Genomic DNA, 69788 nt, shown 5'->3' on the forward strand with positions numbered 1-69788 from the left:
AAAACGGGCTGTTTTTAACATTTCCTTGATTTGACTTCTTTCACTGATGATTAATTTCTTACGTTTTAAGGGATGAAACCAATGGTATGCCGAGCAGTGTCGGTTTGGGTACCATTCAGTCGTCGTCGTTAGTCAAAGATGAAATTCCCAAAAAATGAAATCTATTTCCACTGCCTGCCTTGTGTCGATATTACGATAAAAAAATTTTATCGACATTTTCCCATTGCTAATCTAGAAAAATGTCGACGTCAATTCAAAGGACAACAACGGATGGAATGTTGTCGTTGTCGACTGTCAACTTTGTTCTGTTGACACAATGAAAATGTGACCGACATTATCCAATTGTATATATTTAAGTTTTTTATGTGATTTAATGTAGATTTATAGCTATAAATTCCTGAGTCCTCATTTTTGAAGGATGCTGGAAGCCATTGTCATACAACCCGCTACTCTCGATGTTAATGAAAAATTTTCCATTTAAAAGTTTCCGTTAAGAAATGTTTTTTTAAGTCTAGGAATTTGCGACTATATTAAAAAAAATTGAGATTGACTTGTATAGGTACTCCCGATCCAGAGTGAAGTAATACCTATAGATATAAAAGCTAATGACAAACAAATAAGCGTAATGCGCACATTAAAAAGCGTTTGCAATGTTGAATATAAAATGACATTAAAATGCAAAGAAAGAAGAAAGAAAAAAACTGTTCCCTTACTAGCAAAATGTTAAGTTACATATTTTGAATCACTTTTGAATCCGACGAAAGAGCTCAAGAAGTTTCCGGTGCCGTTGTCCTCCCTCGCCTCGTCGCTTTGTTGGACCACAATGAAGTGGCTGTAATCATCCCCGCTCTGCATTAAATCTCCGAAATATTACACACATCAGATCAGGTTAAAGTTGTTATCAGATGATCATCAAGTTATCAGGCACTCAAACCATGGTTTCTGGTACCTTTGCTCTTTGCTGGCACAGTTGCTTGTTAATTCATCGACGAAAACCATCTATGGGGCGACCAAATTCCTATCCCGGATTGCTTACTGCAATGCCGTTCAGATTCAAGCTCTCATAACCACGTTATCCACAACAACAACAACGATATTCTCAAAACCGCTTGCAGGGCTCTGTTCTACCTCACTGCTGAAAGCCCCAGCGATGTATTCCAAGAAGATGTCGACTCCGGAGTGTCCCTCTTCGTCGCAGATAATATGTGTAGGGGCATGGAAGAATCATCGACTTTCCATGAACTCCAACAGCTTCTTCCAGCCCTGGCCCACCTTATCAACAATAACGACGGAAAGATTCTAGCTGACGCTTGCCAGGTTCTGTTATCTAACACTTTTGAATCCGACGAAAGAGCTCAAGAAGTTTCCGGCTTGGATAACAATGATGTGCATGTCATCTTCACCACTCGACAACCGGCAACATCGACACACAATCCATGGAGCAGCAAAGAGACAAGGAAAGTGGAGAAGCTCTTGCGAAGAGAAAACCATGAGCTGAATGAGGAGATGGGAGCGCTGAAAAGGAAAGTGGAGGAGTTAGATGGAAGAGTGGCCGAGTTGGAAGAGAGAGAGCACGGAAAAGACGCAGACGTAAAGGAGAAGCTAACCAGCAAGTGTTATCTGAAATTATCTTGAAAGCAAATTTATTGCTGAACTGCTCCGGTGCCATCTTTAAGGCGACTGTTTACGGACACTCCTCGAACAAAGCAGCTCTTCCATAAAACGGTGTGAGTAGCAAGAAGTGCGGAAGTAATTTTTTCGAAGTAATTTATGAAGCTTCTCATTGATATTTTTGATGTGCTGAATGGCCGTCAAATTTGCGAGTCTATAACAGAGTCTTATTGGAATAGCCATCGAGGCAAGGATGGAAAACAGAAACCGGGGGAAAATGCCATTATCGAGAAGATGTTGTCTGTAATCGAACTGACTTAAAACTGTAAAAATGACCCTCTGAATCGTCCTCAATGGCTGACGTTTGTTCCACAGACGTTTCTTGAGGACTGGCGCCTAACTATTTTTAGTACAATTGGTCTCACTGAGGACTTATTGTACTCAAAGACTCAACGGAGAAGTAAGACTTTGTCCTCACTGCCAGATGGAACCAAGATCCTTTGAAGGTAAATAATTTTCAATGGATTTTGTATCTTATCCATATATATGGATAATAATATCCATATCCATTCAAATTATTAAAATTTTTTGTTGTTTTACCGCCTCTTCGGACAAATTCGCGCATTGAAAACCCGATCCTGTCTATATGATGAATGCGAAGAGTGTAAAAAGTCGGTTATCATCACTGAAGATGACCCGACGAATTCACCAGAGCTCCCACTCAAGGCGGACTTCTCTTCGTCAGACCCCTCGTTTTTTACATGCAATCCGAAGTTGAAAAGGTTGTGTCCAAACATTTCAAGTCTCCTCTCCTTACAAAAACCGCAACAAGGGGCATAGCGCTTTTCACCGGCAGTGACTGCCTTACCAAGTTGTTCACCCTACCTTTTATTACTTTTAGAATCTTGGCGTCTTATTAAACAACGCACTATTGAAATACCCATTTATCTTGCTAATGATCCACCTTTAACACATAAACATATTGTTTGTTCAATCGAAAAAAAGTAAGGGTTCGGTCAGGTATGGGTCAGGTTTGGGTTAGGCTACTGAAGCCCAGAGATACTTTCAAGAAGGAGTTTTCTTTCACGGGAAAGAGAACCACATATTTACTGGAAATCAAGCAAAAAATTTTCCCGTGTCTTCACTATGGCTGGGGATGTTCTTCGGGTCCCACATCTACCAGTCTTTATTCTGAATGAGCATTTTCGCAAGTAAAATTTTTTTAACAAGCGATCTCCCACTCAACCGGACCGTTTTGGTGGAGGTACTTTTCGGATCGTAATCCGGAAAAGGACTTTACAAATCCGGACTAGGTCTATTCTGTTCAGAATCGCATGGCGATTCCAATGGAATTAAGTCCGGATTTTTATCTTTTCCCGTTCACGAGATAATCACGGTTGAAAATCGTGAAATATCACGAAAACCCAAAGTCTCCCCCTCCGACTATATCGCTTTTAGCCGTATATTCGGCTTATACAAAAAAACTAATTTATACAAAATGTAGCCCTTTCATCCCTTTTTCAGAATCCAAAAGGATTTTCTATAATTCTGTAAGATGTCCGAGATATCACGATTTTCGTGATACCCCCATTTCGACATATTTTTCAAGCATTTCATTCGGCGTTGCCGATTGCCGTATATGTGCTTTTCGCCCCCTTTTCTGTCCACTCCTTCCCTTTTTCCCTGTTTCCTATGTATCAAGGCCTTGTATATCGATACAGATGGGACTTGATACATAGGAAACAATGGAAAAAGCGAAGGAGTGGGGGCGAAGTCACATATACGGAAATCGGCAACGCCGAATAAAATGCTTGAAAAATATGTCGAAATGGGGGTATCACGAAAATCGTGATATCTCGGACATCTTACAGAATTATAGAAAATCCTTTTGGATTCTGAAAAAGGGATGAAAGGGCTACATTTTGTATAAATTAGTTTTTTTGTATAAGCCGAATATACGGCTAAAAGCGATATAGTCGGAGGGGGAGACTTTGGGTTTTCGTGATATTTCACGATTTTCAACCGTGATTATCTCGTGAACGGGAAAAGATAAAAATCCGGACTTAATTCCATTGGAATCGCCATGCGATTCTGAACAGAATAGACCTAGTCCGGATTTGTAAAGTCCTTTTCCGGATTACGATCCGAAAAGTACCTCCACCAAAACGGTCCGGTTGAGTGGGAGATCGCTTGTTAAATATTACATATATTCATACAAAGCATGTCTTTTTCCTGAAATATTCTCTTACAGTTCCTTTACCTAATGTTTGGGAACGCGTAAGAGAACCTTATGGAAATTTCTCGGCGTTCCCAAAAATCTTTTTTTGTTGAATTGCGGATTCCCAAACTTTGGGTACCTACTGTAAGTACTTAGATACATGCCATATGAGCATTAGATACATGACAAATTAGATGGCATGTATCTAAATAACATACTTAAAATGTTTTAAATTTTATTAAAATCTTCCATTTTTCCCCAAACTGTCCCCCTTGAACCGGTGTCCCGGGATACTCCAGTCTCCCCTATCACTAATGCTACATAATGATGGCATATCTTTTTTCGTCATCCTTTCTAGGATTGCCCCGAGGAAAACGGGTGGAAAATTCGCTTTTATGAGGGAGCCATCAGGACTAACGAAGAGCACGTTGCAGGTTTAAGGAATATCATTGAAGAACTCCACGAGCAAAAATGTTTGCTAATGAAAAAAACGTGAAGAAATAATTGAAGAAATCAAACGTCAAAAAGAAAACGATGCTAGGGAAAAAGAAGAGCAAGAGGACAGTATGATCATATTGCGCTTCCCGGAATTTACTCGCGCAGTTTTTAAAGGAAAACATGGAGAAGACCAACTAGGAAATGGAGATAAAGTATTGTTTTTACCAGACTAACTTCTAATCTGCATTTTTCTCCGCAGCACATTCTGACGAAGTACAGTATGTAAAAGAAAAAGCTGACAGGTTTGTCAGCGTTGTCAGATGATAAAAGTGTCAGGTTTTCTTGATGGATACTGTATAGTATCCATCAAAAAAATTTGAATAGCGATTTTTTTTCAAATAGCCACCTATCCATATATCGAGGAACTGTGTTTGGATTATAGACCGAATTTGGGGGGGTTAGGAACAAAACGAAAGATAGGAAGAAAGAAAAAGGAGTAATTAGCCATTGGCCATGTCTCTCCCCCCCCCCCCCGGAAAGGAATATGAATGAAATCAGGCAGGCTGTCTGGAATTTTCATGGCGAGAAAAATGTATTTAACCTACTATAGCTCATTGCCGATTATTAAAAAATGACTTATGGTGATACCTTTGAATTTTCCCGCTTTTTCATGCTAGATTTGGTAGCTTTGGGTTTTCTTGTCACTTTTCAAAAAATTGACAGTAAGCCTAAGGCTATTCCAGACAGCCTGTCCGGTTTTCATTCACATTTTTTATTTCGGAGGGGGGAGGGTTTTTTTCTTCCCACCTTTCGCTTTTTTTTACCCCCCCCCCCCCTAAATTCGGCCTATAAACCAAACCCAGTTCCCCTCAATATGGATAGGTGGCTATTTGAAAAAAAAATCGCCGTAACAATCAAGCAGGTATGACGAGGGGCCACCTATCGGGGGCCCCGGAGATTATATTCCCGTAAATGAGCATTATCTCCAGCTTTTTTGAAAGGGAAATCTAAACCGCTATCTGCCCAGTTAACTCGCGCCATGTCTTTAATGAATAGCAATACAACGCGATCGAAGATCAAAAGAATTTATTTTATTCGGAATGCACATTTACGCTCAGGAATATCACGAGACGGTTTTCCAAATGAAAATGACAAATCGCGGCAAAGGTGAAGAAAGAAGAAACCGTAAAAAATGACAACATCGATGGTCGTAGGTGGTTTGTGTATTACACAATCTTCCAGTTTCTTCAGTTTTGCTTTGTTAGTTTTATTCATCTCAAGGGATATTCAAGCATATTTTTTATATCCACTTTCTCCTCCATAGCAATAGCAAAAATTCGACCGAAAAAAATCACGCTCCATTCTTAGTTCTTGCACTTTTCTATCTGTAGCTATTTGTTTTATTAATCCACATCCATTCTGAGGCAATAATGTGAAGTTTTTGACGAGGAATTGGTCTTTAAACAGATTCAGGGTCGATGCAGCAATTTTGAATGGACTAATCCCACATTTTTTCAACAATTTACGTAACGTTGAGCAAGACACGCGTTGTTTTAACGTGTGATATTTACCAGATCCAGGGTTTTACTTGAAAATGGATTCATACAATAGGGGAGACCGGGGCTATGTGGGACATTTTTTTCTTTACGCTGCCATTTAAATACAAATAAGAATTATGAAAAAATAAAAGTATAGGGGTGATTCCCTGGCATTTTTTTAGATTTTGTATATGGAAATTACCAATTGCAGGCGTGGTGCCACGTGTAGAATCCGTGGCACGATTTACTGACAAAAAGGTAGGATCTAAAGATCTATTCACGCCGTTACAAAATCCAGAGTAATTTCCACTATTTGAAGAGCCAGCTTCGTCATACCGAGACACATTCCCTCTATTTTAAGAGGCTGCTTTACAATTTTTAGAAACAGCGACACGATCTAAAGAGCAAGTGTTGTTTCGAGATCCTAAATTATTTTAAGATACACCAATTATTATTTTTAGTCACGGGGACACGATTTGAAAAGCCGGTGTTACCGTTTAGAGATCCTGAGTCATTGTGAGATACAACACCATATGAAGAGTCAGCTGCTCTGTGATTTTGAGACACAGATCGACGATTTAAAGCTCCAACTCCGCGTTTTGCCGAACCAGTGGCACTATGTGTAGATCCAGTGTCACCATGTAGAAATTCTTCGTCTCGATTGCGCTTTGGCGTCAAATCATGTGATGGGAGTAGGATTATGGAATTTCTAGTGCGATCAAGTGCAGCGAAGTCACTGCACGAACTTGAATCTGCTGAAATCGAAAACAAATATATTTAAAGATAAAACTAATCACCAAAAAACCACTGCTTTAATTAAAATCAACACTTACCTAGTGGACGAGGGGGAACCTCCCATGATTCAAAGCTGTAGTTGACGGCTGCCGTGCTTTCTGCCAAGCAATTGGCAATTTTCCGAATTTCGAATGTTGCCTCGTCGTAAGAGACTAGTTAAAAAAAAGTGTAAGACATTACCAAAATTAAAATTATTCAAATAATACTGGTCTTCATTCAGTTTTGACTTCCATTACCTCGTACTCCACAAACGTCACGTCAGGATGTTTTCTCTTTTTGAAACAGACCAATGTCCAGTCCCAAGGACACAAACCGTTGATGTGGAAATCGGGTTTTGGATACAAGAAATTTCCAAAAATCCGTATCAAAACAATGCTCTAGAACCATAACAACGAGTTCCACTTATTCTTCAGAAAGGCCTACTTGATTCGTAGAAACCAGATGAAAAGAAAGGCTGGTTGATACCGATACACACGGATGACCAATCATGGGATAGTTTCCTTTAATTTGTTCGTCGTTAAACTGCATTCCTTGCTAAAGAATGTAAAAAATTATCAGTCCTAAAGCACGACCCGAACCAAATTTGACAAAAGAACAATGAAAAGAAAAAACTTACTTCGTTGTCCTTATTGGAACTGAGAAACCGTTGCTCGCCATAGTGAATGTGGTGGTGGTCTCATCAGCAGCACGTCAATAACTAAATTGAAAAGCCTCAGTCACCTCTGCAATATGGCTATGGGCAACTACCCCCACCCCTTTCTTAATTGAGCACACTTCAATAATCGATGATTATTGTATTGAAATGTGCTCCATAGCCACTGGGATCGCAGACAACTTTACACGATACTTACTTTTCCGCGATAAAAAATAAAACATTTCTCCTGTAAATATTTGACATACCTCAAGTCCGTTAACTCAAGCTTGATAGGCCCTGGAAGCACTGTGTGAACTAAGCGTGAAGGTCCAAACTTGGAATGATGCAACAAACTATAAAGGTCAGACAGACTTGCCCAGTCCCAAGACTGGGCAACCTGAAAAACTTAGGTCAAAGCGGCAGGTTCATCCGTTAAGTAATGACGCTTCTCCCACAAAAGCTAAATGCCAAAGGAATTTTATTAGTAATCGGTACACATAATGCAAACGCGTATATTACAATACCTCGCGTTAATAGAGATCCATCTTTGCAAAAGATCCACTTTGGATGATATCAATGAGAGAACGTTGGGTGTTATCATACAAGGCGCTGAAATCACGCAGCTCACCACTTGGAACGTGTGAACTCAACTGCGCTGCTCCTTTCGGCGAGCTCCGGAAGCATTTCCCAGTAGTTCTCCCCCTTCAGAACCGCCCCTACAGCCGAGTAAGGCAAAGCTTCAGGAGCTCGCCGAAAGGAGCAGCGCAATCGAATTCGTTGATTAGGGAGGAGAAGGGGAGAAAACGTCAACTGCTGGACTTTACATAGAGTAACCGATCTCCTTATCTCTGAATCAGTCTTTTTTCTAAATATTATGAATTTTACCAGCCGTAACACAACATACTATTATTAATTTAAAAATAATTACATTTGCAATTAGATTGAAGCATTTGACACAAACTCCAAACTTAATCGAGCTAAGGCTATTTTGAAGGGAGAACTTCACGCTAGACATACTGATACTATAACAGCAGTACCACATTACAAAGTCGATATCCATATCGACGAAGCGAAACTCCAAGAGGGTAAGAATGCAGTAACTATCACTCCAATTCTAGGAAAAATCCATTCAATCAAACCAAAAGCAACACACGAAGAAGGTACCAAAATTATTTTGGACACATATGTATTTGTAGTGGGGTTTTATGTGGGGAAGGGAAAACCGGATGATATTTCTAGTTTTCTCTCCGAATTGATCAATGAATTCCGTCAATTGTCCCCATCGAATTCAGATACTGCGTGCATTCAAGCTCGTTGTTTGACAGCTTCACTTCGTTGCATAATAGCGGATGGGCCAATGAGGTCTTACTTGAAACGGACTTAAGGTCATTCGGGGTACTGGTCATGTGATCATTGCATTCAAAAGGGAGAAATGATTAATCGGGCCATTCTTCTTCGAAGTGTCAATGCCCCAAGGAGAACTGACGTGAACCTTTTAACGTACCATACAAAAAGCTTATATGGTGACGAACACTTGAAGGAAATTAGAGATGCCAGTCCTTTCGTAAAAATGGATTTCCCAATGGGTACAGGGTTTATAATAGATCCCATGCACACTGGTATAGAGGGAGCTTTTTCCCGGCGATTTGAAGGTTTCATTCTTGTTCCAGAAGAGGTAAAACTAAGTAGCGCCACGATTGAGGAAGCTGATCGTCGAATTAAATTCTTTCATCTATGTCGTCCTTTTTTATTTGACCGTTATGTTGGCAAACTTTCGACCTGTAAAAATTTCAAAATTCACGTGAAACGCAATATTTAATTGTACTACTTACTGTATCCCCTTTTTCAAGGAATTCTTGATGAAACCAATCTTGAACATCATGCTTTTACAGTATGGCATGTTGCTGTTGGGAGCGTTTAACAAAAAACCAGTCTCTAGAACTGGTTTCATTGAAGCCCTAAAACAATTCAGAGATATTCTATTGACCTTACCGAGCTGGGTATTCCTTGCAAGTTTGTTAGCCATCAGGTGACTCATCTATAGGAAATTGGGAGGACGTTGACAAATATGGGTGCGGCGTTGAGACTAACAGTGCTTTCCCTTTCAAAAGTTTTCTAGGCTTCTTTTTGGAGATGTTTGCGTAGTGGCAATCTTCAAGCAGAACAAATTAGAAATCGTTGTATCGAAAAGATTAATTCCAGCTACCAACAACTTCCTGCGGCACGATAATAGAAAAGAAAGTGCAATTGGTTTTTGAAGCCAAAGAGTTAAAAAAAATGCAACGCCTTTTACAATTCATCGATAAAGGTGATACCTGACCCAAAAAGCTTGTGTTTATTTAATAACTTTGTTCTGACTAATCGATTACCCAACAATGTATTCCTATCGGATAAATTTGACGTTTTTGCCAGCATTGACATTGTCAATAATGGAGGCATTGCACTTTTGAAAATGCTTTTCAAAAACCATATGTGTCTTCGAGATTTCATATTTATTCTGGATCTAACCTGAGTGCTCAAACGTTTATGCTGCGTTCTTCTGAAATTTGTGTTAAAATAATAGCTCTTCCTTTGAACCAACTCCCCCCTATATCACTTGATAATGTTGGTTTGAGATGGTATTTGGTTCCATTGTTTCACTCGTATGAAAAAGGTAACTGATAACACATATAGCCTGCCCATGAAATAAATATTCGTGTCTGCATTCTTAATAAAGTTACAAATACTGTTTACGGGGGATTGGCAACTCCCAGAATCTTCATACAGCCCCGGCCAGAATCTCCCTGTCTTTCCTCTCATAGAATCTTATAGAATCTCTATAAAATCCTGATTTTTCGTACACTCATTTTGATTTCCCAATCCCTCTTGTTTTGTTTACCCTTCGTTATGCCCAAGTCAAGTGTCACTGGCCAATGCTTTCCCTTTTTCGTTTGTTTCCTCATCGAAGTGTAAAGGTCGACACAACGGAATCATTGTGTCACCAATACGAAGAACTTAAATACTATGAGGCGACTTTACTCACAATGTCAAAGTGAAGTGTCTAAGACCAACGGGAATAATTTAAGGCTAAACAATGTATTGATAACGGACAGATCATACAATAAGGTGAACTAATAATATTAAATAGGGAGACGATAAATAAGTGAGAGAATACTACTTGTATGGAGAAAATGTGGTAGCGGCTGAGCGGTTAGGTTTGTCGAGAAACGGCAAGTTTCGAGGTACAGTTGGAAATGGCACTTAGCTTAAATAACAGGCACTGAGCACAAGGGAAAAATATAACTAATACAATACCAAAAAGGAGAGTGCGACTGGAACACAATGGTAGTGTGAATGCCGTGGGAGAATGCAGTCCAGAATAACATTTACATACAGTTTTTATACTAATTCTGGCTGCACGGTTAGCATAGGCCTAGAGAGGAAGTATAGGGAGCAGACATGTTTAGGCCTAGAGAGGATAGTATAGGGAAACGTGAGCAGACACGTTAAAACATGGTCAGAGCGGAGACGGACGAAAAGGGGGTTTGTTATTGAAAAGCGTTGAAGGAAAAAGGAAAATATATTTATATAGTGTCATAAAAGATAAAAGTACGCCTAAAGTTAATATAGCAAAAAGGGAAAGGGGATAGTAAAAAGGGAAAGGGATGGGCGAGTTGGCGGCAGAGATGGTGCGAGTTGGCGGCAGATTCAAATGGTAGCAGCCTCCTCTGGTATGAGACGGAGTATTGCGGAAGCGACATCTAGTAGTCGACGTTAGAGATTGTCTTGTAGAAAGGGTAAGTAACAGAAAAACGGGAGTCGACCGAGCGTTCTGTTACATCGCTCACGGCCCTATGAGATTACGTCACGGAATCTAAACAGCAGACGGATCGTATTCGGAATGATTCTGATCATCATCCAAATAGTAAGATCCTTTGAAGTGGTCAAATTTTTCTCTTAAATATTGCAGCAGTTTCGAGGCTCCGCAACAATTTGTAGCTATGCAAATGGCCACGCCAAAAATAAGGGCCAAATTAGAGTGTCGATAAGAAGGAAGAGACGGAAGTTCACAAAAGCTGTGTTGGATTTTTCAATTGCCGTAACAATGATGTTGGATGCACCAATGGTAGTATCTTGTGTAGATCCTTTTGCAGAATGTTCGTTGATTGAGGCCGTCAGGTCGGCTATGATATTCGAAGAAAGTAACATCAGTATAGCGAAAAGCGTCTGCCAAATCACGTTGAGGAACGACGAGAGAAGTCTCAACTGGCTCCCAAGTATTATTGCGGGAGGCGTGGAGACGATCATTAAAATTCACGGTCCCGCTAGTCCAATAGCAAGGAGTGAAATTTGTCAGTTCCCATCTGGTCTGGCTGACAGTAAAATTTTTGAAGCGAGGCTGTGCGCCACAAATAGTGATTTCAGTAGTAAAGTTGACAGGAATGGGTGTGCACTGAATAGCTGACACATCCGGTGCTGTTGGCACTACTTGCACATGTTTGATGTGATGTTGTTCTTCAAATGATGCGAATTAAATCGTTTTCTTTGATGAACAGTTAATAATGATGAGGAGCAACATGATTTGGGATTAATGGAATACGCGTTTAACATATGCAGCGTAGTTGTAAGTAAAAGAATTTTAAGTATAGGAATAAGTAATAATAAATAAGTAAGTTAAAAATAGCAAGAGGAAGGGAAAAAAGAGAGGCGGCGAAAAAGAGAGATGCGACAAAAAGGGACATATTTTATCATAGGAAAGAGTGGAAGGTATAATTGACACTATATTGAGAACCCATGGCTTTTCCTTTCCCCCAAAAATGTTTTACCCAAAATACGGAGGAGAAAAATAGAGAAGGTAGAAAGGTGAGGTGTCTGGGGAGATGGACATTTTTTCCTCGAGCTTATCGGTGGAAGGGAGGGCGAAGAAAGTAAACAATAGAACGATTGGACATATCAAATTCAGTTGCTTTTTCAGCTTTTGATGAGCGAAGGAGTGTGTCGAGAGAAGTGGAGAAGAAGAGATGCATATAGATATCGACCCGAAAGAAGAGAGAAAATAAAATGTTTTAAGTTCATTGACGTGATTTGTGTGAAAGTGTTATGTGAATGTATGTGATTGAGTGGATAGAAGGGTGTTTTTTTTTTTTTTTGATTTGTTTCGTTAGTTGTTGAAATACATTGTTATACATTTGATTGTAAAATTTTGATTTGATTTGATTGATTTGATTGGCAAGTATGCATTAATTTTTTTATTATTGTTTGCTTATTTTTCAGTATTTTGATTATTCTTTTTACTTAAATCATATTTTTTTCTACTATTTTTTTGTTTTTGTTCTTTTTGTTATGTTTTTGTTTTTTTGTTTTTTTTATTTATTTATTTATTTTTCAAAAGAGAATTAACGAAGTTAGAAGGGAGAGTATTTCTTAAAGCGGAAGACCCTAGCTCTATTTCATTATAAGTTTCATTTCCGAATTGATGAGGATTTGCAATTTTATCATTTGAAATTTGGTGAATCTCATTTGACTTGTTCGTCAACAATTGCACTTCCTTATCAATGATAAAATAATACTCAGAGAAGTTACAAGTTAAGTCTACACCAAAGTGAATAAATTTAGATCAGTCCAAATGGAAAGAGGGGGGAAATCAAATTGCTTGAGCACGTAGCTTGAAATCTCAGATCACTTAGATCTTATTTAAACATTTTATTTATTAAAAGAGGGGGGAGCATTGTACCTGTGAAGAAGAAAAGTAGCCAGGCTGCATTAAACACAAATAAAATTACTATAGCACTTAGCTTATTTGAATTCCCCTAAGCACTTAGCAAAGACGAAACAACAACTGCAAATGGCACAAAGCGCATGCAGCAAAAAAAAATTTGTTTTAAACCAATTTTAGCACATAGCTAGTGGTTTAACACGAAAATATCTAGCACATAAAAGTAGCAGAAGATTTTCTTAACTTATTTAGCACATAGCTTTGCAAGTTAATTTTACAAATTAAAATATTGAAGCACTTAGCAACTGAGTTATAATTTACTGGCTTAGCACATAGCGACACACAGCAACGTTTCAAATTTAAATATTGAAGCACTTAGCAATGGAGTTATAATTTACTGGCTTAGCACATAGCAAAAACCCAGCAATGGATTGTTCATTTTGATTTGTTTTTGTAATTCTGTTGGTTAATTTGTATCTCTGATTTTAATAAATTATTTGATTTTCTTTTTTTTTCCAATTATTCATATTTTGGTGTCTTTTTAATATGTTTGTGTGTTTTTTTTTTTCAATCAGTTATTTTTTTTGTTAGTTATGCCACTACATGCATATTCTGCCAGGGCAGTCTTTGATTTTATGACCCCGTTGACGACAAGAATAACAAAGTCGCCTTTCACTACTGAATTGTGGCGGAAAAGGGTGATCCACTTGTTGAAGCTGTATATTAGGTTGATGGGACGGCTGCTGAATAGCCTGAGGGAATGTGCGGGGGGGCTGCGGAAACTGTGGAACAGGGGGTTGGAGGGAAAAGTCTAACAGTGGAAAACTTGGATTTGGATAATGGGAAGGCTGACTGTCAAAAAGGTATGTTTCCCTTCCGACGGGTTGTTGAAATCTAGCGTTTTGCCATTGCTTATTAAAATTATTTCTGGGAGCGGAGGTTTGATGATTTTGCTGATTAGATTGCCCAACGCTATTCTGATTAAGAGAAATATTTGTTTCCATGTTTGCTTGCGTTAGGCCTCGAAGGTCAATGATCGATTCAGTTAATCGGTCCAATCGATTATCAAAATTTGAATTTTGGACAGAATTATTATATACATTTGCCTCCGCAGGCTTATTTCCCATTTTAAGACTGGTTGCAATGGCACAAATTGTTTCGTTTTGTTTTTCTATTGCCTGAACTATGAGAGAATCTTTCTGATCGTTAGCTGCTACTGCGTTGACAAATACTTTTTGGTCTTTGCTGTGCTGGTCTAACTGTACTCTTTTCGCATATTTCTGAGTTACTGCTACAAGTTCCTCAAAAGAAGAGACTTTTTTGTAGCGTACAATATGTTGTAGCTCATGCTCTAGGCCTTGCAAAAATTTCTGACGGAGAAAACGTAGCTGAGTCGCTTTTTCTTCCGCTGACTCAAGTTTGTTTGAAGGATAAGCGCGCTGATATATTGTTTTTAAACGAAACGCGTAGTTTAAAATATTTTCTTTAGGCTTTCTTTGTATTTCATCGAATTTAGTCCGATAATAGTCGGAATCTTCGTCGCCATGAAAGTTTTCTTGGAAATAGGATTTTATACTACTATATTCTTGGGTGCCACTTTCCATTATATTCTGTAATAGGTCGTATGCTTCTCCTGACATTTTAGTCGATAGCATATTGACTATATCTGCGTTATTCCAATTTGACATTGCGACTACGTTGTCAAATAATTTAATCCAGCGATCAAAACGAACAGCTGGACTTCCAGTATAATTTTGAATCTGATTCAACATGGTCATAGCTCCTCTTCCTTTATGAGTATCCGAAAAATTTTGGCTTGGTCTATTGGGACTACTAGCTTTTTTGGGAGAAGGGCTTCTTATTGAAGAAGAATTATTATTGCCTTTTGGTTTGAGGCTTTTAATGGTGTCACGAGATGGCTGATATTCAACGAAGAAGGTTGATTCGTCGGTATCTGATGATTGTGTGTCAGACTCTCTTGGTCTATAATCATTACTTCCTCTACCTGCCCATCCGCTGGGATTTCTTTCGTCGCTTCTTCTTTCATAGTCTCCTTCTTTTCTAGCCCTACGGGGAGGTTCATCGACTGTTCGATGTTGCTCGAAAAAGCTGGGTTTTGGGCGAGTGGAATCGGCAGCCATTTTCTCCTTGTTATATTTCCCTTTATCGATTCTTTCTTTCCCCCCGTAACTTGTATATTCGATGCTAGTTTTACTGGGCTCTGTTGGTTTATTTGATTGCTCGGCGTTGCAATTTCTCTCAACAAAGTCTCTATCTGTATTTGGATTTCTGCTTTCCGTTCGTGCAGCGAACGAGTCAAATCTGCCGATATTGCTGCAGAAATTAAATACTTTCTCTGATACTGTATCTTCGTCTGGGGATTTTTGATTAACTTCGTTTGTCGCGCAAGCACCTGATAGATAATTGGGAGTGTCAATGTCGGAAGAATGCACTCCTGATCTTGGATAATTAGGCTGAAAAGGCGCAATAAATTCGCTCCCAAAAACGACGGGAAAATACGGCAATCGCTCAGATTTATTGTGCTGATTGTCAGGTTGTAACGCAAAATTAACTTTCTTTTCGCTGCGTGGTGTTGACAACTCAATATCGACGATAGCCGTTTGAGTGGGTGGTAAAGAGAGAAAATTCCCTGCTGATTCGGGACCCAAACAAGACTGATCGTTTCTAATTTGGTATTGAATATCCCCACTTCCTGTAGGAATTCCCAAGTCGCGTTGATGAATTCGATTATCGTTATTAGCTCGGTCACTGCACAATTCGCATATACAGCTAAAAGGGCTGTCGTTTCTAACGCTCGAGTCCAAATCCCCGTCGGTTTGTCGTTTAAACGGATTAATCTCGGAAGGATTTGGAAAACCGGAAGAGGAAGAGGGAAATGGGAAAATCGGTCGAATCGATTCCTGATAGCTGTTTTGAAAAATTCCCGAAGAAGGGAAATATCTGTTACTACTGGCCCCTTCTTCAAGATAACCGTAATTGACTTTATTATCTCTGAGCTCGTCGTGTAATTTGGGCGGGGCTTTTTCAGTTCGTTCGTCACCAAATACTCGTATTTGCTGCGAATTGATTGTATTTCGGCCGTCTTCGTTTCCATGGGAAATGGTTTGTTTAATGGGAAATTCGATAATATCCTCAACTGATTCTTCCTCTCCCCCTACAGCGATACTATGCTTTCCCAGTTCACTTATAACGTTATCGAAATGAATATACGGTGTGTAAGTTATCGGGTTATGAATGGCCTCGATAGTCGAATTATTAAACGCTACTGGCGTGGGCAAAACTGTGGGGGGAAGATTCTGTATTAATCCACCAATACGATTAAAAATTTCAAAAAGAGTATCTTCTTCTTCAACAGCTGATTGACAATCGATGCCGTTGGCAGTCGTGATTAAATTGTGATTAGTTACTGAAATCTCCGCGTTATTTTGAATAAAAATTGTCTTATTTTCAGTATTTTTAAGAGGAAAATTTGAAATTTCGTTTACAGTTAGATCTTCTGGTATTTCAATAATAGTATCGGTTGTGCCAGAAGATTTTTTAATTTTACTTATTTGCCCCACACTAGTATGGTTAGACTGAACGGTCCCTGGTGATTCAATTACTGAAGGAACAGAAATAATCGGCTCAATTTCTTTTGGGGAAATGGAACGGTCAAACGCAAGCTTTTTAATCGGAGAAATAGTCGATTCAACTTTAGATTTTTTCGGCGAAGGGGAAAAAAAACTAACGAATTTTTCCGTAAAAGATTTTGAAGTTCCCTTATTTACGTTTCGTTTAAATAAATATTCAGGATCAGGAATACTTTTTAGTTGGACATAATTCTTATTTGATCGAGTAGGTCTATTAATAACACGAGTGTCTATTGTTTGGCGCTTCTGAGCGGTAGATGCGAGCGGAGTGGAAGTAATTGGGACAGAAAGAGGAAGTTTAGTTGGAAGAATCGGTACAGTTTTATCGGTAGAAATATCGTTTAAATCTTCCAAGTTTTTACGAAAAATACTTTTAGTCTTAGGCTTAGCACCGTACGATGACATTGTAAGTGAGTTCGAAAATCGCTGCCACCAGATGTAAAGGTCGACACAACGGAATCATTGTGTCACCAATACGAAGAACTTAAATACTATGAGGCGACTTTACTCACAATGTCAAAGTGAAGTGTCTAAGACCAACGGGAATAATTTAAGGCTAAACAATGTATTGATAACGGACAGATCATACAATAAGGTGAACTAATAATATTAAATAGGGAGACGATAAATAAGTGAGAGAATACTACTTGTATGGAGAAAATGTGGTAGCGGCTGAGCGGTTAGGTTTGTCGAGAAACGGCAAGTTTCGAGGTACAGTTGGAAATGGCACTTAGCTTAAATAACAGGCACTGAGCACAAGGGAAAAATATAACTAATACAATACCAAAAAGGAGAGTGCGACTGGAACACAATGGTAGTGTGAATGCCGTGGGAGAATGCAGTCCAGAATAACATTTACATACAGTTTTTATACTAATTCTGGCTGCACGGTTAGCATAGGCCTAGAGAGGAAGTATAGGGAGCAGACATGTTTAGGCCTAGAGAGGATAGTATAGGGAAACGTGAGCAGACACGTTAAAACATGGTCAGAGCGGAGACGGACGAAAAGGGGGTTTGTTATTGAAAAGCGTTGAAGGAAAAAGGAAAATATATTTATATAGTGTCATAAAAGATAAAAGTACGCCTAAAGTTAATATAGCAAAAAGGGAAAGGGGATAGTAAAAAGGGAAAGGGATGGGCGAGTTGGCGGCAGAGATGGTGCGAGTTGGCGGCAGATTCAAATGGTAGCAGCCTCCTCTGGTATGAGACGGAGTATTGCGGAAGCGACATCTAGTAGTCGACGTTAGAGATTGTCTTGTAGAAAGGGTAAGTAACAGAAAAACGGGAGTCGACCGAGCGTTCTGTTACAGAAGGATATTATAGTGGTTAGCGTACTCAATTAGTGTCACTATTGCTGACGGTTTAAATCGTAGTCCATCCGTAAGTTATGGGTATTTGATAATTGATATAGCAGATGACAGATGTCTGAAGTTTTTAATCATGTTCGCCAACATTTATTCATTTTTTTTTAACTGAATCATCAGCTAATTTAAAAAAAATTTCATTGAAATAGTACTCTAATTCAACATAACATGCAGAAAAGAATTAGATAATTATGCAATGCTTTCCACCACCATTATTGAAAGTTTTGTTATCTTTCGTGTTGACGTGGGCATAAAGTATGGATACTCTTTTGGTTCCTCAATTTCTTTTGATAATATATAGTGTAATGGTTAGTTCACTCGCTTACCATTGTCGAAATCTACGGGTCAAATCTTGGTCCGGTCTAATAGTTGAAATAATTTTATAAGTACAGTACCCACCAAACTATTAGGTACACCCCCCTATTTTCAATGCATTCTTATGGCACTACGTGTCCTAGAAAAATGCAATAACTCTTGAACCGCTTGGGCTAGATTTTTTTCCTTTTGGCCCTGAGTAGATCTAATGATGATCTACATTTTTTCTACACATGAAGTTGTCGTAGGATTAACCCCCACGGCGCTACGGTATCGTTCAGTTTATTAGGTACACCCGTTTTCCCCCCATATGCGCCGTGTTAAATACGGCGTTTTCAAAAATTTACAAAAAATACTAAAAATCAAGCTAAAATCTTTTTCTTTGTGCCAAAAGATGCACAATTCTTCACTCTATACGAATATAAAGAATGATTTACAATCAAACCAACTCAGAGAACCCTTCCCTATACCTCAAAGTTTTCCACTTCAAAATTTGTCGAAATTTCTAATGCCTATGGGGGCGACAGTGCAAGTGTGTAGTAAAAAGTACAAATTTTGAAGTGGAAAACTTTAGGGTATAGGGATGCCAAAAGATGCACAATTCTTCACTCTATACGAATATAAAGAATGATTTACAATCAAACCAACTCAGAGAACCCTTCCCTATACCTCAAAGTTTTCCACTTCAAAATTTGTCGAAATTTCTAATGCCTATGGGGGCGACAGTGCAAGTGTGTAGTAAAAAGTACAAATTTTGAAGTGGAAAACTTTAGGGTATAGGGAAGGGTTCTCTGAGTTGGTTTGATTGTAAATTATTCTTTATATTCGTATAGAGTGAAGAATTCTGCATCTTTTGGCACAAAGAAAAAGATTTTAGCTTGATTTTTAGTATTTTTTGTAAATTTTTGAAAACGCCGTATTTAACACGGCGCATATGGGGGGAAAACGGGTGTACCTAATAAACTGAACGATACCGTAGCGCCGTGGGGGTTAATCCTACGACAACTTCATGTGTAGAAAAAATGTAGATCATCATTAGATCTACTCAGGGCCAAAAGGAAAAAAATCTAGCCCAAGCGGTTCAAGAGTTATTGCATTTTTCTAGGACACGTAGTGCCATAAGAATGCATTGAAAATAGGGGGGTGTACCTAATAGTTTGGTGGGTACTGTATAATTTCATTTGCATGGATAGAATTTGTTTAATGCTCGTTGGAAAATTAATAATAAACTGGATTTATTTCGCATTTAAGTTCCATTTTTAATGTTCAATTTATCCCTGATCGCGATGCATCAGCACTCCATTTTATAACCGCTTATAACTGCTTTAAATCGGTTGGTCATCGATGGGCGGTCCCCGGTGGGGTTGGACTGGCTTTTCCCTTTTTATCTTACCTTTCCTCCTTCAAAAATTTAGATTCCAACCCTGAAATCCCCCCAAAACGCGTTGTTTAACCATCCCATTTAACACAACGCATAACACGACGGGAAAATTCTCCTCGGGTAACTAGCACTGTCCAACATCATATATAGCCTGTCCAGTTTTACCCCACTATTTTCATCAAAAGTACAAAAAATTGACTTTGTAAAAATTGTTACTTTCAAAAATCGTAAACTCCTTAATTTTCAAACGGAAAAATAAATAGAAAAATATGGAAGGTAGACAAGAGAATACTTTACAATTAATTCATGTAAAAAATATAAAGAAAAGAAAAGTAAATACGAAGAGAAATAATTGAAAAGAAAAGGTCTGTCCAAGATGACCCCTTCTCCCCTATCCATACAGTGAAAGCCTTCTTCCCATACTTCTGCGTTTCGATATTCACCATCGTCACAGACCACACCACTCATGAATACCTCGTTAGTAATCGTGAATCAACAAGCCGCCTAACAAGATGGGCCATATATTTACAACAGTTCGACATGGAGATCAAATACTGGCACGGAAAATTGCATCCAATACTGATGCCTTAAACCGTATACCGATCTACGGCGTGATTGTATCTAATAATTGTGATTGACGAATTCTATAATCGCTCAATATAAAGAAAGTGTCTGCGAAATATTAATGGTAGAACAAAATAAGCCAAAGAAATTCGACCAGGAAGACGCATTTCAAATCCTTCCCAAAGGTCTTCTGACCCTCCAGGAGGAAGGATAGTAGTACAGGCGAAACTACGCAAGGAAATTCTGGTCAGTTTTCAGAGCCCTAAATTAACAGCTCATCAAGGTATTGAAAAAACTATAGCAAATATTCGTGGAAAATACTTTTGGTCAAAATTAGCAAAAGATGTTCGGATTCAAATAATAAATTGCTTGGAATGTGCTACAAGGAAAGTTTCCGGGACCTAAAAAACTTCTCTCCAACCATTCCCCATTGCAGAATACATCTGGCAACGAATGGCGCGATATTCTTTGGACCAAGTATCCTTCAGTCAAAAAGGGTAATACCCATATCTTGGTCATAAAACGTAATCATAACGTAATACGTAACTCGCTATGCGATCACATTACCACTGAAAAGCACAACAGCCTAACCATGAGAAAATTTACCAATCATGTGTTAAACGAATAAGGTATTTCTTCTGAAATCCTAACTAACGAAGGTTCCAACTTCATGTCAAACGCAAACAACTCGGAATTAAACCACTCCTTACAACATTTTTTCGTCCACAAATGGAGAGAACAGTTGAACGCTACAATCAAACGATCATTGATATGGTTACTTCTAATGTATTCAACAACCCTAGAGAATAAAGCGTGAAGAGAATTACTTCAGCATTGGACCAGAAACAAACCAAAATCTTCTGGGTTTCAAAACAGTGATCAATCGCCTGTTAGTTCAACGTAAAGAAGTAACATTTTGAAACCTTCATATAGTAAACTAGCAAGTTGCCCCAAAGAAACTGATTTGGAGGATTTTGATTTCACCATCAAGCCTTACAGTTCATCTCATATCGCCTCATGAGAATGCACTTAAATGGATGTTGTGGTTATCATGATCAATAATTTTCTAAAGCACATCAAAAAGAGGTTGGCTGTCTTTTTAAAGAGTGAAATTAATTTAGCGGCTCTGTATTTTGATCTGATGTATAACTATAATTTCATGTCAAAGGTTAAAACATTGTAAATCTAAATTTTACCAAAATTAACGCGAATAATTTTAGGTTCGAACTGAATCAATCAATCAAGACATTTTAGTAGTTAGAGCAAACGCTTTTTTCATGGACTAATTACCTATTTTTTTGTTCTGTGTTTTAAAATCTTAACAGTACTGAAAAATCAAAACAGTGAAGCTCTCATGGCTAAAATACAAGGTCTCTATGTAAAAACCAGAAATTGCAAAACAAACAAAAAAATCTTCGGTCGATTTTCTTTCATCCAGCCGCCATCTTTATATATATATTTTTTTTAATGTCAAGATTATAGTGAAATGAAGCGATTCTACTCACTGGCCACGAAAGAAAAGGAAATTTTTCAATTCCTAACAGACACAAGGTGTCCTCTTATGAATTCTATCGGGATGGTGTGGCAGCCGTGGAATGTCAAGTGTCCTCTTCAACCAATTAATTGTAGTTTCCCGACTGGGGCAATAAAACGAAGATGTGCTCAATCGACTCGGGTTCTTTTTGACAAAGTGAGCAGGTGATATCATTGAGCCGATGTCACCTTACCTCAGTAGGTAGCGCTTAGACGTTGATTAAAGAGGGACAGAATTTGCTTGGTTTATGTTGATGTTTCGAAGGGCTGCAGTGTCTTTCCAAATTAAGTTCCAATCCAAAAGAAGGAACAGGAGTTCAGCTTTGCACAGGACTGGTATTCTGGAGATCAAGGGAGCGTAGACGTACCTAGATGTGCCGATCCAGGAAGCGTAGATGTGCCGCAGATGTGCACTGCATGTGCACCATTCTGCTGCTCGAAGAAATAATTTGCCCTTTCAAGAATTTTGGATTTGATGCACCTGCTTCTACATGTAACTGGGCGCTCGATGACTGCTACTGGTTTGTTGTTCCCATTGTAAATTTCGGTGAGATGCTTTTGGAGAGAAAAAGTCATCCAATATCGAAGAAGAGAGCATTTTGAGCATTGAGGTCTGCACTATACTACACAACGTTGGGAGTTTTCAAATTTTCCGGACCAAATATAAAATGTCATAGAGGCTATTCACCTCGCGGTTTCGCGAGTCAATTGTTTCGATGTCCGCCATCTTAGGTGGTTATTTTGGTTGTGTTTATCGGCTGAAACTGTGTTTTCCCAACATAAAGTGCATTTTGTGAATCAGTGTGTTATTTTTTTACATTTTTTGTATCAGTGAATTGCTACGTATCTTGTTTAGTAGCTGTAGCAATTTGTGTCTCCAGATCACATTCCTTGTATTTAAAAAAAAAATGTTTTCCCCTGTTGTTTACTTTCTTCGTGACGGAATCCATTGAGAATCAGCCCGAAGGAAGAAATAAAGGGAGAAAAAGGAAAGTATGAAAAAAGGGGGGACCCATACTTTCCTCTTCTCTCTTTCACTCCCCAGTACTACCGTGGATTTCCGTGGTAGTACTGGGGAGTATTCTTTTAGTCAAGCATAAAACAATTTTTAGTTCGGCTATAGGCCACAGTAGTGCGCATTGGCGTAAGCTGCGCACGACTTTTGGCTATGTCGCGTACTTTTGGATTGCAATAAGATCTATAGATGTTATACCAATGAAAAAGTAGTAGATGCCAAAAAATCGTGCGCAGTTTACGCTGATGCGCACCACAGCGGCAGATAGCATAACTAAACTTTTTATTACGCTTGACACTTAGCGTACTTCAAGAGACGAGACGAGAACCGACTGCTTGTCGAACAAAGGATCTTGAAGTACGCTAAGTCCAAGCGTAATAAAAAGTTTAGTTATGCTATCTGCCGCTGTGGTGCGCATCAGCGTAAACTGCGCACGATTTTTTGGCATGTCGAATAACATCTATAGATGTTATACCAATGAAAAAGTAGTAGTCGAGCAAAAAGTCGTGCGCAGTTTACGCCGATGCGCACCACAGCGCCCGATAGCAGAACTAAGATTGTTATTACGCTTGACACCCAATGTAGGCCTAATCCTTTGTTCGACAAGCAGACGGATCTCGAACAGAGGATTGGGCCTACATTGGGTGTCAAGTGTAATAACAATCTTAGTTCTGCTATCGACCGCTGTGGTGCGCATCGGCGTAAACTGCGCACGACTTTTTGGCATATGTCTACTACTTTTTCATTGGAATAAAATCTATACCAAAATCTAAATTCACCTCATCTTTATAGGTATTTTGCTTATTTCTGTTAATTTTGCGTTCATTACATATTCTTAAATGATCTTCCAAAATTTTATGTTAAATTAGGCTATAACTTTACAGTAATACACTAACACTAGGCAGTGAAATTAACTTTGCAAAATTCAAAACCAAAATTGCTTCTTCGTCATGATCTGGCGAGTTCAATGATGCATAGTATGATGATCTATTTATTTGATTTAGGCTGATTGAGAGGCTAATTGTGTAATATTATATACGAAATCAAAATACAGAATTCTTCGCCATGGCTGTTCATTTTCAGTGTCAACAATTTGAAACAGCGAGGCATCATTTTATGGAAAGGCATTTGATAGAAAATACCTTTTTTTATATTAAAAAACTCGGCTACCACCTTCCAATATAAGAATCGGAGATTTTTGAAGATTCATAAGCTCTCTTCTTGAAACAACTGATTGGGTTAAAATAGCAATGGTGATAGCTAAAAAAATAACGTTTTATTACAACCGATACAAAAAAATTATTAGATATAGTCACCGTAATTGCTTCGAGCGCCCCATTCCTCCGCTTCTTGCACCATCGGCTGCACGCTTCATCCAGAGGTAATACTGGAGTCGTTTGTCATTAACATCTGCTGTTAGCGAGGACACTGTTGACGGTAAATCTTCTGGGCTGGTAATAACGTTGGAATTGTCATAATCCTGATCGCAATTTTCCATGCACAGCCCAAATCAAAGTAACTCATAAACAAGCAGCAACCTCCACAAAATGAATAAACAGGAATAACTATGCAATTTACGGATAGAATTTTAGCACGTCGCTAATCGACAACTTAACAACAGCAACACAATTTTACAATGTCAGAACTTTGGAATATAGTCCACGCGTGACGATGACAGGAAGATTACTCACCTCAAATATGTGAACTAAGGCATCCCCATCGCCAATTACCGGACCCGAATGTGCCAAGGTGAAAATCGCCATTACAACCAAATACAATTTGCCTAGCATTTTTAAGTTAATGGGATTTAGGGCTCTAGCAGGAAATTGCGATGTAATTATTTGGGGACCTTGAGGGAACTGACGATTTTTGACTGATCATTTGCCTTTTATAGAAGTTTCAGTACTTCTAGGTTCGTGGAATATAAACGATATTAAAAGAGGAAGAGATATGAAATCGTTTTGCATTTCCATTATGCGGGCAACAGGTGCCTACTCTACTGTGCTAACTAGAATGTAAATTTCTACCACCATGTCTGTCGCAAACACGGTTGAAATCGTAAAATCGGTATGACAGGATGTTGCACCGTTTTCTCGGAAAACAACTGTGAATTCACAAACATTAAAGAGGGAAAAAGTCTGGCTCCTTCGCCCCCGCACGCGACAACCAACTGTTTATGTCTTGTTCTACTTACGAGATTCACGCTATCATGTAAGCATGGTCTATAAACAGTTTAGCTATAGATCATGATATAAGTATCACGCGTCGCAACTTCGAGAATCAAAAAGTGTCATTAAACTCCCCTACAAAAGTGCTATTGACATATCGATTTTCAACGTAACGGTAAACTATGGAAAATTTCTGAATAAAAAGTAAACTACTTAAAACGAGATAAAACACATGAGTGATATGACTATGAGATATGACTTTGCAAAGTAAAAATGACATCACAAACTATTTTCTAGAAAACTTTTCGGCGATAAGAAATGATGATCTTTACTTTATCTACACGGCCTTTTTAGAAGCTGTATTTCTGCGTCCTAGAAATCACTACTTCACGTAGAACTTCTCGAGTGTCAAAACCCAGTCTGACTGTCACACTCACGGTACACGGTGTCACCACAATAAATGGTTAGATTGCATATTTCATTTTCTCATATTCTGTCAGGTAATTTAGAAACTCGACTGTAAACTTAGAAATATAATTATTTCATTTAAGGTAATTTAGAAAAAAAAAAGATTCTACCTTACCGTAGGTAAAAAAAAAGGGTTTGAATTCTGCGGTGTTTCTTGTCGCTGAATGTTGATTGGTCCGCTAGCTACTAGCACTAGCAGAACAGTAGAGTTGCAGACGAAGTAGACTTAAGTCTCAACGTGTTTAAGTCTGTTTTAGGTGTTGTCACTTGTCAGTTGTCAGCACTCAGCAGCTTGTAACTTGTTAGCAATTATCTCTTAAGTTATATTTAACAGAATGGTCCTGGAATTATTTGAAAATAAAAAACTTGTGAAAATCTGTGCTCCAATGGTTCGCTATTCGAAGTAAGAACGTTCAAATGTATAGTTAATAGTTTTAAAGATAGTAAACAAACCCTTGCCCGAGAATAATGCCGCATGGATTTTCATTTCAAACAGGTTACCGTTTCGTCTTCTAGTCCGAAAATATGGTTGTGACTTGGCGTTTACTCCCATGATCATTTCAGATTCATTTATTCAAGCTCCAAAAGCCAGAGATATTGAATTTACTACCTGTGATGGTTTGTTGAGATGAAAAGATTCAGCTTCTTGGGTTCTTACTTATTAATCTGTTTGTTTTGTACTATAACAGCTGATCAACCACTGATTGTTCAGTTTGCTGCCCATAATTCCACAGATTTTGCAACTGCTGCTGAACTAGTGGCAAGGTAAATATCAAATGTTTGTTCTAGTATCTGATAATAATACATTTCTGTATTATTCCAAGCACTTGTAATGGAGTTGATTTAAACTGTGGGTGCCCTCAAAAATGGGCAATGCAACAGGGCTATGGTGCTTGTTTGATAAACAAACCGGAACTACTTCGTGATGTGGTGCTGCAGACAAGAAATAGGATTCCTTCAAATGATTTTACAGTTTCTATAAAAATTCGGATTCATCCTGAAATAAGGTACAACATTTCAGAAAAGTTCACTTCAGATTGTGAATATGAACTTTTTAAAAATATATTATCTAGAAAAACAGTGGAGTTGTGTCAACAAGTGGAGGCAGCAGGTCTATCCTTTCTAACAGTTCATGGTAGAACCAAAGATCAGAGATCTGATCCAGTTAATTTAGAGGGTGTAAAATTGATCAAAGAAAGTGTTAGGGTCCCAGTGATAGCTAATGGAGATATTTGTAGCCTTCAAGATGCTGAGCACGTTCGACAAATAACTAACGTCAACGGTAAACTGTCGATATGATTACGCACAGTCTGGAACTGCCATAATTGCCCTTCTTTTAAATATCTAGGAGTCATGTCAGCTAGAGGAATCTTAGAAAATCCAGGTAATTGAAACGTCTCATTCTCCATGTTTCATATAGCATTTGATTTAATATTTTGGCTTTTGCTACTGTTTGTTTAGCAATGTTTGCTGGATTCTCCGAAACTCCCATCGAGTGCATCAAAGACTGGATGAAGCTTTCTTTAGAAACTGGTATCTCCTTCACTCACTTTCATCATCATCTCATCTACATGTGCGAGAAAAATATGTCACGAGTCGACAGGAGATATTTCAATGCGCTGTCCAGTACCACTGCCGTGATCGACTATATGGAAAATTACTTGTCTTTATGTGAATAAATAATGATTTCGGTTGAATTTTATGTTAGGCGTTTATATTTAAGCTTGTTTCTTTTTTTACACACATACAACCTCATACAAGGACTGCAGTTAAAGAATGGGGGAATCCATAGAATTATCTATATTATAATCTAAGCTTGCTAACGCTTATGAGAAATTGATGGCTTTGCCGGAGAAAGCTGCAAGACTGGCTTCCCTCAGTGCTTCCGAGCAGGTCTGTAAATGAGAAAAACGAAGTTAGACGAAAATATTTTCTTGGACAATAATTCAAATTATTAGTATACCGGATGGGCGTGGCAAACGCGGGCAATGTCTTCGCAGGAAGCACCATATTCCATGGCTAATGCGGCTTCGTTGATCATTTCGCCGGCACCCTGAATAATATCATCAAATGTAATTTATTACAATTTAAATGACATGGTAAAAACAAAAGATAACGTACGGGTCCAATTATGTGAGCTCCAAGAAGCCGATCAGTAGTCTTGTCTCCTAAGATTTTAACCATACCATCGGTATCATCGTTTGTCTTGGCGCGGCTGTTGGCGGCGAAGGGGAATTTACCAATTTTGTATTCAACTCCCTAAATTCAATTAAGCATGATAAGTTAAAAATGGGTATAAATATTAGGAAATTACCATTGATTTCAAGTCCTCTTCGGATTTTCCAACCCAAGCAACTTCAGGGTGTGTGTAAATGACGGAAGGTACGCAGTTGTAGTCGATGTGAACGGATCCTCCTGCAATTCCTTCGACACAGATGATGCCTTCATCTTCAGCTTTGTGGGCCAGCATGGGGCCGAGAATGCAATCACCAATGGCGTAGATGCTACAGAGTTTAACACATTTCATGTAGTACAGAACACACCATACCGAGACGTTTAAGTAAGGTGATACTCACTTGGGGACAACGGACTGGAAACGTGAATTGACCGGAATTCTTCCTCTCTGGTCGAGTTCGATGGACATTTCTTCAAGACCTAAACTCTTCGTGAAGGGACGGCGACCAACACAAACCAGTAGAACGTCGCAATCCATCTGAATTATCAGGCATATGATAAAATTAGAACGGTAAGTCCATGGATAGGGGAGAGGTGTTGTTTAGTACCTCTTCTTTCTTGGCAGATTTGACATTTTCGACGTTCACAATGATTTTTCCGCCGGATTTTTGTGCTCCCAACACTTTGGTTCCCAATTTAAATTGCATGTGTTGTTTGGTGAGGATTCTTTGGAACGATTTTGCCATTTCTTGATCAATACCCAAACCACCGATTTGATTCATAAATTCAACAGCCGTCACCTTGGCTCCAAGTCGAGACCACACTGATCCCTATAATTATTTAATTAATTAAGAATGTTTTTTTTTAAATATTATTTTTTTAAAGCTTTTTTATGTCAAATAAAGTAAATGTTACCAATTCCAAACCAATGACTCCTGCTCCGATGACAATCATTTTCTCTGGAACGGTTTTTAAACAAAGTGCGCCAGTAGACGAGACAATTTGTTCTTCATCGATATCGATTCCGGGGAATGGTGTCACTTCTGATCCCGTTGCGATCAAAATATTCTTGGTTCGGACGATTTCCTACCGAGATGAAAACAAAATAGAATTTTCCATGAAATACACAGTTAATATTATTAATTAATACCTGGGTTCCATCTTCTTTAAGAGCAGTAACTTCATTTGCACCAGTAATTTTACCATGTCCTCTGATGTGTGTCACTTTGTTGCTCTTGAATAAATGAGCAATTCCTCCAGTTAAAGATTTCACAGCTGTTTCTTTTGCTTTCATCATTTGAGGAAGGTTCAATGAAAGGCCAGTAACTAGAGAAAAGTATTGATTTAATTCAGTTCACATTATAAATCTTAAAATAATTAATCACCATCAATTCCTCTATTTTTGAATTCACTTTGGGCCATGTGATAGTAGTGAGAATTATTCAATAGTGCTTTGGAAGGAATGCAGCCAACATTAAGGCAAGTGCCTCCAAGGGTTGCATTTTTCTCTACACAGACTGTTTTCATTCCCAGCTGGGCAGCCTTGATAGCTGCAACATAACCACCAGGGCCCGAGCCAATGACCACCAGATCAGCTTCAGTACTGTCAGAGTACCATCTGCAGTTAGCTAATTGGTTCCTGACAGCTGCAGTGACCTGTAACCAAGAAAAGATATTACATAATAAGTTTATTCTTTTTAATAGCTACACCAGATTAAAGAAAAAAGAAGGCTGAACATGTCTTGGTCCCCAATAAAAAGTTAAAATACGTTGAATCGCATTAGTACGGTGACGAAATACTTTTTAAATTTTTATAATAGATAATTTTTTGAATGCAATGGAAATACCTTAAGATTTTGAGGCAATTTACTCAAAATATTAACTTGCATTTTTATTTTAGTTCTTCACGATTTCACGAGCTTTTTTCCAGCGGTCAGAAGTTGTTCAGCTGTTCAGCGACACTATCACCATCTGTACTAGAAAGGGTGAACTATGTTAAAACTTACAAATTGTTTTTCTTTCCACCAGGAGATGGAAACGTGTTTTCCAGACTATTTGAGAACGTTCTCGATTCATAACAAACGGATACATACACTCGCTGGGGCTCATTTTCTCGCTATTTGAAGCTGTGACTTGTACGAGTCGATTAAGTCGAGAAATCTACTCTTGCGAACAACTATAGTGTTCCAGTAAAACAAACGTTTTATCATTTAAGTGTTTCGAGTCCAAGCTCTGCTATTCTGTAATACAGAAAGGTAATAATCAAACGTTTTAACTAGTACGTATTGGTGGTGGGTTAAATTGTGTCACAGTCCAAACTTAGAAGTCGACGTCATCGACGACCCTGAATCGTTGACCTTCTTTGGGCATCACGCATCACACCGTTTTGTTACTCTCCCTCTTTTCCTTAAGAATTTCCTACTTAGATTATTTTAAACATATTGAGTTTTGTAAAATTCAGTTATCCCCAAGCAAAATCCAATTACCCTCCATTAATCAAGTTCTCTTTTGTTTTGTTTTCACTTTCCAATACATTCTAGGCTTCCTTCATGAAAATGGGAAAAGATTATTACAAAATTCTTGGAATATCAAAATCAGCTACTGATGATGAAATCAAGAAGGCATACCGTAAACTGGCATTGAAATACCACCCTGATAAAAATAAAGCACCAGGTGCAGAAGACAAATTTAAGGAGGTAGCAGAAGCATATGAAGTTTTAAGTGACAAAAAGAAGAGAGATGTCTTTGATCAGTATGGAGAAGAAGGATTAAAGGTAAGAAAATGAACTATTCTCCTATTAAATGACTTAAGTTTTTACATCATATTTGTACTTAAAAAGGGTGGATTGGGAAGTGGTGGTGGCGGCGGAGGAGGAGGCGGCGGCGGTCCGGGTGCCAGCTTTTCCTACGCCTATCATGGTGATCCAAGGGCCACGTTTGCTCAATTCTTCGGTTCATCCAACCCTTTTGAATCCTTCTTCACAATGGGTGGAATGGGTCAACAGCAGCAAGGTGGAAACAGAGGATTCTTTCCAGAAGGTGGTGAAGACATGGATGTGGATGACCCTTTTATCAACTTGGGATTTGGAGGAAGAAATCCCGGGGGAGCTTTCCGATCTCAGAGTTTCAACATGCACGGGCCAGGAATGGGAAAAGAGAAAGTACAAGATCCGCCAATTGAATACGACCTTAACGTCACATTAGAAGAAGTTCTTAAAGGTAAATTAATTTTGTAATACTCAGTTCTTGGATTTGTGATATATACTTTGCTGGCTATTTTTAGGATGCACCAAAAAGATGAAAATCTCCCGTAAAGTTTACCAGGCAGATGGCACGTCTAAAAAAGAAGACAAAGTATTAACCATAAACGTCAAGCCAGGCTGGAAAGCAGGAACAAAAATCACGTTCCAGCGAGAAGGGGACCAGACGCCCAACAAGATACCCGCAGATATTGTTTTCATCATACGAGACAAACCTCACGGGCTGTTGAAGAGGGATGGCTGCGATCTGCGCTACACTTCCAAAGTTTCCCTTAGAGAGGTAAGAGATAATATATTATAAAAGCTTCGTTCGAGCGGTGGTAATTTACCTAAACTAATTATGTGCAGGCTCTTTGCGGAACGCTCGTCGAGGTACCCACTTTAACAGGAGAGAAGATCCCTGTGGACATGCTGAACGAAATAATAAAGCCTTCCACAAGCAAAAGAATAGTTGGTCAAGGATTACCTATACCCAAAGACCCAACGAAGAGAGGAGATTTGATTGTAAATTTTGACATCAAGTTTCCCGATCACCTGGCGCAGAGCGTGAAAGATATCTTACACGACACATTGCCTAAATAAAGACTGATTTTTTTTTCTTCAAATATATCGTATTTGTAAACGGCGGGCGACGAGCTACGAGAAGTGTTTTCGGGAAGAACAAGTAATCGAGCATAAATTCACTAATTCGTTTTGGTTAAATAATTGGCTACGCTTTTGTTACACTGAATCTATGAAAATATTGAGCTGTATATGTGTTAAAGTGTACAATGTTTCTCACCTTAAAAACTTAAGAAATAGACTATTTCATTACACGCTTGTTTAAACGGAATTTTCAAATAATTCATACATTTGTAATTAAGTTCGTAATTCGTGTTTATCAAATAGAAAACAAATTTTTAATTCACCATTAAAAATAATAAGAAGAAATGGACTAAATTTCAAATTTTCTACAATCTTCATCAAACTTTGGCGTATCCTCCTTCGATAGGAACTGACGAAATCCTTAAAGATAAGAAATACAAAATTTAGACGCAATAATTTTTTTTTCGAGCTGCCCTTTTAAACTTGACTAACCTTTGAACAGATGACGGAGTTTGTGATCTTCAAGAAAAAGTTTCTTGAGTGTAGGAATCAGCAAATCGTAGTTCTTATCAGATCGGTAGTCCCGAATCATGTCCGAAAACGTAGTGTAGCGAGTAGGGTCCAGTAAAGTCTTGACGGATTTTAAATATTGTGCTGCTTTTTCCCTCCTGTTATCCGTCCCGACACCAGTAGACTGGCAGGAGGACGTGGACGCCATAGAAGACGTCGGTTCAGCTGTTTCAACTTTAATACGCCGGAGGTCGTACTTGGCCTTTTCTGCATCCGAAACAATGGTTATTTTCCTCTTTTTGATGGCCGGCGGACAAACTGGTTTCTTATCGGGAACAATCGACAAAGAGGGCGAAGCTGTTTCATTGAAATCAATAAAATGGTTTGTTGCTTGCGATCCATCAAAAATGGAAGTTTCTTTCGCCAATTTCGGCTTCAAGGTCGAGGAATAACTTGAGAGATCCAAGTGATAGGCTTCAGCTTGAACAGTGTTTGCCTTTGCAGGATGATGAGAGGTTACTCGAGATGAACCCGAGCTGAGAGCATGATGGAACGAATCCACGGTAGAACGTGAGTTCTTCGTTTTGTCACGATGTGAATCGACTGCAGTTGGCGCTCGTATAGCTCTAGAGGAGCCAGGACATGTGACTTCAGCATTACGGAAGAAAATCCCGAGATCGCGCAATAACGGACCAATTTTGGGGAAATTCACTACACGTGGCCGAACCCAAGCTGACAGCTGTTGAATAATATCTTTACCGGAAAAACGTTGATCACATAGGAGAATAGCTCCGTAATCCTTTTGATGACGAATGACACGACCGATTGCCTGTAAAAACACAACAAAAATTACATGAATGTATCAAAGCAGTTTCTCAAGTTAACAAACCTGATTGACGGCTCTAGTGGCTTCCAGTCGATACCATTGTTGTCCTGTCAATCCCTTAAATTGAGGATTTTTACGGTTGTCTTCAAGGTACTTTTGTTTCTCCATGACTCGAGGATCACGCGACGGTGGATAGGGAAGCCCAGTAATAATCACAGCCCTGCCATTGCCGTCACAGAAATCCAATCCCTCAGATACTTTACCACGGCAAACTGCCATGAAACACGCACCTTTGCGATCTTCGGACGCAACCGCATTATAGAAGCCAGTCATAGCCTCTTGAAATCCTTCCTGTAGACAATTTCGTTGAAATACCGAGTCGTAAAATCATACAATCTCAATTATTCACCTTAGAATTGGGTTCAACGAAAATGGGTTTCACTTGATTGATTGCGTCCCATAGACCAGAGAGCTGCCAAGCTTCTTGACAAGCTTTCATTACTGGATACGATGGGAAGAAAACCAACAATCCATCAGGAACTACCTGAAATATAATTAATAATCGAATAAAAAAAACTTTCAAAAGGTTTAAAAATAGTATGACTATTACTTGTGCGGTGCTCCGGATAGTTCGACCCAATGATTGAACATACTGCGAATTGGATCGATTTTTGTAGCTGCTGTCTAACTGAGTACCATCAGGACCGTGAGTAACAACTCCAACAAGAACCTGGAAACCGGAAGAAATAATCAATCAATGTGCACTAACATTCTTTTTACGTCGAAAACTTATACTTGGCTGCTAGAAATAATATGAGGATTTTCAAGTGTAACGGGAAAGGGGACTTGCAATTCAGCAGCGAAACTGTTTAGCGGTGAGAGAGTTCCACTTGTGAGAATGAGGCATCTGGCTCCTTCTTCCACCAAGTCCCGCATTCCTGTAAAGTATCGTAATAAACCATTGTAACCAAAAATTAAAAAAAAATAAAAATATTATAATTCTTACCAAAACCGGGACTGAAACACCAGTACGACAGAACTCGACCTGCTTTACCAACCACTTTGGGAGTGCTCCAAGAATCGCCTTTGCCACGAGATTTTGGCTGCTCAACTTTAATATGAACCTTATATGATCTTTTCACACGTTCCATGTGATCGGCAGTAAAATGGCTTTTACTGAATACAATCTTGACTAGATCAGAGAATTTTTGCAGTCCAGTGCCTTTACGCTGATATGGAGATGTGCTGGCAACGGTTAAAAACTGAATAACCCGATCGAGGAGATCTGCAATCACATCCTTTTTCCCAGGACTCAGATCTGCCTTGGCTAATATATCCAGCATAAATTCACCAGGTAAAGTATTTCCCTCCGGCGAAGTGATTGGTATCGCATCGATTGCTTTCTCTAACTCCAAAAACATGGCTTTCAAAATACAGAGGTCATCTAAAGAGAAATCTTTCGGTGTTGAAGGAGATAAAATATCCATTATTCCATCATTATCACTGTTTTCTCGGAATTTTTTCATGACCTGGAGTAAAAAGAACGCTAGAAGAATATATGCACCACATAATAAAAGGACGTCGTTTACCTGGGTGACTTCATCAACACAAAGGGCTATATCTAAACTTCTGAGTTCAATAGATGAAGATTCTTCACACATTTTCTCAACATTGTGGGCCTCATCAAATATAACAATATTTCCCTAAACAAGCACAAAAAAGAAGTTAATATTTCATGCACCTTTAAAGATTACTAAATGTACTGGGAATTACCTGGAGTTCAATGTTGTGAATTTTTCTCACTTTAGGATCAAGAAGGTAGTTGTATGGCATAAAGATGATGTCAGCTACCTTACGAATTTCTTTAGTCATAAAATAAGGGCAAGCAGAATGTTTTTTCCCCAAAGTCACCAAGTCTTCAATATCCAATACATCCATTTTGAAGTCTGGTTCCTCTTTCTTAGCATCTAGATTTGTGTGGAAGTAGCAAGTACGAGTAATAGTTCTAGCATGGCACATGTGAAGCTTTACAGCATTGTTTGTTTCCTTTGACACTTCTGGATGAATGCACAGTTGGTCACGAGATCCAAGGATGCATACCTTAAATGAAGAAAAATAAAAAAAGGGTTATCAAAACCCATTTCATGTAGGCAAATAGCTTTAATGGAAGAAGGAAATGCTCACCTTCATATATCTGTAAGAGGACCGTTTTAATTCAGAAATGACCTGGCTGAGCTGAGAATGAGTTCTGGATGCATAAATGATTTTGGGTACTCCAGCTCCAGGAGTAGCAGCATCTCCCCATCCAAGCCCAGTTGCATTACTTAATTGATTTTTAATATCCACTCCCATGTCTCCAGCTAATTGACCAGACTGTATTTGTGCTTTTCGTGTTGCTAACCAACCCAATGTCGAACAAAGTAAGCACAAAGTTTTTCCTGTGCCAGTAGGAGATTCCAACAAACCATTTACACCCTATTTAATCAAGAATAACAAAATAAGAGCAAGGTGTCCACTGGATGACCGATAATGCAATACACTAGTTACTTTTTGAAGACATTCTATCACACGCTCCATGAATTTCTCTTGTACATCGTAAGGCTGGAATGGAAATTCAATGGGAACATTATTTAAAACCAAATTCACCATTCTAGATAAATAATTTTGGTAATTGTGTAATTTTGTTCCACGAGACCACGCAATGTCAGGGAACCCGCCAAAACAGTTGAATGAGAATAGCAGACGATGTTAAAACCGCTTTAACTTCCCTAGCGCCCTCTGTAACAAATCGAAAAGTAAAATTATTTTTGCTAGAGTAATTTTAACGTTACGCGTGATTAAAGAATAAAAATTAATTTTTTTTTTTGTATAAAGTTTAACAGCTTTGATAAGATTAAAGATGGTTCGTTTTTTGGTTGTGGCAACACTGTAAAATCGAGCAGGGCCGGCAGACGAGTGTTGTAAAAACGTCGAAAGGCCTCAGTCGCCCCACGCCGAAAGAAGTGTACGTCATTATTACAGTTGTGACCGATTAATATAAACAAAAATGGTAATTTTCAGTGCATTTCTGTTATTTAATTTCATTATATTAATCCACTGTTATTGTTGATCACAGAAACCTCTTATGCTTCACGGTCACGAGCGTTCAATCACGCAAATTAAGTACAACCGGGATGGAGATTTGCTCTTCTCGTCAGCCAAGGACAACCACCCTTGTGTCTGGTATTCAGTCAATGGAGAACGATTGGGTACCTACGAGGGACATCAGGGTGTCGTATGGGCGATTGATGTTGATTGGGAAACTAAACGTTTCATGTCTGGTGCTGGTGATAATATGCTCATGATCTGGGATGTCCAAACTGGTATGTTCAGTGAGAAATGACCCCATTGCGTAATTACGACTTAAACTTTTCTTTGTTTGTTTTTAGGCAAGGCTTTGGGTAAAATTGAAGCCAAGACTTCAGTTCGTACATGCAACTTCAGTTACAGTGGAAACATGGCCCTTTACTCAACAGACAGTACTATGGGTAACCCTTCAGAGATCTTCATCATTGATGTCAGAACGGTTGACTCTTCCTTCAGTGAAAACGACCCCATCCTGCGAATTCCATTAACTAATGCCCCTAAAGCCACATCAATGGTTTGGGGTAATCTAGATGAGGTTGTTATTTCCGGTCACGACAATGGTGACTTGGCCCAATGGGACCTCAGGTGAGAATGACATTGTCGCAACCTTGAGTGCTTAAAACTAAATCCTGTTTATTATTTATACTACAGAACTGGCAAGAAGAACAACCTGGTTTCAGAACACGCCAAGTCTATCAACGACATGCAGCTCTCCAAAGACGGAGCTCTCCTCATCACTGCATCCAAGGATTGCACTGCAAAACTCTTTAACGCCGAAACGTTAGAGTGCCTAAAAACTTATAAAACTGAGCGACCCGTCAACAGTGCCGCCATCTCACCCATCATGGATCACGTATGATCCTTGAGCTTCTAAATGATTCAGCTGATCGATTCTAACTGTTTTCCTTCAATCTTCAGGTGGTGTTGGGAGGTGGTCAAGATGCCATGGACGTAACGACGACCTCAACGCGTGTCGGCAAGTTCGACGCCCGTTTCTTCCATCTGGTTTTCGAAGAAGAATTCGCTCGTGTCAAGGGCCATTTCGGTCCTATCAATTCTCTGGCCTTCCATCCCGACGGAAAGACGTACGCCAGTGGTGGTGAAGATGGTTACGTTCGTTTGAATCAATTCGACCAGTCTTACTTTGACTTTAAATTCGATTACTAAACCAGAAGAAAAGCGAAAAACCTACGAAGAACCCAATCCATCATCTATGAACACTTGTCTTGTGTTTATTTTTTGACCACTTTCGTGTACATGGGCGATATAAGAGAAGGTATTTGAATACATCATGTTGGAAAGGTCTCGAGTGAGAATATTTTTTTTTTTTTGGGGGGGGGGGATTTATTTCTCAAGAGAGGGCACGAGACGAAATTAAGCGTATACAAACAGGTTCGAGTCGCCTGTTTAAGAGGAGAAAACATAACTGATATTGTTTACGAACAATTCTTTTGAAATCTTTTTCTTCTCACGATGTCGGCTACAGGATTTACGATATTCTAATCACCTACTGTTGCGCATCCCAAGAAAACTTGGCATTTTGCGAAGAGAAAGAGCATCATCAGTTCCCTTCTGGTAGAAGTTTTAATGGGAGACTTTCTTGTCCCAGCTGAACGCATTGGAACTTATTACGACTCTAGCGTCTTGTCAACATGGTCGGGACTATCTCGAGCGACAAGGAATCATTGAGAAGCTCGCTGGTAATTTGGACGAGGCTCCTGCAGATCCTCTTGCCTCGCCTGCTCGTTCCCGGGCTTATGAAATTTATCGGTGCACTGGCTCATTTTCAACCGGATGTATTGGCCAGATATCCGAACTTTACAAATACGATGTTCAACTTGATCGACGACTCCGACGTTTCAATGAGGATGATTGCTAATGAAACTACTTCCTTTATTGCAACTGAACGCGATGGCAAGTTCGCTCTGAATCAACCGGAATCAACAAGGTATAAAATTAGACGTCTACCATTCTCTTATTTAAACACATTACTAATTTAACGTTACTCTTACCTACTTGGTTCCAAACTGGATAATGCAATCAAGGCTATATTGGAGCATTATTCACCCATGCTTATAACGACGTCCGTCTGAATGCACTTGATTCCTTTGCGGAGTTGATACATATCCCTTCAACCGAAGTATGCCAATGTATTCTTGGTCTTTATTATTAGCTTTTTATTTATATTTTTGACTTTATAGACGACTGACGAGGAATTACGAAAAATCGTCGAGCGTTGGTTTCATCAGCTTGACTCCAAGCCAATCCAGTTGGTTATGAACGTTACGAAACAACCATTCAAAGATTTAAGGTTTTCTGCTCTGCGCATATTTCTGCAACTTGTTCCTCAAATTTGGGCTTAAATTCTCATGAGTCAGCACTCAGCAGCCAGGTAAAATAATGAATGGATTGTTTCTTGTTTAGCTTTTTAATAATTCGTTAATTATTAAATAATAGGTTTCTTTGAGTTTCTTCTCGACGGACGGGCTGAGCCAGATAAAGACTGTCACGAGCTGAAATTCAACGTCTTTTTTTAAGACTTAAAACTGCATCGCGGTTTTAGAAATTTGATATTTTTAGGTGCACTTATGTAAGAGAAAAGACTAGTTAGCGCATAGTTATTTCGAACTTATTTCGATTTTTGATTAATTTAGTGTTATCGCATATACAACAAAATAATTAACAGTGTCTGTGACTCTGTGACATGGATTTGGATAAGCCGTTTTTGCACCCAAAAATTATGAATGAACTAGGTCTCTTCCAAAGGTTTGATAGATTGTAACAACGCCATTTTTATAAATGAAAATCGTTTCATAACATTTGATTGGTGTCATTGAATGCATTGACCCTGTTAACCGCAACAGGTGACTCTTCTTATTGTCAGTGGCAGTTTTTTCAAGAGAGTAGCCAAAATGATTGCAAAAGTGTCGACAATGAATGTCGGCGTTAAATTAGTGTCTTCCAGTACAGAATAGGAAAGAACGCAAGTACAATCGAGTTAGATGTTGCAAATGTTTTCAGAATGTTGTCGGCAAATTTCATAGTTCCCGCCACGATTATTCCGTTGAGCGTCTTTTGAATTAAGAATTGAAAAAATTACAGTCGAGTTCAGTTATTACTTACCTATGGAAATCTTGATGACTCAAGTATAAATAAGGCGATTGGCATTGGATGGCGGGTTGATGGATCGGTAAGTACTGAATCACACAATCTTATTATGTAACACGAAATTCCATTTAATAAATGGTATAATCGTAATTTTCAAATATAACACTCGGCATCAGACAGGCGAACTATGAAATCTTAAAAAGACAACCTTTCCAATTCGATCAAACGATTCATGCTCCGTGGTTTACGATCTGCAGTGGGATCCCGACCGTATGATCTGCGCAGGGAATGGTGTGAATTGAACTTCTCTTTTTCTGTGAAAGACTAAACAAATTATGTTTGAACGTTTTTGAATGATATTTACAGCGACCAACGATGCTTGCAACGAGACCATATCTAAGTTGCCCGATATTGCCTACCAAAAAATCAATATAGTTTAAGTGTATTGGGAAAAGATCACATAAAGATATCGTATATTTTTCTTTTAATCTCATCAAAAAAAGATAACAAAAAGATAGGCTATAAAATTTTCGTTATCTTATCTTTATTTTATTATCTGGAGCAAAACACTGTTAATTATTGCTGATAATTGGATTTCAGAATTTTTCGTACTCTTCAGAAGAAGAAGCACGTTTCAAATCGTCATTTGAAAAAAAATCTGGGGGGGGGGGACCTCTAGATACGAAAATACAAGTAATAAATAGAGAAATCTTGTCAAATAGAGAAATTATTTTTTATGTTCAAATTGCCTTAAACAACAGATCAAAATTCGCCTCTCCGGTGTTTCCATGTGTACCCGCCTAAATATATATATCTGCAATAACTCTTGAGAATAAAATTGAATCGACAATTTATCTTAATCCAAATCGCTGTATCGTTCCAATTGGCGATATCGTCACGTGTAATTCTGGAACCCGATTGCTCACTGCAACACAAAATGATTTCTCTTAAAGGATTCGATTCTTGCAGAAAAATTTCAATTCCGTTTTTAGTGACAGAGTTACAGTTAGAGATATACAAATGTTCGAGATTACCTCCATCCTAGTGAGATCCAAAGTGTGAAAATGAGGAATCATCGACAGCTCAAGTAGCGGTTTAGTTCTGAATGTTGTCAGAAATTCGAACCGCATTTCTATATCCCTAAGAATCCTCGTAAGTTCCTCCAGTAGTACAGTGGCTGATTTTTAGAAGTTATTTTATTAATACCATCAAATCTTTTTATTGTTTCATTGAAAATATTTTTAGCTTACGCAGTTTTATTAAAGAGTTGACTTCATCTGAATCCATGGCTTCCGTGCCATCCAACAGCTCTTGTAGTGTAAATCTTTTACAAAAAAAATCCTGGTTTTCTAAAATGAAATGAAAACATAATTCTTTCAGAGACTTGGTGCTTTTAACTTGTGGCATGTTAGCACAGCAACTTCAATCTTTAAACTACAATATGAAAAATTTAGCGCAGCTTTAGCACGCAAGTAACACTTTCCTGTTGAGTTAATGAGTGAGAACTGCGCTGAAAATTATAAATGGGCTGTACAAATATGGGTGGTGGCTATCGAAAAAGATTTTTTTTTGTTAAGATATAATTGGCTTCAGATAGGGGGTGGAGCGATGTCATAGATAAGTTAAATCTACAGAAATCGGTACCCTCAACTGCCTTCTAATCCTTGAACATGTAAAAGAGCCTTAAAAAAACTGTCAAGGGCATGCATTCAGGATCATATTGGCTTCCGATAGGTGTGAAGCGATGTCGTAGACTAAATTAGGCCTAAAGTACACACAAACCGTATCCGTGACCTTTGGTGCTTTGGACATGTTAAAATGGCTTTGAAAAAAAAACTGAAAAGGGCATGTATTCAGGATTAAAAGCAGATACTTAAAGTTGGAGGTCACGGTTAGTTAATGAAGAAATAATTGTTCTTGCCAAAGAAAACACTTTGCAAAGGTCAATGCAGTTCAAGGGAGTAGGGAGGATCATTGGACTGACGAATATTAATTAATAAAAGATTTAACGAAACGCTATAGCATCAGGGACGTGCAGAATAATGTCAGTTGAGCTACGTTTAACGACATCCCCATCAAAAATGTAAAATGTTTTTGAATTTTACTTGATTGCTAAGCTAGATGGCGTTTAATACAAATCGTCTAAAGTATCAAACCGTTCGAACCAAAATTTGGTGAACGGGAAAGGTGATCGAAGCCGATTCGTGCATAAGGATTATTTATATAAATTAATTACTTCTCTGAAGGAATTCTCCTAGAAGAACACCAGTCGGTGTTGGACCAATCCCTGAATGACCCCTATTGTAGCCCGGAGTCGTCCAGAACAGGTGTTCGAGAGCGCGTATAGAAATCGTCCTCGTCCAGTTCTCAATCTTCATTGTACTCGCCAGTTGGAACTACTTTGGGTTTAGTTTACTCCTCCTCAACAGTCACTTCATCGAAGATCAAGCCCATCGAAGAAACAACTTGATTTAACTCTTCTTCGCCGGTACGAATGGCTCGCTCTAACTCTGAATCAGCTTCGATGGACAATGATGCGCGACCCAACTGTTGCATTCCAAAGGCAACGGGGACGTGATCCTCTTCATTAGACGGTACACCAGATGCTGACGATAGGCTGGATGTGGGTAAGATGGCTGGATTCTTACTAGCACTGCTCTCATAGTCTCATTCCATTGTGCCTTCAAGTGACGTGGAATTGGTTTGGCATACGGAACGTTCCTGATGGGTTTCTGCTAATGGCTCCACATCGAGACCAGCTAGGAATCATGTCTGCGCTTAAAAAACTGAGGAAACTCTGACCGAGTTGTCCGTCTCCGACTTCTGCTTCCACTTTGTCTTCCGGTTCCATTCCCGCGATATTGGGCGCGTGATGGTCATCCAGCAATGGTCATCCAGCAATGGTCATCCATGGCAGTTGGAGACTCCTCACACACCGCGTTCCAACCAGCGGCTTGAGAAATCACTGCGGAGAGTAACGCCTCAAGTTTCCTCCAATTGAGAAGAACAGTATGATAAAATGAGTCCGAACTTGCGCGGCTGTATAATAGTTTTTTTTCTATTGGAACAAACTGTTGTATGGTTTCATCGTAAAATGAGATCTGAACGAAATGAGCGTGTGCGCTAATTGAAAATGATACGCACTCTGTAGCCTTCTCGATTTCTGGAAGGCCATCAAGCTCGTATATTTCCTATTTTCCTGGAAGAAAAAAATAGTCGATCGAATATAGCAAATGCAATGCACATGTATAAGGTTTGCAAAGGCGACGACGATGGATGAAATTGTTTGTCGTATATCTCTTGTGCGATTCAACTGCGCTTTCGTGCGTATTTATATTTTGCTCATACATGCGGACGGAAAAATGTAAGCTCTATCCAACAAGAAATGCTAGCCGAGAGAGAATTATCTATATTATATATAGCTGCTGTACATCACAGCACACACTCTGCGCTTCAATACATACTTGTACACATGAATGTGTAATGGATATCGTCAATGCTCCGGGTAAGATTGATAAGTTGGGAATTTAAAAAAAAAAGAATCTTGCAACACATAGCACCGTCATAATAATAAAGTTCATCATGAGTGCGTTGGATCGAAGCCGAAAAATCGTTGGGCATAAAAAAAGATTAATTCTGATTCAACCGGTTCTCTTTTTTTCCCATCCGTATGGGAGGCACAGCCAATTGGCGTTGTTTGACGCCTCACGATCAGCGGAGACCGACCGAGACCGAAGAAAAGTCGGTTGTAAAAAATATTCGTGTAAATTTATAGGACCTCCCGCGTGTGTGTCATGGCCCAGGATCATTAGAGCTAATGTATGCCAATGATCCGATTATGATCCGATGCGTGTCGACTTTCATTTCTCATGAACTTCTTTTTTTCGTCATGAACATAATGAGTTAGTTTGTGTGTGCATTATTGAATTAATCAAAATCAATCGAACCTCAAAAAGATTAAGAATTATTAAATGAATCTTCGGTTCTTAACCGACAGGTGGCTGCCAGTCAACTGAATGGGCCGGGTATATACAATTAAATAATTTAAAAAGGTAAAATGTACGAAAGAATAGTTGTAATTAATTGTAGATGATTTATTTTTAAATTTATTGTGGCAAATGCCATTGATTAAATAAAGAAACATCGCAAAAGAATATCTGGCAATGTTGCCTATGCAGACGACTATAGCAGACAAGGGTGGACAAGGCGTAGTAAAATAAAAATAGTTTATATTTCGCTGCTACAAACGGCGCACCATAACCACATATCAATCAATCACTCTTGCGTTTGGAAAGCTTCATGTTCAAGTTGTAACGTGTATTTTTTCTTTTCAGTGTTTTTTTGTGGAGTGAATACAGCAGTTCAATTCACAGGTGGGAATTACACTTGCAGAACAGGAATAGAAGGACCAAAGTTAGCAAAGTAAACACCTTGTTAGCAATGATTGAAAAAAACAAGAAGTATAAGCTGATAGAAGACAGCGACGAAGAAGTAATGGCACCACCAGTAAATAAAAAGATCAAGAAGGAAAAGAAGAAGTCTGAAGATTCAAGCAGTGACGATGAAGATCAAAAACAACGAGTCAGGGATTTGAAGGAAAGAGATGAGTTCTCTGAACGTCTTAAACTCAAAGATAAAGATAAACAGAGGAATGTGGTTACTGTGGGAAAAGGTATATTTACTATTCAATATTTGTAATAACTATTACAATAAAATGTTTAAATTATCTAGGTTTTGCTGAAGCTGCAAAGAGGCTTCAAATGGAGGCTGAAGACAAAGCCAGCGTTATTCCCAAACTCAGAGTGGAATCACGTCGAAAATATTTGGAGAAGCGAAAAGGAGTTAAGATTACTGAATTGGAAGCAGATATTTTCGACGATGAGTACTTGTTCGATGAGCAACAACTCACGGAGCGTGAACGAAAGGATCGCGAGTACAAGAAAAACATTCTTAGTCTTGCGAAAGAACATGACAAAGCACGAGAATTGGAATTGGTTCAACGATACCATATGCCCGATGATAAGCGGGAAAAAGCAATGCCTGATAGGTACGTCGAGATAGATGACCGTGAAAAGCAACCTCATTCCGAACAAAAAGTCTGGGAATATGCTCGCATGGCCACTGCTCAGTGGAATTTTGGTGCCAGAGATGCAAAACAGCGTCTTCAGAAGAGAGGAAAAATTCATGATTATGACCTCTTATTGGATGACACTATTGACTTTATCCAAACAAATCAACTTGCAGGAACCAAGGGTATCGAAGGTAAAGTAACACCTAAAACTTTCTGAATAAATGTTTAATAATCTTATCCGTCCACCTTTTTTCGTTTTAACTATATTAGAACAACCTGAGGTAAGCGACATCCAGAAAAAGAAAATGTCTCTTCAGGATACGAGAAAATCGCTTCCAATATTTCCGTTTCGCGAAGACTTACTCCAAGCCGTTGAAGACCATCAGATTCTGATCGTGGAAGGAGAGACTGGATCAGGAAAAACGACACAAATTCCCCAGTATCTGTACGAAGCGGGATACTGTAAAGATGGCAAGAAAGTTGGTTGTACACAACCACGTCGAGTTGCAGCCATGAGTGTTGCTGCTCGTGTCGCCCAGGTAGAATTCAATCAAGAATTGTAATCTTGACAAGGATCTTATTTTGTGCGATTCCGTTTACAGGAAATGGGCAAGAAACTTGGTAACGAAGTAGGCTACAGCATTCGATTTGAAGATTGCACGTCAGAGAGGACTGTTATCAAGTACATGACTGACGGTATATTGCTGCGTGAGTTTCTCTCTGAGCCCGATTTGCAGAGCTATAGTGTAATGATTATTGATGAAGCCCACGAGCGAACACTCCATACCGATATCCTCTTTGGGCTAATCAAGGTGAGCCGTCTTTATACACCAACTCCTGAAAGGTTGAAATGTTGAATTATTTCCTATAAATTCTTTCAGGATATTGCACGGTTTCGACCTGATTTGAAGCTGCTAATTTCCAGTGCTACATTGGACGCTGAAAAGTTTTCCGATTTCTTCGACGAAGCTCCTATATTTAGAATCCCCGGTCGAAGATTCCCAGTCGAAATTTTTTACACCATAGCTCCTGAGGCTGATTATATCGATGCTTGCGTTGTCACTATTCTACAGATTCACGTCACACAAGACTCGGGTGACATTCTTGTCTTTCTTACTGGTCAAGAAGAAATTGAAACGGCACTGGAGAGTCTGACGGAACGTACTCGAAGATTAGGCACCAGGATCAAAGAGTTGCTCATTCTTCCTATCTACGCCAATTTGCCGTCAGATATGCAGGTTCGTTCTTTCTTATTCAAAGTTTATCCTTTTCATATCTTTTCATCTCTTTCCAGGCAAAAATTTTCGAGCCAACGCCTCCCGGAGCGCGGAAATGCATTCTGGCTACGAATATCGCAGAAACGTCTTTGACTATTGACAACATTATCTTCGTCATTGACCCAGGCTTTTGCAAGCAAAATTCCTATAATGCCCGAACTGGCATGGAATCCCTTGTTGTCGTTCCTATTTCGAAAGCGTCGGCGAATCAACGAGCTGGACGTGCTGGACGTGTAGCAGCTGGCAAATGTTTCCGCCTATACACAGCATGGGCCTACAAGCACGAGCTCGAAGAGAACACTGTGCCAGAAATTCAGCGAGTTAATTTAGGCAACGTCGTTCTGCTTCTCAAATCCCTTGGAATCAACGATTTGATTCACTTTGACTTTTTGGATCCGCCTCCGCACGAGACTTTGGCTTTGGCACTGGAACAACTCTACGCTCTAGGAGCCCTGAACCACATCCGAAAAATACAAATGTTCGGAAGAAATCGTCACCATTGCAGCCATGCTCTCAGTCAACAGTGCAGTCTTCTATCGACCCAAAGATAAAGCAATCCATGCCGACACGGCTCGAAAGAATTTCTTTTCGCCGGGTGGCGACCATTTTACCTTACTCAACGTTTACAACCAGTGGGTTGACACGGATTTCTCGACGCAATGGTGCTTTGAAAACTTCATCCAGCATCGATCAATGAGACGCGCAAGGGACGTCAGAGAACAGCTTGTCGGCCTTATGGAACGAGTTGAAATTGATATGGTTTCTAATAAAGAAGATTTAGTGGCTATCGGCAAGGCGGTTACGGCTGGATTCTTCTACAACACGTCGCGCCTATCCAAGACGGGCGGATACAAGACAGTCAAACACAATCAAACTGTGCTCATTCACCCAAACAGCTCAATGTTTGAGGAACTTCCTCGTTGGCTCATCTATCACGAACTTGTATTTACTACTAAAGAGTACGCGAGGCAAGTTATTCAGATTGAGAACAGTTGGCTTCTGGAAGTGGCTCCGCACTACTACAAAGCCAAGGACCTGGAAGACACAACTACTCGTAAGATGCCTAAAAATAAGGGCAAATCACGGGCGGAGTTGGGTGACCATTGAAATTGACCACACCACTGAACTGAATCTTGAAGAAGAAAAATTCCGTGATGCATCATTGTTTAGTTATGCATATTGAAAAGGTGCGTGTCCATCACCTTCAGGTTTTATCAGTGTTATTTGTCATCTTGTGATCGTTTGGGGCCGATGAATATACAGTCTTTTTTTTCTATTTCTTTTCCAAAATGTTTACGGGTTGGTTTTTTGTCCGCACCGGTTATGGATAAAATGTTGAAACTGTGTGAATCAGCAGACTACTGTGAAAATATTGTCTTTGTTAATGTTTTGGGTTAATCATTTCCTTTGAATTGAAAATTCTATACCCTTTGTCCTATCGAGTTTTGTCCCCAACTTTATCACATCCTTTAGTTTCAAAATCCGTTGATGCTTATTTAAGCTGCCCAGGGAAAACCTAGTGCCGTTGTGATCATTGCGATGCATCACATGAATATGACATTGATGCAAGAGGGCCCGATTAATACTCTTGCCCTCAATCGAGACTGCAATAAAGTTGTCGTTACCGGCAGAAATGATAATGCTAATAATATTTAAAAGAAAATTTAGTTCTGCTCACATTTTCATATTAATTTCCCGATAGAGATAGATTCTATCAGAACTCAATGTCATACCATAGATAAAGAAGACTGGTTTCGCATGTGCTATCCTTTTAGCCCTATCCCTACTGACCCCGAGTTCTTGGAGTGCTTGTAGTGCCTCTAGCGGACAAAGTACTGTACTGCACCGAGGCTACGAAGGGTTTTGCAGACGAAGATTGTTTTCCTTCTGTCTTGGTAAAATTCTTTGCTGGCGTTTAATAGTTTTAGGTAATTTTGCCTTAAAAATTTTTATTAAGAAGTCAAATTTTATTTAATTTTGACATTTGCTAATTACAAAAGCAGAGAAATCAATTGAATCATTGCAATTGAATAGAATTAAGCAGAGTGTAGAGATGAAAACGTACACTAGAGGGCAGGACAAGTAGTCCAAGATTGGAGAAATCGGAGGAAGGGTAGCAAGAATGTTGGCGACAGTTGGCCATGTTAATTTTCTTATGAAGAGCATAAACCAGTGGTCTTTGTCTATGGTCATACGACCCCCCAAACCCACCAGTCGACATCCAATAAGATGGCGCTGTTCCTCTCAGAGGTATGGGCTGAGCGAGGGGGGTTCGTTGTTAATTTACACGTTTTTCATCGTTTAATTAAAACAAAAACAATTAATTCTAGGTTGTAGAGGAAATGCGACGGACAGTTTTAGGCTTATTGATGGAAGTGTGGAATACGAGAAAAATTGGTTTCAGTGATAAATTTTTATTCCGCCAGATGGCACTCATGCTTGTTCTACAAACTGTTTTTTAAAAAGGCCGTAAATGAGTAACTAGCTGTGTGTATGTGTGTATGTGTGAGGCCGTGCAACGGCTTTAATCAAGGTTGCTTTTTAAAAGTTGTAAAAATTTAAATCATTTTGAAATGATTAGCCTTTAAGCCCTTTAGTTAGTTATGTCATCAGGGCGGTCAGGAGTATGGAGAGAGAGAGAGTTCTCTTCATACCCATGGTATGTTTTTTTTTTTGGTTTTGTTAATTTGATGTGTTTGTTTTAGATAGGGAAAATGGAGTAGGATGGAAAGTTTCGTATTGCAACAGTTTTGCTCATCCAAAAATGTGAGAAGTTGACATGAAATGTTTACGTCAAATGTTTGTATTTGGTTGTAGTTTTAATAGTTTTTTAAAACCAGAAGTTGATCAAAATTTTCAGTAGATAGAGAAGAAAAACAAGTTGTTCGGTAACTTTATACCACAACAATTATTGCTTAATCCGAAGCTGCAGAAGAAAGCGTTTACTGAGGCTTTGATAATGATGGCAGCACCAAAGGCATGCTCTGAGGAGAGACCATTAAAGGAGACGTAGCCAGCTGGAATAAATTTAAGCTCAATAGAGGAAGACAAAGAGGAGACAGCGGCATAAGGAATTAAAACCACGTCGATATCCAGATTTAATATCAATTGTGATTAGTGTTATTAAGTGCGGCACAACGTGAATACCTTATATTGATTAGAAAAGAGTTAAGTGCTGAAGTTGAAGCGGAAGAGGAGTGGTTGCAATTCATGGTCGGACTGCTGAATTGTATTTCACGAAGTTGGTGACTGCTTTAAGGTGGGCCGAGCAAACATACGAGCCAGCCGCGTGATTTAGAGAACAGGACAGGGACTTGAGATTAGGACGAGAAACAGGGCAAGACTGAGTGGAATGTCTGCATTGGAAAGGCTGCATTTGCCACAAGTTATCGGTTTGCTACAGAACCTGTATAAAATTATCCGAGCCTTGACAGCGAGTACAGAATCTGACCTCTTTGTTTTCTTCAACTCCAACGACTGCGTGAGCTAGTTTCCCTAATTTAATTCAACCCAGCTCTAAATAATGGTCACGGGTTGTTTTGCAGCGATGGCTGAGCCTAACTAAAGTATAGTCGTAACGATTGAAAAAGATACGGACACCGGAAAGTTTTCCCTTAAAGAGGGGATTTTCGGATTGAAGTTTGTTGATGAGGGCACAGTTTTGTTTAGTTCTGGCGTTAAATAGATCTATATTGTTGCTGGCACCATCCTCCCTAACTTTGTCTAGCCCACTGACCCCATTCAACCTTTGAATGGCTGGGTAGCAATTCTCCGGCACATGAACATTTTGGAAGACCTTTCCGCCTCTGGTTGATCCAGAAGCTCTCGCGCTTTAGCACGGTTTTGTTCGTCTCTGAAGAACAATTTGACTGAGTTGTCGCTATGTTTTTTCAGTTGCTGGACTACTGGACCTTCTTTGTTCTTTAGCAAACATAATAAGTTGTAGATTTTGCTTTCTGTGATTGAACTGATCGAGACAAAGTCCCTTACTCTAGCAATAAGGAAAGGTTTAGCATGAATGCTGGGTTGCTTTGGGACGGGGCGGAAATGACGTTTACAGGAGAGGCCGGGTGCTGTTTTTCAATTGCCTTCCCAGAATTTTGCAGCTCAAACAGTCGAATATCCTTGTCTGCAAGTGAGAGTTGGGCAATAATCTTCTTGGACAACTTCATCAGGTCACTACGAAGAGTGATTCTGCTTGCGACTTATTTTTCCAATTTTTCTATTTTCTTGGACATCAGGGCTTTTTCAGTTTTGACGGAGATCGCGTCCTTCTCGAGTTTAGCAAAGAACGACTTAAATTTACATAGCTGCATCATGTAATCAAGAGAAAGGAAAGCCTCAAAGTCCAGTTCGAAAGCGAAGTCGAATTGGAAAGGGAAGTCGTCACCTATGTCGTCTTTCTGGAGCTTAGATGGGTTTGTCTCTTGGAAGGAAACAAAAGCTACCGAATGGTCTCTTTTGACCGCACTCGCTTTCGGTTTGGTAGCGAATTTGGATTAAATACTAGGGAAGTACTTGTATCCGAAGTTGATTGACACGAACAGACTTAGGCAGGTTTTATAAGAGAAAGAGATACATTGGTTTTGAGATGGAGTGGGGATGCTGAAGGCTATAGAGGGAGGGACCCAAGCAGTCTCTTTCCCACAAGGGTCATCATCATCACCCATTAAGAAGGGTCCTCAACTCCCAAGAAATGCCAGAGAAACAGGAGGGTAATAAAAGAGAAGAAGGAGAGAGAGAGAGAGACAAAAATATACGATCCTCTTCGACACTGGGAAGGACAAACAAACTGACGAACACGGCGTCAGAACTACCAATCTCCGGTTCACTCACCACCCAACTCGGAGCATGAGTAGAGTGACCAAATTTCAGTCCCCTCAAGGTCTCCACCAGAAGGTTTCCGGGTTAACTTCCGCAGAAGCCAACGACACAAGAACGGAACGAAAACACTGGCCTTGCCACTCGCTCAAGGAGAGGGAGGGAGATCACCATAGATCTGAGCTCCTCCGAGCTGATAAAAACGGAAACGAAAAAATGGAACAAGCCTTTTTCAGTTGATGCTTACAACCAGACCGGACGGGGTGGAATCAATACCGCACACTTCCTGCTTTGAAAAATCTGGAAAGAATACTTCGCAATTTATAGCCAACAAGGTAAACAATGTTGGATAACCGGGCCTCAAAGGTAAACATATTGCCTACAGTTTGAGTTATATAACCAAAAGACAAATTAAGAAACTGAATACGACAAGCTTGACTGGAAAGATAAGAGAAGAAGCAATATGAGATGAGGCAGGCCAGTGACAAAATTAGGGACTGGGGGTGTGGGATTAATACAAGGATGTTAGGGGGAAGGACAAGTGAGAGAGACAGATGAAATTACACGATGGATAATATAAATCGGTATTCCACAGATATCTGAGATACGCTGGAAAGAGTTAAATCGAAGGCTGTGTGTGAAAAAGAAACCAACATAATTAAATAATCCAAATGAATGGGAGCACGAAATCCCAACACGATCACCGATCAAACCCAAACGATCAGTCCATCAAACTAGAACGCATCAATCACTTTGTGAGCACTCAGCAGCCAGTAATCAGGACTCAAACGGTTTATTAATTAAAGTCTTGGCTAGCAGACTGCGGTTTACTGTTTACAAATGCTAAATCTCACGCAAGAGGTTTGTCTTTATATTTCCATATTTGTTCCTGGTGGGTTAAATAAAAGAGTAATATTGCAAAATTTAATGAAATGTTACTGTTACATTTGTACACAAAAGGAAAAGGAAACACATCTATCGGTATAGTCAAGAGAATTTTAAGCAAAGACTATGAGGATGCTGGTTATCCACCACCAACAAACGTCAAAAAGCAAAAAATAACTCAGAAAATGGGTGATTCAGAAGAAAAAAATTTATTTGCGATTGACAAAAAGTGTCGAGAAGAATTGTACAATGACATACCAAATGTCCTCAAACACGTGTCAAAGGCGAATTCCATTGACGAGACACATTCCATTTCATCGGACAACAACAGTAAGACAATTACCGAACCTAGCATTGATACCAATTTAACAGCAGAAAGTAGATCTTTCCCAGTCATATTGGCAAACAAGGCACAGTTCGTCAGTTTCTTGTATGAATACATACTATTGCTGGGATGCAACAGCAAATTTTCTTCAACTAAAGGTACTACTGAGAGCTGGTATACATCATTCCTGGCTATACATACGAAAACAAATTCTGTTGATAATATTTTAATGTTCAACAGCCATCAACAGCTTAGACAATGTTGAGGATTTGACATTTGTCAAACCTCCAACAACCTCTGCCCACCACTGCTCACTACATGGTGAGCATTTGAGCCGCTCAGTAGTGCTGGGAAGCATGGGAGCCGATCATTACAATACATTATTCCTTGGATAACTCTTCACACTTTGAGAATAAAACTAATCAAACCAATGTCCTTTTCACCTTAACCGCTGGCGACTACAGAAACATTGGTAAACCATTGATTATTTGTTACCTTGTCGTAAATTCTGACAAATAACATGTTCTGAGTTGATGAATGTTCAAAAACCGCAGATCTGTTGAAAAATGGATAAAACGTTGAGTCTATTATGCGGTGACATCTCCGTTTCAATTCTCAATTTCTTCGCCTTGAAGCACACCTTATGGAGGGAAGTCTCAGTAGTGTGGCGAAAAGTCGGCAGCGATGTATTTATCAAGAAACTACTTGAAGAAATGCAATTAAAGCTCAACAACATCGTATCAGATGGTTTCACATGCGTCAATTAGCCTGGCATTCCAATACTGTATTAATGTCGTCATATTCATTTTGTTAGTGGTCAAAGGGAATAGATAAAAATGTTTGTCTTATATTGTAACCAATTTGTGATGTTCATGTAATGTGGAATAAATAAATAATTATTAATTACACAGTCATATGACATTGTATTTCAATGACTAGGCTATTGTAACTTACAAACTGCTGGTTTGCTAGCGGTAACACTGAAATTTTTTTTAAAGCATTTGAAATTTCTTTTTTATGGCAGGTTTCCATTAGAATCCTTTTGAAGCACAAGGTATTATTATTTTACTTGCTTAAAAAAATCAACATTTAAGGGACATAAGGAACTAGATTGATTCATGATTAAAAGGTGATTTGAAATGATAAGTAATTTGATAAGGTAGTAACAAAGTTAAACACGAATCTTCACAGTTCCATCTTTACAGTTTCTATTACGGACCAGTGCGATACCTAATTGGTTTCTTCACTTCACGACGTTTCCGCTGTAGTTGAACACTAGGGTCAATCAAGAGTGAGAGGTGGAATATAAGCCACATCATGAGAATTGCTGTCGACGTCGTTTTCTTGCACCTTTAGTCAAAAAGTATTGGTTTGAGAAGTCATTTTCATGGCAAAATGATACTAAAAAATAATCTTACATTTCGCTTCCTTTGTACACTTAATGCAATTGGTGTTACAGGAAAAGGATCATTTTCTATGTTTATTTCACGTATCTAAATGAAAACAGTGCGATGAAAACGAGCCTGGATTGAGGAGAGAGGATTTTAGTGAAACGGCTTCTGAGTAAGTAAGTTGCAATTTTGTGATATGCGTTTGTTCAGTGTGTCTACTTCAGCCGCGTGATCGCCCCCGAGAAGATAAGACGCGTGCGTGGATTTACTGATTATTTATCCTGTGAGTTGATTTACTGGACACTGAAATATTTTGTTTATTGGATATTTGTTGTGGCTATTGTTGAAATTGGTTCTTGATTTGTGCGGTGACTGGTAGGCTGGGCTGAGGTGGACTGATTTTTTAAATTTGTTTTTGATGTTGGGATTTTGTTGAGTGCTGTTCGTTGGTGTTGGTTTATTGTGGTAGTGGTAGTTTAAGTACTGACTGCTTTTAATTTAAATTTTCTTTTTTTTTAATTCCTACAGGAGCCAATAAAAGATAATTGAAATCAGTCTTTTCCAGACACTTTGGTTCAACAAAATCGCGGACAGCAAAGATGCAGTAACTTCACAATTCCGAGCAGCATTTCAAAATCTCTCTAATGAGTATCAAGGAACTCTTACTGAATTTTCAATAGAGAATTTTTCCGAAAAATTCGCAAGTGAAATATTGGACAACTTCAATCCAACTGAAAATGTTTTAAATGTGTGAGGCGAATCGCCCTAAGGATTTTAGCAATGGATAAACGGATATACTGTATCAAAAATTTAAAACACTTTAACATCCTGTTGGTCGACTAGTTATATAAATTATTACTTTAAGTTAATTTTTTATTTCTATTTAGGGGATGTCGTATGGATGGATTTTTATCACTGGAATGTGAAAGGAAGAGAAGAGAAGAATAAAATGATGAAATTTATTGTCAAAACCGTAAAAAAAAACAGTTGAGCAAGCCGATGACGTGGTATTTAAAAATAAGGACGGTTTCTTCAGAAGAACAGATCTGGATGAAGATTTCCGTAAGACCAAACTCCGTTTTTAACCACAATTACTTCTTTTTCTGAAAAAGTGATATTATCTGAAAATGCTATAAGAAAGTAACTAATTTATCTATATAAAACTAGCGTGAGTCCACTTTTGCGCCCATGAAATCAAATCACGTTAATACGCTCCCTTCTACTAGTCAGGACTTTACTAAGGCAAATAAGAAAAAAATGCTTGTTAGATTTAAATTTAATTTACTTTAGAAATTGAAGAGTGTTTCCACTCGCTACGACATTTTGAGAAAAAAGCACGATAAGAACATGGAAGAGTTGGCAGATCTCCAGAAAACGTACTAACATAATTACTCTCTAATATGCTTCAAAAATTAAAACCTGGTTTTATAGAATGGATCGCCTGCTTGCATACGAATTAAAACGAGATAGGAAAATTGCAGGTCTTAAGACAATATAAAACGGAGTTTAGCTGAAGAAATGGGACAAAACTCAAAATTCAAACGAAATTTTTCTGTAATGTAATATAAATGTATAATGTAAATTTCCCCTTCTAGACAAACTGGTGACACCCCTTTTCTTCTTCCCTCGCCCACTTATGGCAATCCGTTTTACCACCAAAAAAATTTGTTTTCCCTTTTTTTATTTTGTTGCGGCCCCTCGCCTGATTATCTTCGTTCTGTTGTTGTTTTGGTGCCAGATTTTCCGAGGAGTGCCGCTTGGCTGGACGCTGGATTGAATTAAAGTTAATTCGTGATACGGCTTTCGGTGCTATTGGAGTGAAATGGATAATAGTGAGGTGCTTCTGGTAGACTTTGGCCGTGGTGGCTGCGTTTTTTTTCTTTTTATCTGTTTTTTTTTTCTTTATATGTGTGACGACTTGCTGAGGTGGACTTGTGTGACGACTGTTGTTCGTTGGTGACAGCTTTTGATTTAATTTTTAATTTTTTAATTTTTTTCTAGCAGGAGAAGTTGAGATCTTTCAGATCGGAAGGAAGAATTGGAGGGTTATAATTTTGATTAGGCATGTCAATTGCTGATAACATGATCCGTGTTGGTAAGTTGCGGGTTACCTTTTCAAATTTTTTACAGCAGGAAGTGAGTGGTATGGAGATTCCACTCCGTCCGGTCTGGTTGCATTCACACAACCGAAAAAAGTGTCTGGTCTCCGGTCTTTTGCAGAGACGCACGTATGCGTTATTTGAATTTCCTTCCCCTCGCGTCGTATCCGTTTTGCGTTTTTTTGACTGGTGGGTCGTTTTGGAAGTGGGGTCTTAGGCTAGGAAGCGAATGATGGATTTGATTAAGAATGTAGACAAGAATTTCATCGGTCAACAAATTGTTTCTGTATTCCACTCTAATTTCCAATTACACATGGCCAAATTTTTCTTCAATGCAGTATTGCATTGAAGTGCAATGTTCGGGATCTCTTGAAAGACATGTTGTCATGTAGAGAGAATTTAAAGTATGGAAGGATTTATTTTTAATTTCGTCTCGCATGTTTGCTCTACCAGGCAATTTCCCACTGTGATTTTTCCTTTCGTAATAAGCAAGCTTGAATTGCGCAAGAATACCGCTGACACCTACACAGTGATTAAAATGTTAGGGATGTATTATTATGTTACATTTAGGGAAACAATACCTGATGCGCCATTGATGATGGGCATTTTTTCAATGATGGCTTCTTTCAGGAGCTGAGCAGAAACGATGGCCCTTGACGGAATAACCCCAGTTTTAGTTAGTTCCAGACCAGCAAACATGAAGTGTATGTCGTTCGAATCGATGTTATACGATTCCAGATTCAACATACAGTCCATCTACGACAACGTTGTTAATTAGTGTTACTTCATTGGTAGTCCTGAGGAAAATGACATGAATACTTACCAAAGCATAAGACGAAACAATAAATCCACTTGGGTGAGAGCAGGCAATGTATATGGGTATACCAATTTTGTATACTTATACAATCCTGTGAATCAAAGTTGGCATTGCATTATAAACACCACAAGTGCAATCTTTGGCATGCTGTGTTTTTTGACAAGTTTCAGTCATGGTGAAATCGTACGCCCCTGCTACTGCCCATCAAGCGCTAACCAATGGAACCTCCCCCCCCTGATTCCGTGTTGAAAACCAAGTTTTATTGAGGTATGGTGTGTTTGCTTTGAACCATTCAAATTTTACGTTGAATTCGCATAGAATATTTGTATTTGAAGTTTGTTTCCTGTTTTGAGATGGAGCGACCAAGTGAGCTGGCTAAAGATGGTAAATGTGAATAGTTAATCATAATAAATTGTATATTACATTTCAATAATTTTGTTTAGCTCTAATTCGAAGATTACAAGCTTAGTTACTTGAGCAAAACCGGCTGTTAGAAGCCGGAAGGGGTACTTTTCAAACTGTTGAATCTAAAAATGGTACTTTTTTAAGTGTAACAGATGTCTTGCCAAGATTTTCATCAGTGACTGAACGGGTTGGCCACGAGCTTCTTAAAATACAAAAATGTAAGCCATATTAGATGAATCCGTCCCATCAAAATATTATAGCTTGATATGTTGTTTTGCTGCAGGGAACAGTGGTGTGGCAGAACGAGCCAAAAAAAAGTAAGGATAGTCTACATAAGCTGACTGAACATTATTTCTGCTGCTTGAAAGAAATATGGCATCCCAAAGACAAATGCCCAGACGAAGAACAACTTGAAGAACTGTCAAGCCTCTCCTAGGGCATTAGGAACATCAAATACTACCGAGACTAGGGCAGTGCTGAGTTGTGCAGTGAAATAGAGAAGTATGTATGTTAAAAATATTGTTTTAAATGGTAATATGGGGAAAATTGGTTTTAAATTGATTTTTAAAGGCCTGGCAACCTGTGGAGGATACTATGAAAAGCATGAAAAGTGGAAAAGTTTTGAAGCATGTGATGAGCAGCGTGCCGATGAAAAATCACTTAAAGTAGTTGACATTTTTTATGCAATTTTTAACTATAACATCTTTTAACAGTTGTGTTGATGTTTAGGGAATATTTCCAAAAATTGTGTACATCATTCCAATGCAAAACGGGATTGTTGGAACGCCTGATCCTAATTTTCAAGTAACGACAGTTACATGCAGGGATTGTAATAGGAATATTGCAAGAGAAAGGATGTTCACTCAAAGGGAAAACGAATTTTAATGTATTTTAATACAGAATTAATAAACATCTCATCATTTTGTCTATTTTTAGTTTTGAGGAAATGCCATTGGATGGGGTGTTGTAGTCTCGACTGTCTAAGTGACTGAGTGTGTCTGTGTATTTGTATTACTTAGTCTGGGATGGCTGGTCTCTAAATGGGGTTGGAGGATGAGTGGCCATTTAGCGGTAGATATTACAACATGGGGTAAACAAATACGGATGTAGATTGTCTTCTGATCTTTCTCCTGCGGTCGTTAATGAAGAAAGTCCATCTCCCTCAACGAGCACCGTTTGCAACGATTCAAGTCATTCTCCAACGCAAATCACAAGAAAGAATGATTACAGTCAGAGTCGTTCTACGATGTTCCATCTTTCCATGCAAGGAGAAAGGAGCCCATCTGGCAACGATTCGATTGTTTCTCCAACGCGAATGAGAAGACAAGATATAGCTACCGTTCCAGTCGTTCTCCATAAAAAAGCATTGAATCCAAAAATAAAAAAAAGACGTCGTTTGTCAAGGAGTCCATCTAGCAACGATTTGATTCGTTCGCAAACGCAAATGAGATAACAGGATAGCTGCTGTTAGGGCGCACCTTCCAATAAGCCCATCTGCTACCTTCTCCCCTTGATTATTAAATACACGGAGAGTTGGGTTTCAACACTCTGTATTTCACACGTCACTTGACTTGTATATGTCGTCAGCGTCCAGCTTCGAGTCCCGGAATGACGTCCCTTTTCCGAACTCGTCACCTTCCGCCCTTTTAACGACACACCCCTTTTTACACATACACAATTAAGACACCAGGGAAACTGCTAGGGGGGGATAGATGGCTCTTAAGTACATACCGTAAACAAGAGGGCAGGTACTACCGTACCGTAACCCTGCCGTTCCAGTCGTTCTCTGTGTTAGGAATATTCCATTCCAACAGACGACGACGAGATCAGGACGCCGCACAACAACACCGGCGCACCTACGCGACTATTGCCTTGGGGGCCCCCGATAGGTGGCCCCAAATTCAGTCGTTGTTACCCTACCCCCTATTGTTTATTTCCCCCCTATTCTCTGTACAATAATCAGTGTGTTAAAATAGACGAGAGGTAAAGGACACGGGTTTGTTCGTGTCTAATTTATTCAACTTGGAAACTGTAAGTAAACGGCCCGACACGCCGAAACATCCCTATTACATTTTCTACATGGTCCTTCGAAACCGTTTAAGTGAACCAACGTGTCCTCCCTCTCAATTCAACTCACTCAAGCTCAAAATTGTGAAGCCGGTTGGGGCTACACAATTCTAGACCCCCCAAACGTTATTTTTTGTTCTCTTTTTTTGTGGTTGTTGTGTGGGTAAAAATTTGCCCAAATCAAACTTCTAAATTGTAAAAACAAAAAGACGGCCAAAGGGGGGGAACCTATGCCCAAAAACTCCAGTTTTTCTCGACTTTTTTGTGCCTTTCGTTGTCGGGCTAGCCTGAGGGGGCGGCCATTGAACACGCCGACCCAACCTCTGGCCCACAGATCGGCCTGGGCTAATCTATTGGGCACTCGTCTCTTCTCTGATTTATTCACGTGTTGTCCTCCCGTAACCGATTCTCAGTTGCTTATTGTCTCGAGTCAGAAATAACATTTTTTCTTTCTCTCTCAACATTTATAGAGGAGCCGAAAGGTCTCCAAAACATCCAGCAAAATAGGAAAGCGAACGCAGAGGATCAAGAGGGCGCTGCTGCGCAAAGCGGGGCTGCTGCCAGCGTGGGTGGAACCGCCACCACGTCCACCACCAAGGGAGCCGATCCCGCTCGAGCAGCTACCACCAGGTGCCCTAGTGCCTCAGCTAGCACCGTTCTTGGAAATTGCTAGGAGGCACCTCAATCTAGAAGAACTTGCCGACGCTCTCCGCCCGAGATTTTGGGGAGACATACGCTACCGGCCAGAAGAGGAACCGGCCCCACAACCGGTTCCACCACCGGCTCAAGATTTACTGCCGGTCGTGATTGAAGAACCGGAAGCTGATCAGGAGCCGATCCAGGCACCTCCGCCCGACATTCAACAACGCCAAGTACGATATCGCGAGCAGCACGTCGGAAGGGGTCTACTCCGGCGCGTAGTCTATCTTCCGGAGAGACAGGAGGAAGCAGCAGCTGCTGCAGCCCCAAAGGAAGAGTCAGAAAGCGAGTCAGAGGAGGACGGGATCCAGCTGTGCCACGAAAGCTCGTCAGAAGAGTCAACGGACACCAGCGACACGAACGAAGATCGGCGCCATTTTGAAAGGGAGTTGGAGGCCAATCCAGCTCTCAAGAGAGCCTACGCCAGGAGTGAAGAAGCGACGAGGGTACGAGGCCGCTTCAACGCCCGTCCGGGCCACCTCTGCACAAGAAGAAATACCAGAGGAAGGGAACAGAGGAGCCCAACCAAATAAGTAAATCCAATTGTATTCTTGAACATGGCGGCTACAACCGCTAAATACAATGATTGAATGAATATTCTCTGTTTATCTGTCCTTCCTTAAAAAAGAAAAAAACCCCTCTTACATAGGATCCCGAGACATCGGTGCATCCAAACGAAAAAAAAAAACTATTTCTCTCTCACGCTCACTGTAGTGGCACGCCGCAAGGGGCGCCACCAACAAAAAAAAAATTATTTCTCGCTCACGCTCACTGTAGTGGCACGCCGCAAGGGGCGCCACCAAAAAAAAAAAAAAAAACTTTATTTCCTCTCTCGCAAAGTGTAGTGGCACGCCGCAAGGGGCGCCACCAACAACAAAAAGAAAACTATCCTATCTCTCATTCTCGTTGAAGTGGCAAGCCACAAGTGGCGCCACCAACAACAAAACAAACCAGATTCACTTAATTGAGTAATCCAGCCCGGATTTTTTGCAGGAGCCTGGGTATTACCCTAGCTCCAAATTAAAATCGATTCTTTTTTCAGATACATCCAAGGGATTTCAAACAAAGTGGAAACAAAACGGAACACGTCCGTTCCACGAACCCCCAAGGAAAACAGGAAAAGGAGACGGGCAAATCAGTCGATAAGTGTTCAAAAAATCAAATTAATTCTCTATTTCATCTCCTTTTCCCCAGTCAACAGCGCTTGAAGAGCTACACAACCAGGAAGAATGGTTCAGTCAATGAAAAACACAAGGTCAGCCACCAAAGGCCACATAACAAGAGCAATAACCCGGATCAACGGATTTGCAAATCAAGTAATGGCCCAAGAAGATGTTAAAGAACTAGAAACCTTAGAAACAAGATTGAAAAGTCTCTTCGAAAGCTACCAAAGCGCAACAAAAGAAATCAAGGAGAAATTAATAGCGACCAAGGCCGCGCAGGAGGAGATTGATGGGGATCTGGACACCTTTCTCCAAGTTCAAGATGAAGTGTCTGGAGCAAGATCAATCATCAAGCAGAAGAAGCAAGAATGGTTGGACGACGTGAAAGAAAAGCAAGAGGCAAAGAAAGAAGAGGACAGAGACAAACGATTGTTAGCGCTCTTCCAACAACAGGCAACAAGCCAAGCAGCAAATCAAGCGGCAAATCAAGCAGCAAATCAAGCAGCAAATCTAGCAACAAGTCAAGCACAGATGGTGCAAATTATTGCCAAAATCATGGCGGCCATTCCGGCACCTCCCGCGCCAGTAATCAACGTGACGGCAGCACCAGCCCCAGCTTCAGCCGTACAGTCGATACGATTGCCGCAGCGACAAATCAAGCACTTCAGAGGAGATGTACTGGAATGGACCCAATTCTGGGAATCATTTAACGCAGCTGTCCACTCTTCGTCTCTATCGAACGTGCAAAAATTCGATTACCTCAAGGAATATCTTAAAGGTGAGGCGTATCTGTTGGTTAACAATCTTGAATTAACAGACGCGAATTACCAAGTCGCAATAGACGAACTGAAAAGGATGTACGGGAAGACGGACGTTCTAATCGACGCGCACATGGAGAAACTGGATACCCTGCAGCCTATAAAGGACGGGAACGATGTTCCAGCTCTAAGGAGCTTCCAGCTGAATCTCCAATCGCACATCAGCGCGTTGGAAACGTTAGGAGTCCCCACAAGCTCCTTCGGAGGACTCCTCGGAGCAAGATTAATCAAATTAATTCCTACCAGGCTCCAACAAGAATGGGCAAAATCGCCAACAAACAAATCAACGGACATCGAGATGGTCATCAAATTCATTGGAGATCAAATCGATGCGGCCGAAAGGTTCAACCGGATCAAAGGAGTGGAAAAGGAGAAATTATCCCCAGCTCCTAAACAGCCCAAACCGGCAAATCCATCGCCAGCAACAGCTTCACAACTGGCAGTAGGAGCCAAAGCAAGTCCAGCTCCTCAGGTTAAATCCGCCTTAAAAAGTAAAAACGTTAAATTTAACCCAAGTTGGATTGTGTGCGAAAGGCCGTGCATCTTCTGCAGCCAAATTCACTGGCCGACAAAATGTCCGAAAGGGCTGACGGAAAGGAAAAAGATAATCTTTGATTTGAAAAGGTGCGTCAACTGTTTTGGAGACAAACACGCGCTGAAGGATTGCACATCCGCCCGGAACTGCAACAAGTGCGGAGGGAGGCACCACACCGCTCTCTGTGACAAAGGAGACGTCAGAGTCACCAATCCCACAACAGCAGCAATAATCGTGGCCAGCGATCCAACTTTGACAACCACAGCCTGTGCAAGCAGCTTTGGACAATTGATGCTGAAAACGGCAACAGTCATCATCAGCGGCCAAAACGGTAACGAAACAAGAGCGATTTTATTTGCAGACGACGGAAGTCATCGTTCTTGGGTGTTGAAATCACTCTCATCGCAACTTAACATGAAGACAGTAGCGGTGGAAAACATCAGCACAAGAGTGTTTAAGAAAAAGGAACCCAACAAACCCGAAATGACAAAAAACGTCGAAATGCAAGTAAGGGGCACCTGGCAAGGCGCCCCAAAATTTACACTAATGGCTTTAGAATCAGATCACATTTCAGATACCGGCCCGTACGTAGGATCTGAATTTGCAAACAGCCTCTGGATCCAAAACGAAAAATTGGCCGACGACAGATTCGAGATGGCACACACCGAAGATCAGCCAATTGGAATTTTAGTCGGAATGGACCAGATGTTCCAGATCATGTCGAATGAAGCCGCCATACAGAGTCCATGCGGATTGCGCGCGTTTCAAACGAAACTCGGAAGAATGATTGCTGGACCATCACAAGAAGCAAAATCGAAGACAGGAACTCAAGTAATCCAAAATTTAATTTTAACATCAAGTTACCCGATTCCACAGATTACGTCAACATTCGCGACAAGTAGCCAAAAAAGAAAAATCCTTTCAACTCAAGCAAACAAAACTCCGATGGAAAAGGAGACTGGAACGGCCAGTCCCCAAACTACGTCAATAGGAGCGTCATTCTCAGATGCCCCAACCGGATCCAGCGGAGAAGAAGATAGTAAATGGTTTGAGAAGGAAGAACAAGTTGCTGCTAATTTCGACCTTTTTCTTTTCTGGAAAATAGAAAATTTTGCGAACCTTGAAGGCGCTGATGCAGTGGAATCGGATGATCGCTTCGATTTCTTTGACGAAAAAATCACAAGATGGCCAGATGGAAGATATTGTACACCAATCCCTTGGACGACGGACAAGTGGAGACTTCAGAAAAATCTCCCGTTGGCCACCGGAAGAGTGGAAAGTACAATAACAAGATTGAGAAAAAATCCAGGAAATTGGGTGAATTACCACGCAGAAATCCAAAAGCTAATCGATAGCAAATTCGTCGAAGAAGCGAACATGGACTACGAAGACCTTCACACCTATCTCCCACATCATCCGATCTTCAGAGTCGACAAATCAACGACGAAAATCAGACCCGTCTTTGATGGAGCAGCCAAAACGAAGTTTGGACCAAGTCTGAACGACGTGTTGGAGACCGGACCAAATCTCAATCCCGATCTCCTATCAGTGCTAATACGCTTCAGAAAGTACGAGATTGCCTGGATTGCCGACATAGAAAAGGCTTTTCTAAACATCGCCCTGCAGCCGGAAGACGCTGAAGCAATCAGGTTTTTATGGCCCAGGGATCCAGCAGTGGCTGGATCGCCTCTAATTGCCTACAAGTGGAAGAGAGTGCCCTTTGGCCTTAGCTCTAGCCCCTTTCTCCTACGTGTTACAATTAACAAACATTTCAAATCACTTAAGTCTCGTTTTCCAGAAACTATTCAACAGCTGGAAGAGAGTTTGTACGTTGACGATTACCTCGGCGGAGCAAGCAATTTGTCGATCGCCAAAACAAGAGTCGATGAGACAGACGAGATCTTCAGTGACGCCCAACTCAACATGAGAAGCTGGGCAACCAACAGCGAAGACCTAAAGCAACACCTGAAGGAGAAAGGACTGTCGAATCAAGTCGTAGGCCTACTCTCCCCAGCCTTGGACGGCCAACAGAAGGTGTTAGGAATCCGGTGGGACACCGGATCCGATTCTTTCAAATTTGATCCAGCATCCATCATCCAAGCAGTGGAAGAAGTGGGAACGGAAATCACCAAAAGAAAGATACTCAGTATCTCGCTCTGGGAAAAGGAGATAGGTTGGGACCAAGCAGCTCCAGCCGATATCCAAAAATCTTGGAAAATAGTGATGACTGGCCTCACTGATTTCACCGAACTACAAATTCCACGATGGATAGGATTATCTGACAAGGTTACGTCACACGAAATCCACGTCTTCGGAGACGCTTCTGAAGCAGCGTATGGAGCCGTAGCCTACGCCCGACTCCAAATAGGACAAGAAGATCCACTCATCATCTTACTGGCCAGCAAAACGAGAGTTGCACCTCTACCTAAGAAAAAAGTAACTTTACCGCGTTTAGAATTGCTGAGCTCACTTTTGGCAGTACGTTTAGGTGAAGTGGTAAAAATTGCAATGCAAGTCCAGCATTGGGGAACCATCTACTGGTCGGACTCCTTGGTTGCACTAGGATGGATTAGAGGAGAGCCGAACAAATGGAAACCATTCGTCCGAAATCAAGTGGAGACGATGCGAAAATTCTCACAGCCCGAGTGGTGGAGACACTGTCCAGGTCTCCAAAATCCGGCCGATCTTGCCTCGCGGGGAGCGCCAGCGCCAACGCCGGTAACCTCAACTCTCTGGTGGAACGGCCCGATTTGGCTAAAAGGAGAAGAAACGGAATGGCCAGATCCTCCCAACGACCATATTCCACAAACAACCCAGTCCGAAATGGAATCGGAAGCAAGGAGTACGACGGTCAGCACAACAGCCGCCATCGCAATTCCAACAGCCTCCGTCGACTGGAATCTCGACAAAATTTCCACCTGGAATCGACTGTTAAGACGAACAGCCTGGGTCTCACGATTCCTCAGCAGGAGTCAAAAGAAGCTCAGACCTCCCGGTCCAGAACGAATGGAGTCGATAAAAGCAATTGGACCAGATGGAAAAGGAAGTGGAAAAGTTATCCGGATTACAAGATTATCCAGAGAGGAGCTGGATGAAGCGGAACTAACGATCTACAGACAGCTCCAACGAGAGCGGTATCCGAAGGCGTTTGAATCGCTACAATTAGACAACACAATCCAGCCCAAGGAGAAAATCGCTGCACTTTTTCCAATCTGGGACGCCAGAGACCGTCTCGTTCGAATCCATGGGAGAGTATCACTTGCCCTAAGAGATAGAAACATCGATCCCCCAATTTTGCTTCCTGCATCACATATAGTAATCACTTTCTTAATTACAGACAAACACGAGTCGCTACTACATGCAGGAGCAAAGGTGACACTATCAGAGTTGAAAGAAAAATTCTGGATAGTCAAAGGACGCCAGCAAGTGAAAAAGATTCTGTTTACTTGTGTGGAATGTAAAAGACTGACATCGCCACCATTCCAGGAATTAGCAGCCCCTCTTCCTTTAAACCGACTCAAACATGCACAATCTTTTCACGTTACAGGAGTCGATTTCGCTGGACCACTGCTGTACAAACCAGCACAGCGAAGGAAGAAAAGGAAAGCTCCACCAAGCGTCCAGGATCCGACGCCAGCAGACGATCCAACTGAAGAGCGAATCGAGGAGCCACCCGCTGAAGGAGACGCTCCAATCGAAGCTCTAATCGTAGGCGAAGAGGATTCAGTCGAAGAAGATGTCGAAATCCAAGACATCTTAATAACAACAACTAAAGCTAAGAAAACGAACCATCTCAAAAGTTATGTTTGTCTTTTTACGTGTGCAGTCACTCGAGCGGTTCACTTGGAACTACTACCCGATATGACGGCGCGTTCCTTCTTACTAGCCTTTCGAAAATTCGCAGCTAGACGAGGACCCGTCTCAGTGATGTATTCGGACAACGCGCAAACGTTCCGATGTGTCGACCGATTCCTGAGAACTATTCACGCCGATCCCATCATTCAAGACTTTCTCGCGTCCAGAAAAACCCTTTGGATATTTTCCGCCAGCCTAGCGCCATGGTGGGGAGGATTCTGGGAACGGATGGTGAGGAGCGTCAAGGATCTGCTGCGACGCTCCAACGGTCGAGCCTGCCTTGATTACATGGAACTGGAAGCGAGTTTAGCAGAAATCGAGAGCGTAATCAACGCCCGCCCACTTAGCTACATTGGAGAAGGAGCTGACGATCCACTTCCGATAACTCCAAACCAATTTCTAAACAACAGACGTTCTACTCGTGCCGATCCGGAGCCAGCCGTTAACTTGCTGGATCCTACATCGACCAGCATCGTACTACAAGAGATGGACAAGAACAGGAGGGAATATGTCGCTGACATCTGTGCTAGATTCGTCAACGATTATCTACTCCAACTAGACAACTTCCACTCCAAAGGAAAATCCGGAAGGAAGATCCGCCTAGGAGAAGTCGTCGTTATCCACGACGAAAACTCCAAACGACTCATGTGGTCTACCGGAGTAGTGAAGGAACTGATTCCAAGCCGCGACGGACTCATCCGCTCTGTCATGCTCAAGATTCCAAATGGTAATTTGATTAATAGAGCCATTCAATGTCTTCACCCTATAGAGCTGCGAGAAGATCTCGCCGAAGACGTCGAAATTGGAAATCCGGAACCGATCCAGGAGCCGGAAGAGGATCCAAATCCAACTCTGCCAGAGCCAGAAATCGATCTCGCTGTCGGAGACGCTACGCTAGCTCCCGAAGAACCGGAAGACGTCGTCGAAGATGTCGAGCCGGATGCTACGGGCTCTGGTGGGGAGTGTGTTAGGAATATTCCATTCCAACAGACGACGACGAGATCAGGACGCCGCACAACAACACCGGCGCACCTACGCGACTATTGCCTTGGGGGCCCCCGATAGGTGGCCCCAAATTCAGTCGTTGTTACCCTACCCCCTATTGTTTATTTCCCCCCTATTCTCTGTACAATAATCAGTGTGTTAAAATAGACGAGAGGTAAAGGACACGGGTTTGTTCGTGTCTAATTTATTCAACTTGGAAACTGTAAGTAAACGGCCCGACACGCCGAAACATCCCTATTACATTTTCTATACTCTGTCTAAATTTGCTGGTCACGGATATGAAGAAGACAATCGCCATCAACAACCAGCTCTTTTGATTTTATTTGAGTCCTTCCCAGACTGAAAGGAAAAGTCCATTTAGTTCAGATAGGAAACGATCACCGTTGTCCAAATCATTAAGTCCCTCTCTTGCAACAACCGCAACAACAACATTTTTTTTTATTCTCGAAAACGTTACGGACATTTCAATTGGATCGGAATCCGAAATGCAGCGTTACATTAAAGAAAACAATTCACAAATAATATATCCCAATGATTGTCTAAATATGCAACCAGTTGAAACACCACAACATATTGTGCTGAACCTACTGTGATGGTATCGTCAATGCCTGGTAAAAAAAGTGATAATAATTTATTTGATGTTGTTGATTGTTGACGGGAAATACCCATCTTTTGATAAAGTATCTGATAACCTAGATCAGTATCTCACGAAATGCACCAAGAAACTTGTGAAATTAGTTGCTGAGACAGAGAAAGAAGTTGAATTTGTGGATTGTGACAAATTTGAAAAAAAAAAATCGTTCTACAAAATGTAATGCAAAGAGTCAAATCTATTGAGTGCCTCGTGCATCTTGCAAATTTTGGAAAATAATTTGATCACTCCATTACTCGCGATGTCTATGATACCGTAATTGGTATTATTGGCTATTTCGATGAATTGCATAAAGGTTACTACGGACAAACTGTGCTTTACTTCGAAATTAGCAGCATCTTCACCGGAGAAAAAGCAACAAACAAATACATTCATGATGTTTTAGTTCCCGAATGCTTCACATTTGCAGTTATGGACATTCTTTGTGTGAGCAACGCTAAAGCATCGAATATTCGACAAATGGGGTTCTCGGTCCAACAAGTGAATCAATTACGTGCACATTTTAAACGTGATTAGTTTGTCTTTTACATGTTTCGAACGTCGTGTTTGGAATTTACGATTACTACTGATCGTTTTCTACCATTAATTACTGCGTTGAAACGATATTTTCCTTTTTTTATTAAAAAAGATAAATAAGACCGTTCTTAGTGAAATGTGTATCATCTTTTGCTAAATAACCAAGATCAAATAAAATATTTCAAAAGTGTTTGTTTGTGTTTACATTAAGGCACTGGAATACCACAATTGGAGTGCTTGCGAATGGGAAGTTTATGGTGACTATAATATAGAACATTTTGCGTGTCCAGTGGATGGGCTAAACTAAAGTCTATTTTATTTTTTCTTAAATGCACACTGTGCTATGTTGACTTACGCGGCCGAATTTGTGAAAAACCAAATGCTCCTCCGTAGGATTCATTCCGACGTTTTACAGCTTCCAGTTGATCAACTGCCGCGCGTGGATGTCGAGCCGTAAAAAGTATCAGCGATGTGGACACCAACATGTTCAACAAGTAAAAAAAAAAGAAAAACGAGATAGAAGCAATTAGCCAAAAAAAGAAGAAGAAAAAGTTTCGGACAATTTTGGAGCCATTTGCGATTCATTTATTAGCTTCTTCTAGATAATCGGGGTGATTATCTGGTTTCCTTTTATTCAGCATGTCAGTCACGCACTCAGGAACGAGTTCATTTCCGTTCGTTCTCAATGGAAAGCAGGAAATCTCAAAGGCGAGTTAACAACTCGACTCACCCAAAATTGGTCGGCATATCATTATTTATGAAAGAAAAAGTTGCCTTAGTTTAGTGGGCCTTGGATTTTTTCTATTCTTTCCGAATAAACCCATTATTTATATTTTTCACCGCTTTAATATGACTTGGCATTGCCATGCTGCAGTAAGCCCTTCAGGTTGAGTCGATCCGATTTTGGGTGGAAAAGAAAAAAAAGGGGACCGGATATGAAAGAGTAAATTGTGAAAATAGCCAATAAAATAGGAAGACATAAACATCAGTTACAAAAGCGAAATAGCCAGTAGCCAAAAAGAAAACCTTGGAAACTTGTTGTTGTTGTTTTCCCTTTACTTTACTTTTGCCAAAAACAAATGGATATATATGTACGCCCCCCTCCCCCCCAACGGGGGGTAACTAAAACTCGGGGGTCGGGGCTCGGGGGTTGGGGAACTAAAACTCGGGGAATGGACTCGGGGATCACCATTTTCCACGAGCATTAGGGTGTTCAAAAAGGAGTGACGGGTAAACAAGAAACGAATGAAACTCATGGAATGGATTCGGGGAGTCGGGGAATTATAACGGGCTGGCGGGTAAACGAAAAACGACTAAAACTAGGGGAATTGACTTAGGGAATGATTTTTTGGGGTTAAGAGTGAAATACGGGGAATGATTTTTTTGGGCATACATAATATAAGTTTACAACAACAAAACATTGGTTTACAAAATTCTTAATTTCTGTTTATAACAATCTGAATTTGAGAAACACCAGTAAAGTTTATGCAGTACACGGATCAAAACCATTGTATTTTTTTAATCAATCGCAACCTGCGGAATGTTTTCACATTTTGGGTGGTAGTTTGAGAAACAGGAGTAAAGTTAATGCAGTACACACCAAACAAAAACAACGGATTTTTTTGAATTAATCGCAACCTGCGGAATGTTTTCACATTCCGGGTGGTAGTATTTTTTGCACATATTGCACTGCGTCATCACGCGGTATGCAACAGTAAGCTACCTACAGTCTCCAAAGTCAGGCATCCGACAAACGCCATAAATAGTTGCTGCGATTTTCTTCTTTGGCCTCCAGTTCGACCGAACCCTTATTCCTTTTGTTGTAAAAGGAATTATCACCCGGGCAGAAATGCAATTGATAAGATAAGGGCAAAATTTCTAAACTTTAAATCTCAGTTCAGATGGATTCAGTGAATGCACAACCGCTGTCGCAAATGCAATCGCATACAGTCCGCAGCTCCCATTTTCTTTTTGCTTTTCACAGTGCATCAATCCGATGTTGAGAATTTTGTCATTAGTGTTCTCAATTTTAGCAATGCAGTAAATAACGTGTTGATACGGTTTACCGCCATCCCAGTTGCTATAAAAAACCAACACAAGGTCCGATCCAAAACCTTTGCATTCCACAACAAAGTGATCCATATTGTTTTGTGTATGATTTGGACCCATTTTTTGGATTTAGCTGAGTTGAACTGCAGTATTGACCCGCATTGGCAGTTAAAAAGTCCTCCAATTTCTGAAAACTTACGGCGGAATACTTCCGTAGCTGCATTGGTAATTTTCGTAGAAAACCAACGATTTGACATGCTGATTTTCTGAATCTCGTCTGCTTCCAATTTTTCCCCATTCTTTTGACGAGCGATCAGTTTTTGTTAGTTAAGCGACGATCAACTGAAACTTTAAATGGGTT

The 69788-nt window shown here is 40.0% G+C and overlaps 7 protein-coding genes, 3 long non-coding RNA genes and 1 pseudogene across 11 annotated transcripts; 8 read left to right on the forward strand and 3 right to left on the reverse strand.

Moving 5' to 3' along the window:
- The first annotated feature begins 23387 nt into the window (after nt 1–23387).
- Nucleotides 23388–23821, forward strand: LOC124312672. The gene is made up of 2 exons (XR_006910615.1): nt 23388–23543; nt 23621–23821. It is a non-coding gene; the product is annotated as an uncharacterized LOC124312672 (long non-coding RNA).
- On the reverse strand, nt 23761–25043 carry LOC124312662. Its single transcript, XM_046777152.1, has 3 exons — nt 24443–25043; nt 24068–24231; nt 23761–24011 (listed from the first exon to the last, which is right to left on the reverse strand). The coding sequence occupies exons 1-3, from the start codon at nt 24539–24541 to the stop codon at nt 23918–23920; spliced, it is 357 nt and encodes a 118-aa protein (XP_046633108.1). The 5' UTR covers nt 24542–25043; the 3' UTR covers nt 23761–23917.
- Nucleotides 25044–25624: 581 nt separating this feature from the next.
- On the forward strand, nt 25625–27084 carry LOC124312709 (tRNA-dihydrouridine(20a/20b) synthase [NAD(P)+]-like). Its single transcript, XM_046777206.1, has 7 exons — nt 25625–25790; nt 25884–26005; nt 26077–26152; nt 26212–26394; nt 26461–26669; nt 26736–26771; nt 26849–27084. The coding sequence occupies exons 1-7, from the start codon at nt 25723–25725 to the stop codon at nt 27064–27066; spliced, it is 912 nt and encodes a 303-aa protein (XP_046633162.1). The 5' UTR covers nt 25625–25722; the 3' UTR covers nt 27067–27084.
- On the reverse strand, nt 27085–29547 carry LOC124312684 (dihydrolipoyl dehydrogenase, mitochondrial-like). Its single transcript, XM_046777179.1, has 10 exons — nt 29410–29547; nt 28948–29218; nt 28713–28888; nt 28478–28648; nt 28171–28392; nt 27964–28100; nt 27702–27891; nt 27509–27646; nt 27351–27440; nt 27085–27282 (listed from the first exon to the last, which is right to left on the reverse strand). The coding sequence occupies exons 1-10, from the start codon at nt 29449–29451 to the stop codon at nt 27214–27216; spliced, it is 1506 nt and encodes a 501-aa protein (XP_046633135.1). The 5' UTR covers nt 29452–29547; the 3' UTR covers nt 27085–27213.
- Nucleotides 29548–29641: 94 nt separating this feature from the next.
- On the forward strand, nt 29642–31637 carry LOC124312694 (dnaJ protein homolog 1-like). Of its 2 annotated transcripts, none has more exons than XM_046777196.1 (5): nt 29642–29817; nt 30079–30336; nt 30403–30781; nt 30846–31102; nt 31171–31637. In XM_046777196.1, exons 2-5 carry the CDS (start codon nt 30112–30114, stop codon nt 31402–31404), a joined length of 1095 nt encoding a protein of 364 aa, XP_046633152.1. In that variant the 5' UTR covers nt 29642–29817; nt 30079–30111; the 3' UTR covers nt 31405–31637. The 2 variants fall into 2 exon arrangements, with proteins under 2 accessions (XP_046633152.1, XP_046633145.1); XM_046777189.1 differs by having other exon boundaries at nt 30103–30336.
- Nucleotides 31638–31662: 25 nt separating this feature from the next.
- LOC124312677 (regulator of telomere elongation helicase 1 homolog) lies at nt 31663–35489 on the reverse strand. Its single transcript, XM_046777167.1, has 11 exons — nt 35291–35489; nt 34928–35218; nt 34517–34843; nt 34333–34446; nt 33750–34272; nt 33539–33681; nt 33354–33473; nt 33153–33287; nt 32807–33094; nt 31900–32746; nt 31663–31827 (listed from the first exon to the last, which is right to left on the reverse strand). Exons 1-11 carry the CDS (start codon nt 35390–35392, stop codon nt 31757–31759), a joined length of 2961 nt encoding a protein of 986 aa, XP_046633123.1. The 5' UTR covers nt 35393–35489; the 3' UTR covers nt 31663–31756.
- A 166-nt stretch (nt 35490–35655) lies between these two features.
- Nucleotides 35656–37174, forward strand: LOC124328033 (eukaryotic translation initiation factor 3 subunit I-like). The gene is made up of 5 exons (XM_046786930.1): nt 35656–35792; nt 35859–36105; nt 36172–36454; nt 36521–36722; nt 36788–37174. Exons 1-5 carry the CDS (start codon nt 35790–35792, stop codon nt 37034–37036), a joined length of 984 nt encoding a protein of 327 aa, XP_046642886.1. The 5' UTR covers nt 35656–35789; the 3' UTR covers nt 37037–37174.
- A 734-nt stretch (nt 37175–37908) lies between these two features.
- Nucleotides 37909–39599, forward strand: LOC124328675. Its single transcript, XR_006916430.1, has 4 exons — nt 37909–38009; nt 38071–38261; nt 38327–39268; nt 39344–39599. It is a non-coding gene; the product is annotated as an uncharacterized LOC124328675 (long non-coding RNA).
- A 3571-nt stretch (nt 39600–43170) lies between these two features.
- Nucleotides 43171–46601, forward strand: LOC124326957 (annotated as a pseudogene).
- A 9428-nt stretch (nt 46602–56029) lies between these two features.
- LOC124321142 lies at nt 56030–57649 on the forward strand. Its single transcript, XR_006914159.1, has 4 exons — nt 56030–56286; nt 56352–56569; nt 56639–56733; nt 56798–57649. It is a non-coding gene; the product is annotated as an uncharacterized LOC124321142 (long non-coding RNA).
- Nucleotides 57650–60153: 2504 nt separating this feature from the next.
- Nucleotides 60154–66270, forward strand: LOC124344253. The gene has a single exon (XM_046797781.1). The coding sequence runs from the start codon at nt 60154–60156 to the stop codon at nt 66268–66270; it is 6117 nt and encodes a 2038-aa protein (XP_046653737.1).
- Nucleotides 66271–69788: the final 3518 nt, after the last annotated feature.

This window comes from Daphnia pulicaria, chromosome 1 (assembly GCF_021234035.1).
Source record: "Daphnia pulicaria isolate SC F1-1A chromosome 1, SC_F0-13Bv2, whole genome shotgun sequence".
Lineage (NCBI taxonomy): Eukaryota > Metazoa > Arthropoda > Branchiopoda > Diplostraca > Daphniidae > Daphnia > Daphnia pulicaria.

Bases quoted from the DNA above. Each gene is read 5' to 3' on its own strand.
- LOC124312662 (XM_046777152.1), bottom strand. From the start codon at position 24,541: ATGCTAGGCAAATTGTATTTGGTTGTAATGGCGATTTTCACCTTGGCA. The intron at 24,232-24,442 runs GTGAGTAATCTT...AATTGCGATCAG, and splicing joins CCTTAGTTCACATATTTGAG to GATTATGACAATTCCAACGT. The intron at 24,012-24,067 runs GTGACTATATCT...TTATTTTTTTAG, and splicing joins GGGCGCTCGAAGCAATTACG to CTATCACCATTGCTATTTTA.
- LOC124312709 (XM_046777206.1), top strand. From the start codon at position 25,723: ATGGTCCTGGAATTATTTGAAAATAAAAAACTTGTGAAAATCTGTGCT. The intron at 26,670-26,735 runs GTAAACTGTCGA...TTAAATATCTAG, and splicing joins ACAAATAACTAACGTCAACG to GAGTCATGTCAGCTAGAGGA. The intron at 26,772-26,848 runs GTAATTGAAACG...CTGTTTGTTTAG, and splicing joins AGGAATCTTAGAAAATCCAG to CAATGTTTGCTGGATTCTCC.
- LOC124312684 (XM_046777179.1), bottom strand. From the start codon at position 29,451: ATGCAAGTTAATATTTTGAGTAAATTGCCTCAAAATCTTAAG. The intron at 29,219-29,409 runs GTATTTCCATTG...TCTTGGTTACAG, and splicing joins AATTGCCTCAAAATCTTAAG to GTCACTGCAGCTGTCAGGAA. The intron at 28,393-28,477 runs GTAACATTTACT...AAATAATTATAG, and splicing joins GAGTCATTGGTTTGGAATTG to GGATCAGTGTGGTCTCGACT.
- LOC124312694 (XM_046777196.1), top strand. From the start codon at position 30,112: ATGAAAATGGGAAAAGATTATTACAAAATTCTTGGAATATCAAAATCA. The intron at 30,337-30,402 runs GTAAGAAAATGA...GTACTTAAAAAG, and splicing joins ATGGAGAAGAAGGATTAAAG to GGTGGATTGGGAAGTGGTGG. The intron at 31,103-31,170 runs GTAAGAGATAAT...AATTATGTGCAG, and splicing joins CCAAAGTTTCCCTTAGAGAG to GCTCTTTGCGGAACGCTCGT.
- LOC124312677 (XM_046777167.1), bottom strand. From the start codon at position 35,392: ATGGTGAATTTGGTTTTAAATAATGTTCCCATTGAATTTCCATTCCAG. The intron at 33,288-33,353 runs GTAATAGTCATA...ATTATATTTCAG, and splicing joins CTATCCGGAGCACCGCACAA to GTAGTTCCTGATGGATTGTT. The intron at 31,828-31,899 runs GTTAGTCAAGTT...CTTATCTTTAAG, and splicing joins ACTCCGTCATCTGTTCAAAG to GATTTCGTCAGTTCCTATCG.
- LOC124328033 (XM_046786930.1), top strand. The intron at 36,106-36,171 runs GTATGTTCAGTG...GTTTGTTTTTAG, and splicing joins GATCTGGGATGTCCAAACTG to GCAAGGCTTTGGGTAAAATT. The intron at 36,723-36,787 runs GTATGATCCTTG...TTCAATCTTCAG, and splicing joins TCTCACCCATCATGGATCAC to GTGGTGTTGGGAGGTGGTCA.
- LOC124344253 (XM_046797781.1), top strand. From the start codon at position 60,154: ATGGCCCAAGAAGATGTTAAAGAACTAGAAACCTTAGAAACAAGATTG.